The sequence below is a fragment of the Salvia miltiorrhiza genome, chromosome 2 (genome assembly GCF_028751815.1).
Source record: "Salvia miltiorrhiza cultivar Shanhuang (shh) chromosome 2, IMPLAD_Smil_shh, whole genome shotgun sequence".
Taxonomy (NCBI): Eukaryota; Viridiplantae; Streptophyta; class Magnoliopsida; order Lamiales; family Lamiaceae; genus Salvia; species Salvia miltiorrhiza.
This window is the reverse complement of record NC_080388.1, coordinates 43,883,209-43,955,297: the sequence shown is the minus strand read 5'-3', so window position 1 is coordinate 43,955,297 and position 72,089 is coordinate 43,883,209. Positions and strand designations below refer to the sequence as shown.

Below are 72,089 nucleotides of genomic sequence, written 5' to 3'. Positions count from 1 at the left end.
ACCCAAGAAACGCAAGTAATAATTCGTCTACCAATTTATTTCCTACTACCAGTACGATAGCTTCGTCACTAATTAGTCCGATTTCAACAATTACGGATTGTGAGAACTAATTGACACTAATCTGAATTAACCTAAGGTGACAAAGCTCAAGAAAACCAGATTAAAGCACTCTGCTCATGGAACAAATCAAAATACAATTAAATTAAGTAAACACACTATTAGATCTCACAGATTTTAGACCAGTGCTTCATTATTCTCACCGAATCAAGAAATTAACTACTCGTGCGAATGAAATTAAACAAAATGAAATAAATATAAAACATACTCCCTCTGTCCACTCTAATAGGCTCACTTCTTTTGGGCACAGAGATTAAAAAAATTTACAAACGAGCCTATTAAAGTGGGACGAAGAGAGTAATAAATATCTAAGAATTGAAAGAGCCGAAATATTGCTACCAGAAATAATAATCCAACTATCGAAATCTAATAACAATTCTAAACTACGAAAGAAAATAAAACAAAGGAAACAAGTTAATCTCTCAAAGGAATTGTTCTCGTTGCCAGATTTCCACTACCGCCGCCAAGATGGTTTAATTCTCTACTGCCCAATTCCTACGGAGAGCTCCTCAAGCAAAAAAATTAATCTCCCTACAAAAATAAAACTCCTTTTCACCATATACCAACCTAGCCGTCACTTTTAGTTTATGGACCAAGAAAATAAAACAAAATAATAGAACCCTTAGCCCACAAACTAATGACTTTTGATTCCCTCAAAAAAAAAAAAAAACTAATTACTTTTGTGGCTAATTAAATTAAAGAAGTAATTCTATAAATTTAGAATAATGACTATCTTTCTTGCCCAAATAAATTCCTTCATCAGCATGCATCTTCTGAAATCTTTTAAATAATTTCATCAAAATTGCCTCTTCTCTCTTTTCTATTCTTGACTATTTTTCGGTATTGAACTCTTAAATTCCTGCACCAAAAGCACATAATTGTGTATATTAAATTCGATTAAAGCATAAAATAATCCAAAAATACGAACAACCAAAATACACACATCACCCACCATTGATATAATCGTATCATCCTCCGACTGTGAATTGCCGTCGTGCCGCCTCTTCCAGGGACGACAGATCTGCTTAACTTCCTCTCACGGTAGATTCCCTTAGCACACCCAATTTCTGCTGGAGGAGGTGCCGCTGCTCAGTTGGACAAACAACGGCTCTGCTGCAAATAGAGCACATGTTTTGGAGGCTTTGTTGTAGAGGTAGTCGGAGTTGTAGATTCAAATGGTGGTGTTGCACAAAAATGAATTAAAAGGTATTCCAATTATCAATAATTGATACAAAATTTAATATTAATAGATTGATTTCTTGGCTTCAGAGAGACAGAAATTGAAGGTTCGAGAACCTAAACATACAAATGTGCAATTTGTGAATAGGTCTTGTGCTTTAATGTAAATGGCTTAGTCGTGTTGATATCTTATTCATGTTTGTGTCTTGATTTTCTAGTTCCATGTATATTGATTAATGATCTTGAATTCACAACCAGTTGATGAATTTATAATTGAATCAATAGTGTGGTTGTGAATTTAAGTTTTAAAGCTCGAATTCACAACCAACACTATTTCTAGTTGTGAAACAAATTTTAAAACTTGAATTCACAATCGATACTATTTCTAATTGTGAAATCAAATTTTAAAACTTGAATTCACAACTATAAATAATACTAATTGTGAATTTGAGTTTTAAACCTTGAATTCATAACTAGAAATAATGTCGGTCGTTAATTCGAACTTTAAAATTCAAATTCACAACTAATAATATTTCTAATTGTGAATTCAAGTTTTAAAACTTGAATTCACAATTAGAAATATTATTAGTTGTGAATTGTAGCTCAAAAACTCGAATTCATAACTAAAAAATCAGTGGATAATTGTTAAACTTTTTTATGTAAAGGGAAAAATGGCAAGTGCGACTAATTTTTAAGTTTTTTATTTTAGTGGACAATTTTTATTTTTACTATTTTAAAGTGGCCATTTTCAAAGTTCATCTTTTCAAAATTGTCATTGAAATCGATTTGAAATTGATTTGAATAAAATCTTGATTTTCTTTAATATATTATAGTTTATAGATTTTGTTTTATTGCCAAATTAAATTCACTCCGTTTTGATTATTTTTTTCAAAAGTTTGGATAATTCGATTCAATTGAAATCGAAACGAGCAGCAGACTAATCATCACTGGAGTGGATAGAGCCTCCAAATTCTGTAAACGTATGTGGACGTGGCAAAAGTAAATTCAATTATATTTTATTAATTTTTTTTACAAATAATCTCTCATTGCCTTAACTTTACGGTGACCATAATATACTGACATTGTGGTAGATTGAATAAATATTTGTGTATTCCTTTCGTGCTTTTAATATTTTTCTATGAATTTTCTAACTTGAAAATAAATAGTTGGAGTTTATTCCAAAGAGCAGTAGGATTTCAAGGCCCAGACAATACATCTAAGATAAAATAAATTGTCCAATTTGTAAGTGGGCTTCATTTAGGGCCCTAGGCCTGAATACAGAATAGGGCTATACCGGGCCAACTTTCTATACAGCTGTTAGCCTATATTAATGGTTAAGAAAATCTTATAATTCTTGGAAATTAAATTAATATTCGACGTTTTCAATTCTTCTGATTTTCTCCACAAAAATTACGATGCTAAACAAAAAATAAATAAAACATTGAATCACCTGCAACCTTTCCAATATGGTCTTTTAACGCATACACAAAAAGGTTAATATCCATATGAGGCGTTTGATTTGGTGGATGCAATATATAAAATTGATAAAATTGATAGGATTTGAAGATGATTAAACAATCAACTCAACTTTTGAGTGATAATAATCACTCTTTTGAAAGATCAGATGCAAACTGAATAATTAATCACAAACTCATTCATACAAATCAAATATTTAACTATGATAAATTATTTCATCGAGTAAATCTTATTATTAAAACCAAACGTCTTTTATTGTCTCACGATTAAACATGTATTTATTGAAAAAATGGCTTGATATGGTCCTAGACTCCTAGCCAATACATTAATATTTTCATAGCTCGATCGAGATCCTCAAATGCCAAACTTGCGTTTGTCTTGAATTAAGTAATCATGGGCTCATCACTTTTTAAGTATTCGCCAAATTGTTTATTTACGTCCTTTCTATGATGATCTGGTTGGTGAAATGTGTGAGACTGCGACAAACATGTTAAGGGATTTTATTTCATAATCTTCTACGTTAAATATAAAATATGATTATGGCTATTTTTGCAGGTTACTATTATGAGAGGGTGTGTCGAGATTTGATTAATGGTTGATGACATAACAAAGAAATTAAGAAACTAAAAATAACATTAAAAATTACGTAATTCGATTGTAACATTCACGGGAGATCACCAGAAAAGACTTACTATCAATAACAAGAAAATAAAATTAGAAGATTAATCGAGAAAATCTTCTCAAACGCAGAGTTGTGCAATTCTCTATTTCTCTATCTTTAATTTTCTTCTATTTCTCTCAAAGATATGCACTTTGTGTATTTTGTATCGTTGTGTATACCAAAAGCTATGGCTATGGCTACAACTATTTTGTAGAACTTAAAATAACCACCGCATAATCGTCATTCAACAACAAATTTCATCGATCAACAATCTTGTCAGTCAATATATTCATATCATGAATATTCAACGCACCAGCTGACACATCAACCCAATTGAAAACTTCAGCTTCAGTTGGTCCCATTTACTATTTCAACATCGGTAACTCCTTCAGCTCAACTATGCTGATCTACATTCTTTGTCAGTTGAACTGACATTTGTTGAAATTGATTTTTCTTCAATTTGATATCACGCGCTACTATAGAGAGTATTGTGTGAAACCATCTTATAAATAAAATTTATAAGATGTATCAATATTTAAATTCTAACACAATCAAACATCAATCAAATTAGAAATATATACGTTACTGAATATGTATGTGTTTGATCAAAAATCGATCTCTAAAATGATGTTATACAAATTTATATGCGATTGTGATGGTATGACCCATTGTGTTCACTTAACTATCAAAATTATAATCATGAATCCTCTGATGTGGACGTTTCTGGATCAATGTTTGATGTGTCAAATCTCAAGGACAAACGGTTTAGAAATCATAATTTGTCGTTGTCATTTCCGATTTTATTTTTTCCAAAAGAATTTACCCTAAAATTTATCTTGTAAATTATACTTTTCTTTAGAGAAAAATCTTGTAAATTATACTTTTAGAGAGAGAAGATAAAATGTGCTGAATGTAAATTCAATTAACCAAAGGTGCTTTACAAAGTTATAATGCTAAAATTAATGGAGATGATGATAAGACTAGAAAAAGTCAAAAACAGACAAATAACCTTGTATCTAACTTCTCTAAGTTCTTACCATATTAATTATTACATGTAGAAAGTTGAAACAAAAATCCAAATAAAATTTCACTTCGAGATTATGCTACATTTTGCCGAAGATATATGTCAGTCTTGTCGCCTAAATTGGATTATTAAATTTAGTATTATTAATTAAGTGTGAGTAGTCCATTTTATCATAATGAATATATATTGATTATAATAATGTTGTCGCATCAAGTTCAATGAACTCGCTGACAATCCGAAATGGGCTAATTGTCTGTAAATCCCTAACGTTTACACGGAATTGGTTTTTGCACTTATTTTCTACTTTTTAATACCTAACCTTTCGTTTTTGTCTCAAATTTGTCCCGTGACCGATTTTTTCTTACGCCGGCGCCGGAAATGCCACTGTGACAGCTGGAATTGATGTGGTGGCAGCCGAAATTGACACCTAAACATATTTTTTACATGTGACAAAAAATAAAAAAATTTCCAAATCATCATCATCTTCCTCAAACCCTTATCCCCCCTTCCCCAACCCGCCGCCGCCTCCCCCCTGCCAGCACCACCGGCGCCGCCCCCTTCCCTCCCCTAACCTACCGCCGCCACCACCACCGGCGTCTGCATCATCAAAAATTCGAAACCCTAGATTCCCAATTCCTCTCGATTTCCACGAATTCAATGGAAAATTCCTTTCTGAAGACGATGGGGGGGAGATTTTCTTTTTCTTTTTTTTCACGTGTTTTTTTTTATTTTAATTTTTTCAGATATTTTTTCCACATGTCACAAAAGTGCCACCATGTTAATTTTCAGCTGCCACCTCATCAGTTCCGGCTGCCACAGTGGCATTTCTGGCGCCGGCGTAAGAAAAAATCGATCATCGGACAAATTTTAGATAAAAACGAAAGGTTAGGTATTTAAAAGTAGAAAAATAAAAATAGGTGCAAAAATCAATTCCGTGTAAACGTTAGGGATTTACAGGCAATTAGCCCATTCGAAATATTATGTAATTCTTTTTTTAAAAAAAATTACACGTTCTTCCTCTTCTATATTACTCCATCCGTCTCACGAATCTTGACACGTTTGATTTCGACACGAAAATTAAAGAGTTGTAGATTAGTGTTTTAAATGTGTAGGTAATAAAGTATAAAAGTGATAAAGTAGGAGAGAGAATATAATAATTATTACTATATTTGGAAACGTGTCAAGATTCGTGGGACAACTCAAAAAGAAATACATGTCAAAATTCGTGGGACGGAGAGAATATTTCCTTAAACAAGGAGTTAGGCTAAAATAAGGTTTATTATTATTATTATTATTATTATTATTATTATTATTATTATTATTATTATTACTCCCTCCGTTCCAAACGAAATGTCCTATTTTCTTTCGGCACGGAGATTAAGAAATGTGTATAAAGTAGATAAAGTGGGTTGGTGGAAATTATTAAGTATAGAGAGAGAGAGTGTATTGCCAAAAAAGAAAACATGACATTTCGTTTGGGACAGCCCAAAAAAGAAAACATGAAATTTCGTTTGGGACGGAGGGAGTATTATCAACCTTACAGACTTTCCCCTCCATTTAACCAAACATACTTTAGGCATATTTTCATTAATATAAAAAAAAAATTAAACCTGTTTTATATATATATAAAAGTATTAGCAAACAAAACTAGATCTTTGTTATATACATTATCCATGTCTAGCTAGTTGGTGAAATGAAGGTCATGAATTCCAAGGGTGGATGCAGAAAAGAAAACCCTTAATATATCTAGATTGTGTTTTATAAATGAGTCAAATATACAAAATTATTTATTTTTACATAACAAAAATAAAAATAAAAATATCCATCAAAATAAACAACTTAAAAATTAATTAAATTTTATATAAACAGATATTTTTGCCCCTACTATTAATTTTTCAATATGCGATCTCTTTTCTCTGTCTCTCTCTTCTCTCTCTACCATGACTTTGAAGCTCTAATGGCGGTGGTGATCTCCAAATTGTGGAGAAGAACAAGACTACAGAAAACATTAATTAAATTAGGCCTACATGTTTTTAGTTAGTACTCCTGTGATTAAATGAATTTCTTTTATGCATTTCGGTATTCTATTTTCCCACTACTCCATAATAAATGCAGACAGTAGAAGAGAGCGAAAAGAACAAAACTACAGAAGCTGAACCGTGAAGAAGGAGAAGAAGAAGAAGAAGGTAAACAACCAATTTCGATCGGTAACAGATCTGAAAGCGAATGCGATCCATTTTCGGCTCACTAAATCAAAATCCTACTGCTTAATTCAGATCACAATCATACTACGGGATGCTTCGGCTTCCAATTTTGCTAGTGGACGACAAAACAAACGTGATATTGTCGAACATGATCGCGATCAATGGCGGAGCCACAAATTTAGTTGAGGGGGCCTATATTTGTTGCCTCTGGAATTTTTTTTTTGAGCATTTCGTATATTTTAGACATTTTTTTATTAAAAGACAAACTCAATAGTAATAATAAGGGTTATTAGCCTGTAAATACACGAACTTTTTGCATTTTCTGAAATTTAACATGACTTTTTTTTTCAGCCTACAAATACATGAACTTAGTGCCTTTTCTGATTTTTGACACCGATAAAGAATCCGGCGACTTACTACAGTGACGTGTAATCTACTGCTTACATGGCTAATTATTTTGCTGATCTGGAAGTGATCACTAATTTCTTAGCAACAAATACCGCAACTAACACGGTGCAATTGTAGCAAATAATCAGTAATCGAGTATCGTATCCACATGGACTGACACAACGAAATAACTCTAGCTATCTCCTAAACAGACTATAACAGTAGACAGGCAACAAAAAGTAGGAAGGTTTGATTAGCACTAAATTCAGATAACAACAAATAAAATAAGGTAAAAACTCAAATAATAAAAGACTCTGACCCTAGGGATGTACTTTTACTAATTAATTACATGCATTTAATCTATTGATTCAATTACCAATTTAATCCAACTCTGATAAGAGATCACAGAACTATTCACAAGCTTCTCTAACGAACACCTATGAAAGTAGATTAATTTACCCCCTTCACATTCAAGATTCCAAGGAATAAATTAACTCCCAAGCATACACAAAGAATAACTCCCTATAGTTTCACATATCTCATTCAAGTGTCAAGGTTACTACTATAACATGCATTCCTGAATCGACTGAACAATTATCGCATTCAAGACTCAAACTGAACAGCTAGACATGTAAATTATTGGCCAAATAATTCACAAGAAATTAAGCACCAGGAATCATGAATCACAAGTTGGAGGGCAAATTGATATCAATAAATCATACACACATAATTAATCAGCTATGTACAAACCCTAGGTTCAGATTAAAGAACTAGCCAAACATACTAAAATAAATCATAAACATAATTAAAAAAGAACACAATTGAAAGATCTGGATTAAATAAAACTCTTGTAGCAGCTTGAATCTTCAATCTTGTGGAAATCCAATCCAAGCTGTAAAAACTGGAAAGCAATAATAATCTAAAGCTATGAAATTGAAAAATAAAAATTGGGAATTGAAAAAGTAAAGCTGGGAACCCTGAATAGGTCAAAATATGACCTATTTATAGGCACATGGGATAAATACAGTACAGAGCTCGAAAATACTGATAAAATCCGAAAATCCCGCAAAATCCCGAAAATTCGGAAATTCCCGTCGGGCACTATTCACTGCTGCGCGCGACTTTCTTGTTTCGGCCATATCTTCCTCGTCCGAACTCGGATTTACGAACCATTTGCACTCACGAACTCGTATCGAGATGATCTACAACTTTTATTTCAGACAAGTTTTTCAAATTCGAACTCAATATTTCTGAAAAAATCATCAAAGTACGACCAAGTAACATATTTCACAAGATAAAGCAATTTAAGCACAAAATAATCATCCAACACTCAATTTCCTATAAAATTAACATCATATAAACATTAAAAACCATGGAAACATGAGTGTTATCAGGAAGGCAGTTAGAGCCACCTATGCTGAACAATACCAGTTGGCTATTGAGGAGATGTGAGAAGCCTGCAGCGTATGAGGATTTCATTGAGAGAGGGCCACAAAAATTTTGTAAGGTTTTTCAGAACACATTTCCTCGTTGTGACATGGTGGAAAATAATATTAGTGAAACATTCAATGGGTACATAATAAATGCAAGAGGTAAACATATTATACAGATGCTAGAGGAGATTAGGTGCTCATTAATGGAGAGACAATATAAGAAACTCGCAGAAATTGAGGCCCTTCATGATAGATTATGTCCTAAGGTTAGGAAGAAGCTGGAGAAGTTAAAGGATCAAAGTAGATTTTGTATTCCACACCCTGCCTTAGGTGGATTTTTTGAAGTGGACATGTTTGATGACAAATTTGTTGTGAATGTTGGAAGTAATACTTGTACTTGCAGATCATGGGATTTGTCAGGAATCCCATGTGTCCATGCCATTTCTGCATTCTATTTCTTGAAGCAGGATCCAGCTGAGGTAGTCCATGACTACTTCACAGTTGAAAGGTATAAAAAAGCATACGAATTTGGTATAACACCATTGAATGGTGAGAAGCTGTGGCCAAATGCAGAAGGGTGGGCTGTTAAAGCACCAAAGTGCAGGCGAATGCCGGGAAGGCAGAAAGTTAAAAGAAAGAGAGATGCTGATGAGAGGGAATCTAACAATCCAAATAAGCTGCGAAGATTCGGGGTAAGGATGACATGTCAGAGATGTTTTCAACAGGGACATAACAAGGCTCGTTGCCAAAATGCGCCTGTTGAGAAACCACATAAAGAGAAGGTATAATCCGTATGTAGTCTATAATCTTATTTCTCTGATGCATTTATAGTTGATACTCAGATTATGTTGTTTCAATGCAAGGAAAAAGAGGCAGACCACCAAAGAAATCCACTGAAGTGAATACGAATTCACAAGCAAGCTCTGCAGCAACCATAACCAAAGAAGCATCTTCAAACCCAGCACTTGACAGAAGAGCTATTGCAAAGGAAAGGGCATTGGCAAACAAGGGAATAGGTGTGCTGCAAACTGAGTCCGGTAATATCTACGTGAAGTCAAGCTCTAGGAAGAGTGGGAAAGTAATTAATGCTACAACTTGGAGGCCACCAAGAATGAAGTCCACTACCTCAGAAAACACTATAACTGAGGCCCAAGCAACTCAAGAAAGCACCAATTAGACAACATATGTTGAGTTCAGTTTTTGTGAATGTAATAGCTAAGAAATTATTGGTTTTTGTTTACAAAATTTATGCTTACATTGAACCAAAATATAACATTATTTTTGGTTCAGAAACTATTAGCTTTTGTTTACACATTACATTAGAGATGTGGATGCTTGGACAAAGTTGATGTCATTTGCAAGTTCTAGTCTATGAAGTGGTTTTACATCACCGAGGTTCTATTTTCTTGTGTTTTTTGGTATGAGATATTTTGAGCTTGATTGAATTTATTTACTTTTGTTGTATCTCTTTCTGACTTTTGTGGTGAAGAGGGTTTCCTGCTGTTCGACCTTCTAACTTTCATGCTTAGAGTCAGTTATTGTTGTTTGCATTTCCTGTTGTATCTTTTGAAACAATTTCTTAATGAATTAAAATAGGTGCAGCAGCAGCATGCTGTGAAGCTCCTGGTACGTTGACAGAATCCCAATCAAAATTGTGTTGTTTGAGCATGCTGTAAAGCTCCTGTAAAGCTACTAGTTATTTTCTCATACAAAGTATTGACAGACAACAAAACAACATTATATTCATTCCATAACATAACAACATGATACCATAACATTTCAGGAACAACAACAAGAGTTATTGAAAGCCAAAAAGAATTACACTAACTCTAAACAACAACTACAACAAGCCACATAACCAAAACACATAGCACAAGATTCTTCCACCAACATTTAGCTTTCAATCGTTTCATTTCTTCCTTCAAAATTTTCAATTCATCCACCATTTCGTGATTCTCCACAATAATGCGCCCAGCCTTGTCCCACGCTACTTCTTCACATTCTTTCATTTCGCTACATTCCCATTTTGTTATTCTAAGTTCGGCTTCTAATGCATCTCGTTCACGCCTTAATTTAACTATGTAGTTCATTTGCATCAAGGTGGGCTTGGGATCAATAAACTCAAAGTACGAACATGGCTTAGCCTGCGAAAAAAATTAAACAAAATCAGCAAGATAAAAGCAAAATAGAGCGAATTAACAAGATAAAAATAGCAACTCTTACATTTTTCGAACAATGAAAGAAACGCATTGCAGGGTTGTTGTCCGTCCAAGATGTCTTCAACTCCGCTTGCAAACCACACTTGCACATGCGTTGCTCCATAAGAGTAGCAAGGAATGGATGATAGAAATTCAGAGAAGAGAATGGTGTCTGCGAACCCTAATTTTCGTGCCTTTAAATTTAACTTCAATTTGAGGTTCAAATGACGTCGTTTAGCTTAGTCCAAAACGGTGTCGTTTTTTATATCGTCCGATTAGTCCACGTCATGTATTCCGGCCTTCACGTCAGTTGTCAATTATCGTTTTTCCGATTCGGTGTCAAAAATCAGAAAAGGCGTTAAGTTCGTGTATTTGTGGGCTGAAAAAAAAATCATGTTAAATTTCAGAAAATGCAAAAAGTTCGTGTATTTACAGGCTAATAACCCTAATAATAACGATCAATATTTTCATAAATTATATAATTTCAATACGCTACAATTTTTTTGGGGCATTCCGTACATTTTATGCAATTTTTATTAAAAGAAAAGCATAATAGTAATAATGACGAATAATATTTTCATAGATTATATAATTTTAAATAACACAATTAACATTAAATTAAATATATATGAAAGGATATAACAAGTAAATCAACTTTTATAAGACAAAGTTCTTTTATAATAGGTATAAACATATATATGATGGAAATGTTGCCGAGGAGCCAACGAATTTCGTGGTGACGTCGTACGTAAAATTCATGAAGTCGCTGATTATGAAGGTCGAGACTGGGAGGAATTCGTTGTCATCTCATTTAATTGGAAAATTGATTGGGGATTTCATCACGATTTTTTGTTTAGAAAATTAATTGGGAATTGTAGAGAATTGTGTTAGAGAATTCATGGAATGAAGATAATCAAGTTTTATCGGCGATTTAGAGTATTTTTAGACGAAAATTGCATATTTGATTAGAGAAATTATATCAATTTTATAGTTTTTGGGAAAGTGAGAGAAATGATCAGTCTAAATTGGGGGAATTTTCAAAATTGTTACAAGACATGATTCTTTTTAAGAGTGTACGAGTGAGTTTATGTTGTTAATGTTCTTGAATTCACAACTGAATCGTTGTTGTTGGTTGTGACATCGAGTTTTAAAAATTGGATTCATAACTAGTTGTCTTAGTTGTGAATTCGAGTTTTAAAACTAAAATTCACCATTCGAATATAAATTGATTGTGAATTTAAGTTTTAAAGCTATAATTCACAATTATGAATAGTCTTGGTTGTAAATTCGAGCTTAAATTCAAATTCACAACTAAGAAAAAATGAGTGGCTGCTTTTTAAGTTTTTCATGTGAAGGGTAAAATGGTAAATATGGTTAAATTTTAAGGGTTTTTTTTTTTTTTCAGTAGATAATATTTATTTATATTGTTTTAATTTAAACCAATTCACACAAAATTGGTCCGTTAATTCGATGAATTTATAAGAATTAAAATAAAATTAGTTGGCAGGACTCAAAGCCTCAAACCCTTCTTTCTCTTATTAAATCTACATACGAGAAATTCGAATTTCACAATACCTTCTAGATAGAAACATATCTATTTAAAGAGTTGTTTCGAGTATATATATCGAGAACCAAAGAAAAAGAATAAGCTTATTTAATCCACAAAATCTTTCAAATCAAACGTCTTGATTGAAAATTGTTTCAAGAGTATAATGACTATGTTGGGGAAGTTTTATTAGTTAAGAAGGTGAAAAAGTGTCATTTCTCAAGCAGCATGTTGAGTCTATCTTTATAAAGTGAAATGACATGGTATGATCCACCATAAGAAGCATGATTGGGAGCATTATTAAAAACAATATGTCTACATGTAAATCATTTTGTAAAGTCAAATCTAAAGTCTAGTCACCATGAAATTTTTAGGATCTTGTCTCCAATGGTTCGTGTACCTTCACCGATTTAATTTGGAGGATCGATAAAATACATAATTGAATATTTTTATTTTTAATAATTTTTTTTTTTAATTTTATCATTTCAATGAGATATAAATAAAATAAAATTAACTTAAATGATAGAAATAATAATCGAGATCCTTGAAATATCTCAAAATTTTAATTCATCAAAGTAAACAAGAAATCAATGTACTATTTTTATCTATCAAAATCAATCCTTTAAAATAAACATCCCCTTAATATTAAATTGCTTTTTCGGACATGTATTTCACATTTCATTCTATCGGGATATGGTATATAAAGTAAAATGTTAAAGTAGCTATTTTTGATAAGCAAATGTCTTTTTTAGTTACTTTTTTGGAAAATATTTTTCAAGCCATTTCTTATTTTAAACCTAAAAATGCCCCTAGTGTAATTGAGAGAAAACCAACAAAAAGAAATGAACCGATTCTTAGTTTGAGTCTAAGAGAAGAGACAATGGTATATATATATATATATATATATATATATATATTTTTTACTGTATATTTACAGATTTTTATAAGTTCCATGAAGAATCAAATACCTTTCATCTTTTTACACAATTTTAGCCAAACCGCACATTTTTCCTCTAACCTTTTAGTGGACTTCGTTTTCAATTGAAAACACAATGTGTCACATGTTCTTCTAATCACATCAACAAATTGATTTAGAATAATATGATGATCACACAAACAAAATAAAAATAACAAACGAACTATAGAAGTAACAGTGGAAGAGGAGGTTTTCTTATTTATTTATTATAATTATTTGAGAAGCCTATTAGTTTATTTATTTATTTATTAGGGATATTTGCAATAAAATACACAAACTTTCAGCAAATTTTGATTTTTCCCATGGCCTTTAAAATTTGGAAAAAAAAATACACCATCTTTTGATTTTTTTCTGATTTTTCTCATCAGTATGAAATACCCCCAAATAGAAGTTGATTTTAGGGCTTTTGACTTAGATTTGTTGATACCTGAACCGATGCATCGATTTTATTATGCCACATTTATTATCCATCACGCTTGGGTATCAAAAAATCTAAGTCAAAAACCCTAAAATCAACTTCTAATTGGGAGTATTTCATACTCGTGGAAAAAATTAGAAAAAATCGAAAGGTGGTGTATTTTTTTTTTAATTTTAAAATTTATGAGAAAACCAAAATTTGTTGAAAGTTCGTGTATTTTACGACAAATATCTCTATTTATTAACCAGTGATACATTATATGTTGTTATTGAAATAAAGAAATGGATATTCGCATGGATTGCCTTCAAATCTTTAATGACTAAATATTTGATTATATATATATATATATATGGTGTGGTATTAGAGAGAACTACATTATTTATGACAACGTGAGAACCATAAAATCTAATGCATCCACTGCAAAAATTAATGCATTCGCTGTTAAAATTAATGCACTCGAAAAAATAAAAAAATTGCTCCTTCAGGATTCGAACCCAGGATCTGCATGTTCAAGAAAGAACCACTAAATAAAAGAAGAACGGAGAACCATTTTCAGCCATTCGATCATCAAGATCTACGGTGGATGCATCATCTTGTTGGATGAATGCAGATCTTGGGTTCGAATATATATAGGGAGAGGTTCAAGAAAGAACCATTAAATAAAAGAAGAACGGAGAACCATTTTCAGCCATTCGATCATCAAGATCTACGGTGGATGCATCATCTTGTTGGATGAATGCAGATCCTGGGTTCGAATCCTGAAGGGAGAATTTTTTTTTAATTTTTTTAGTGCATTAATTTTAACAGCGAATGCATTAATTTTTACAGTGGATGCATTAGATTTGATAGTTCTCCCGTTCTCACAAATACTGTAGTTCTCTCTAGAACCACACCCTATATATATATATATATATATATATATATATATATATATATATATATATATATAGGTGAGATCCCTTATATTGTGGTAAGAACTTAGATTAATTTGTAAGTGTTGATTTAATGTATCATATGACTGATATTTATTTGGAGGGAATTTTTTTTACCTGGGTTCGAATTCTGGAGGGAGCGAAAATTTTACTAAATTTTTTACTTGGGTTTGAATTCAACACTATATACTGGCTTATTCATTAATTAGTCTCACGATCTCACAAAAAATAACAATCTCACTAGAACCTACCTCATATATATATGAAAGGCTACGAAATGTATGGTTGCCACCTTGGGGGAACAGCATTTGACGGGACTGTAGACTTTCTCCTTTGACGAATAATGCTACTGTAGCATTTTTTCGGAAATTTTTTGGAGAAACCAGATCGCGCCGCTGCCACCGCGCGCGAGGTTGGGGGTACCAGCAATCGAGGTCGACAAACCAGATCGGGCCTCTGGCACCGCGAGGTCTAGCGCCGCTGCCACCGCGCGCGAGGTCGAGAAACCAGTCTGTAACAGCAATCGAGGTCGCCGCCCCCACCGCGCGCCGCCCTCGCCCCAGCCGTGCGATCTGTGCCTCGCCACCCCGTCACCGGACTCATTCCTCCGAGAAGCAGCAGTCCAGCACGTTCCGTCTGGAATTTGCACGATCCCGTTGACCGTCAAAGGGGATCTGCAGCCCGATTTTCCGCCGTGCTCGCTGCTGGAAATCGACCGAAGTCGCAGCTGCAACCACTTCTCTGCATCGGTCCGCGGCACCACCAGCGAGCTGCTGAGGTAGCAGGAGTGGCGGCAGGGGGTTTCAGGGGCGGCAGAGGTCGCGACTGCCGGAGCTCCAGCAGGTGAAGCCGGCGGCGGCCGCCCGCTGGTGCTTGCTACTCAAGCAGCGGCGGATCGCGTGGAGCGCGTCCTTCACCGGTTCCAGCTGCTGATCCGTCCGTCCGATGGCGTCGAACGGCGGCAATGGCTCCTCGAGCGTTGGTTGGTTCCCGCCGCTGTCTTTGGTTTCCGGTGGACTCAGTTCACAGGGCGACAGAGGGGCGCTCAATCTGCCGGTCGTCTCTAACAATTTTCTCCAAAATACTCCTCGTTACTCCGTGGTTGTAGGAGAGCACTCCGAGACCGCTTCTCTGGATCGAAGTTCGGGTGTTGCTGCTCCGCCTGCTGGTGCGTTGCCTGCGGAGCGGATCTTCAACAAACAATCTAAGCAGCCTCAATCTTTTACTACTCTACCAAACCCTGCGATGGCCGCCCCGTCTGCTCCGAAGGTGTCTACTCTTCGGCTTGGGGGGCCGACCTCGGCTATGCTGCCACTGGAACAGTTCGTCGGGAATGGTCAATCTAAAGCACATCAATCCAGTCGATCTTTTGCGGATACTCTCAAACAGACGAAGGCAAGTCGGCAAGCTGATGTTCCTGCCTATGACTTCACGGTTCTTCAGCCTTCTTTGGTGAACGATAAACCCTGTCTTATCATTTCGGAAGGGTTCCATCAACGACAAGTGCGATCATTCTCTCATGCCCTGCATGGCCGGATTATCCTTCGCAAGGGGGATCGTCCTCGTTTTGCTGCTGATTTGCATGTCGAGTTACAGCAGTTATGGAAGCCGGATTTATCTTGGGAAATTATTCCTCTGGGTAAAGGTTACTTCACCCTGAAATTCTCCTCTGCGCAAGATATGGCACTGGCTTTCGCTAAAAATACATGGAAATTATGTCCGGGCATCTTGCATTTGCGGACATGGGTCCCAAATTTTGATCCATATAAGGATTCATCCACTAAAGCACAAGTTTGGATTCGTGTTTTTAATTTACCACACGAGTATTGGCATCCGGAGGTGCTTTCTGGTATTGCTAGACACGTAGGGGCACCAATTGTTATTGATGGTTTATCTGCTCAGGCTTCTGTGGGTCATTTTGCGCGTATTTTGGTTGAGATGGATGTCTCCAAGGCTGTGCCTGATTGTTTTGATGTCAAATGTGGGGATCGGGTTTTTGTTCTCGAATTCAGATATGAAGACCTCCCATATTATTGTCACTCTTGCTGTGTTGTTGGCCATGCTACTACCTCTTGCAGGAAATCTAAAGAGGGGAGGAATGATACTGAGGGTCAGTCAGCTGGCAAAGGTACCGACCCAGCCCCTGTTCAGCAACATCGCTCCAACTGGAAACAAGTGGATCGTAAACAGGCCTGCTCTGAGGCTTCTCTTGAGATGGTTGTTTATGAGAAGGGTGGAATCCTGACCCCCTCGATTCGTGACTCTGCTCTTGGGGATGACGAGATGGACACCTTCCCGGATTCAACAAGGAAGGAAGTCGTTGGTTCCCTAAATCTTGGAGCGGATGCTGCGCAGGTGGAGGTGGACCTTCACAACCCCTTTGCTGCTCTGGAGTCGTTGGATGCTGAGGTTCAGTTGGATAATGAGGTTGTCTCTGAGCACTCGGTTGGTGATAACAGGGCGGACAAGTCTGTTGGTATGGAGATTGTTCCGGTGATGAATGACACTACCCGACATCCGGTGGAAAATACTATAGTGTCAGATACACGGGTTGATATTGTCACTCTGCATTGTAGCAATACAGACATGGCTTTGACTGTGACGCCAGGAAAGGAGACAATCCCTCAGGTCCAACTTGGGTCGTCTTCCTCTGCGGAGACTATGCTTCAGGTCCCGCAATCGGATCTAGCTTTGGTGGTGATGCCAGGAAAGGCGATGATGGAGGATTCTCCCATACCTCGCGGCCGTGGGCGTCCAAAGGGTTCTACCAAGAAGGGGAGGGTTTCCGATTCCTCTATAAAGCACCGGCTCCGGCGTATAATTAAAAATGGTATGGATATGAGTAAGAGTCGTGCGGATGGTGCCGTTTTGCAGGGCGCAGGAGCACATATTGTGCCAGTGGAGTTCTTGAATAAAGTCCAACATGCTCAGGATGGAGGTGCGATTCTACAAAATTTTGTGATTCATTCTTCTTCAGACGCTGCTCGAGCTATGTCGGCGGTGGTTTCTAAAAGATGGGGAGATATGTTGGATGACGACGACTCTTTGGATGAGGATGAATCTCTAAATATTTTCTCATAGTTTGGGTGTTTGTTTTCGTTTACCCGTGGTTTCTCGCGGGTGTTTAAGACTGCTTTTGTTTTGACTCTTGTCTTTCTTTTTTTATTTCTAATAAAATTTCTATTTCAGCATATATATGAAAGGCTACCGTGAGAGCACCTCTTAAAATAAAAAATAAGAACTAGGAAAAATGTATGAATTTTATGTAGAACACGTATGAATTCATTGTATAAAGATATGAATCGCGAAAAATAATTTTTTGCTACGTTTGAGATTCGAACTCAGGACCATGAATTCATCCAACAAGATGATGAATCAACCGTAGATCCTGGTGAGCTAAGGTAAAATATGAATAAGAAGAAGAACAGAGCTAAAACCTTAGTATCACACCACAGAAAATAGAGAATTTAACTTGTATTAATTTTGCGGATGAAGATATATTGTGTTACAAATGACGATGATCCTTCTAATTATACGAGAAAATTACAAAATGGGTAAATAAGTAAAATCGATTCTTCACGTGCTCTGCGTGTACTCCTAATTCCCCGTCATAATCAACTACCTCTATATATCTCTCTTACAACTGATTCTGCAGCCTTTGTCGAGGTGCGAAGGTGATCCTGATTCTTGATCCTGTAGAGAAAATAGTATAAGTCATCCCAAAATATACAGAATTAAAGTTCCCTCCTGACATTATGAAGGTGGCGCGCCCAAGATCTAGTGGGTTTTCTTAACTTTATGGGCTAGACGTTTTATGGATGCCACTGTGGCACTTGGGTCCAGTCCTTCACTTTTCTTAGTCTTAGCTTTTTTCGGAAAGGTGCCACCATGGCACTTAGTGAAACCCATCCTTTTTTAAAAAAAACTTAGTGAAACCCATCCTTTTTTTTTTCTATAATCTTGTAACTTTCAAGAAAATGCCACCATGATACTTATGCTCTAAATTCTTAACATATTTCTCTTAGACACACGGCTATTTTCTTATTTGAGGATCTTTTGCCAGATCTTTCTTAACATTGGATTTAGTGCCACCGTGGCACTAAATCGAGGATGCCACCGTGGCGCCAGCTCATAGAGGCTTTTTGCCTTTTCAAAGTTTAGGTGTTTTGCCACCATAGCAAGTTGTATGACCAAGTTTTGGCTTTCAAGTTAGGGCAATACATTTTAGCTCCTCTTATTCATTTTCTATGACGTGATCATAGGCACCCAAGCCCGATTTCTCCTCTTGGTGTCGTAAAACCTCTTTTAGCTTGAATTATAAATATTATTTATTGGGGGTTTGTTTGGATATTTAAATTATATTAAAAGTTCAAAGTTGATTGGCTGATGTAGGATTCACTCCTCATCAGCTACTCTCCCTAGTTAACAATTAAAATGTAATGAATATATTTTATTGTTGACAGAAATCATGTTTTCATAGCCTTCACTGTGATAGGGGGAGCATTCGACATTTATGGCTTCACCATGTTAAAGAAAGGACTTAACATTTACGGTTCCGCCATGTCGGAGGAAAAGTTTAGCCTTAACGACTCCACCATGGCCAGAAAGAAACTTCGGAACTTATAACTCACTGTGGCAGGGAGGCTCCATTGTGACAAAAAGAGAGAAGCTTCAGTATTTGCTGCTCCACCGTAGCAGGGAGAAACTTCCGACCCAATGATAGATTTTCTCTCTCTATTTTTTTTGTTTTTTTTAACACATGCCACCGTGGCAAGGGGTTATCTTGCACTTATGACTCTACTAGGATGTGCCACCATGGCAAGGAGTTTTTGGTAGGGCTGGCATGGGCTAATCGGGCCCGGCGGTTCGGCCCAGAAGTCAACGATTTCGGTCCGGACCGTTGACTTTCGAGTCGGTTTTGGGCCGAACCGCCAAACTGGAAGAGCCGATTTAGGTTCATGAAAATCTTGACCCTGAACCGCCGGTTTGGGTCGAATTTTCAATTTTTTTAATTCAAATTCATATCCTATATTTTTCAATGTGGAATAATTTCAACTAAATGTAGCTTCACTATTTATATTGTACTACACATGGTAGAGAATCTTACATTTTTAAGTATGAGATAATTTGAACTTAATGCAGGTTCACTATTTATAGTGTACTACACATGGTAGAGAATGTTACATTTTTCAATGTGGGATAATTTCAACTTAATGTAGCTTCACTATTTATAGTGTACTACTCATGGTAGATAATCTTACATTTTTCAATGTGGGATAATTTCAACTTAATGTAGCTTCACTATTTATAGTGTACTACACATTGTAAAGAATCCTACAATATTTTTCAATGTGGAATCACTCATGACTCAACTTAACTTATAAATATTTAACTTATATTCGTGTAATATATAACTTATAACTTATAGATATAAAACTTATAACTTATAAGGTCTAGGGATCAAACCCCACCGCTCCTCCTCCCCCAAATGTCAAAAAAAAAAAACTTATAAATATATAATGTTGTGTTTTTTAAATTTTGCATATATATATACTTAATTTTAATAATTTTGAAATTGCTCAACTTAAAAATCTTAAATAATATAATAACCTACAACTGTTAAAATTTTAATAACTTACAAGTGTTGAAAAACACAACATATATTTATAAGTTATTATATTATTTAAGTTGAGTGATCCCACATTGAAAAATATATGATTCTTTACAATGTGTAGTACACTATAAATAGTGAAGTTACATTAAGTTGAAATTATCCCACATTGAAAAATGTAACATTCTCTACCATGTGTAGTACACTATAAATAGTGAAGCTACATTAAGTTGAAATTATGTCACGACCGATCCTAATTAAGGATAATTAAACCGGGGAAACCGTGACTAATGGAGGGAGATTAGAAGCGGGGTAGAAAGGGGAATAATCAAACAAGAAAGGATCGCAGTATCATTGTTAACAACAGGGATATTTATAATATAACGGAGTTTTAGTCGTATAGATTCAAATAACTAGTAAGTTCGGATAACTCCGACTTATCCAAAATAACATAAAACTTCTGAGTACGCAGCGGAATAAGGTTCTGATTACATGTATGAAGACATGTAACCCTAGAGTTCATTAATACATAATAAGACAAAAGAATCCCGCTCGTCACTTCATCACCATCGGCAGCTTCTCAACCTGCACATTTAGAAATATATGCAGGGCTGAGTACAAAAGTACTCAGTGGGCACATATGCCTACTATGAAATATAACATGCTTCGTAAAGTTGTAAATTGTCATGCCATCATAAACAGTACAGCAAGGGAGTTTTTCGCTAAAAAGGCCCAAGCTTACTAAATTCATTTGTGATTCTTAAAGTTCGTCTGCAGACTAAGTTCTCTTGTAATCTATCATATCTGGAACTGTGTGCCGGAGAGGTGGCCACCTCTCACGGACACTTGACCGGCCAACCCGCTAGATGACTCACGGTCACTGGTGTACACTAGCCCTGGCAGGATAGCTATCAACTGCTCAGGACCCGAATTCGATTTCATAATAACTGGCAAAGCCACATCAGATAGATATCATACCAAACATTGAAACATTTATGGCAAGACAACAGTTGAAATAATTTTCAGTTCAAAGATTTTGCAATGAAATAACTGTTCAAACATAACATTAAACTCATTTGATATATATGAAAGTAACCCACCTGATAGCAAAGCTTTGCTACAGATTAGTGACTCCTTGACGAGCTCTTATTCTTGCGCTCGACCTTTAATCCGAGAAAATAACGTAAGATTTCAAATCGAGGGAAAATTCTCAATTAAATGAGAATGCGTAATTAAACTATGCATGAATCTCGTATGCATGAACTATTATTCTGAGATAATAATCAGGGAATTTCTATTGTTAATCCAGGCTATCGGATTTAAACAAAAGCTAAGTCTCGTCTCATGAAGCCGGATAATTAACAAAAATTAATCCGTTCTCTTCGGGGTGTTCTAATCCGTCAATTAAATAAACCCCGCTCCTCGTAGTCAATAGAAAATAAATAAATACTTCAGCTTATTCGCTTTATAACCTCATAATTAATCGGCTTAATAAATAGGAATAAGTAATGTTATAAGATTAAATAATTAAAAGGCTCAACATAAGGCAACCTAATAATTAAGTAAAAGTGGGCTTGAATAATTAACATGAGAGGCCCAATTGAAATAATTCATCGGCTCAAGTAATTAAATAAATCTTGGCCCAATAAATAATTATTTGATTAGCTGGGCTCAATTAAATAAATCAAAGGAGGCCCAACGTAGATAATATAACAGCCCAATTAAAATAAAATAGATGGGCTTCAATTTAAATAAATTCGGCCCAATGAAATAATGTAATAAAAGCCCATCTGAGTAAAATAAATAAATTCAGAGGCCCAAACAGTAATTAAAATCGGCTCATATAAATAAAATCAGAGGCCCAATCAGAATTAAATAACAAAGGCCCATCTGAATAAATAACAGAAGGCCCAACTGAATAAAAGATATTCTGGGCTCAGATCAATAAAAGTGGCCCAAATGAAATAAAACAGCAACCCATATAAAATAAGGTGCAGTTGGGCTTTAATGAAAGAATCGGCCCAACTAAATAAAATAACAAGGGCCCAAATGAATTACTCTCTCTCTCTCTTTCACTCCCAGATCAGTCGAGCCCCTTTTCTCTCAAATCAGTCGAAAACTCTCTCTCTTTCTCATATCAGTCGAGCTCTCTCTCCCTTCGGTTCTCTCTCTCTCTCGATCCATCTCCAGCCGAGGCGCCCGCCATCGCCGCTCCACAATCCGGCGAGTCAGCTTCTACCTCGCCAAAGTCCGACACCTCCTCCTCTCTTCAATTCCTTCCTCTCAATTTCAGATCTCTCTCTATCTTTTTTTTGGTTCTCGTCGAGAACTCGTCCCCAGCCTACCAAATCCGGCCAGCACGACGTCACCACCTCCATCGTTTCCTCCGGCGGTGACACAACCGCTAGCTGCCTCTCCATCTCCCTCTGCTGGCAACGGCGAGGCGCTGCCGCCATGGTTCTGCCGCCGTCTCACCGTCTGTGGAAGACCGGCGATTCAGCGCCGTTGCCCCATTCACGATGCTGCCGCCGCTGTCACCCGATTTCCGCCGAGCCCCGACGCCGCTGCTGCTACTGGAAGGCCGGCTTCGCCGTGCCGCTGCACTCCAGAATCGGCGAGATTCGCCGCTGAGGTCGGGAGTCTTCTACCCTTCACCGCTCGACGCCGCCGCCTGGAAGCGCCGCCAGCCGCTGTTGTTAACAGCAAGAGTCCGGCAGTCGCCTCTTCCGGAGCCGCCGTCGCCGTGAGTCGCAGAGCTCCGACAGTCCAGTACCACTCATCCTAAAGCTAAGTTCTCTAGTCATTCTTCCTTTTTATCGATTCGAAAACGTGAACTAGACAAGGTGAAATCTTCTTGTTTTGCATAACTCAAATTATGCTCGTTTACTCCTATGTAATCTGTCACTTGTTCATGATCGCATAGTTGGGTGTTTACTAAGTTCAAGATGCTTATAACTTGCTGTTCTAGAGTGCATCAGATTGTGAAACTTATGATCTCTCTACTGTACGACATATCTTCCCTATTTGATGCAGATGAACTGTGATATGTAAGATATGGATGTGAACTGAATTGAATATTAGGATAGCATGATTACCTTGAATGTTTGTGCTTTTGGTTGGCTGCGGTGATGTTGAGTTCAATGAGAAGATAGCTGAAAACAAATCGTGTATTTTGTTTGCTTAACAATGCAGGAGGAACTTAGGAAGAAACTGGAGAGGATCAGGTCAATCTTACCTCTCGAATCTTGCAGTAATTATGACAACTTCCTCAAGCTGTTGATGCGTAAAGAGAGAAGGATTTGGTGGGTGATATAATAAGGAGTGAAGTTGGTGGCTGTAGAGGGAGGAAAGCATGGCTTTTGGTGGTTGAAGAGGTGGGGAATAAAGGATGGTGGCAGCACACTTATTTCTTTCCACTAACCTTAATGATTTTCCTTTATTGCTTTAATGATTTTCCTTTATTGATTCCTTGTCGGCTGATGGTATTAAACAAGGAATGGTGTTGCATTTGATGTGTAGTAATGTGGGATATGGCTGAAGTACAGCTCTTGCCTCTTGGGAATTATAAACTTGTAGTACAGTAACGCGCTTAATGAAATACTAATCTTGAATTCTTACTAATGTAGCGTATATATATATACTCGCACGATATTTGATTTCTTGCTTGCTAGCATCGATGGACTGTAAAATAAATCTAAATTAAATCCGTAGATTTAATTCTCCTCACAAGCCGGAAATAATCCACGACTTAAGTAATTATAAATAATAGAATCGATAGTCTCATCTCGCTTAATTAATTAACGTGACTTTGCTAAGTCAGTTATAACTCTGAAATAATATCATTGACTGCTTTAATAATATGAATTCAGGATCATAAGCTGAATTCATATCAGGATAATAACCGTTTTCATTCACTGATGAACAAAAATAAACACTCATTACTGGATTTAAAATATATAAAAGAGCGGGTCACTACATACTTCCCCTCTTAACAAAAATTTCGTCCCGAAATTTGCATATTTCTTCTAAAACAGTTCGGGGTATTTCTCCTTCATTTTGTCTTCAAGCTCCCACGTGGCTTCCTCTTGTCCGTGGTGTCTCCATAAGACTTTCACTGATGTGATTGCCTTATTCCTGAGTTGTTGTACTTTTCGATCTAGAATGGCCTCTGGTCTCTCTTCATAGCTCAAGTCTGGGCAAATGATCATCTCTTCTTGGTGGATTATGTGCTTTGGATCGAAAACGTATTTTCTGAGTTGTGATACGTGGAAAACATTGTGAACGTTTCCAAAGCTTGGCGGTAACGCCAACCTATAGGCTACTGGGCCTATTCTCTCCAAAATCTCATAAGGTCCTACGAATCGGGGCCTAAGTTTTCCCTTGACACCAAACCTAGTTATCCCCTTGGTAGGAGATACCTTTAGGAAGACCTTGTCTCCTATTTCAAACTGTAATTCGGTTCGGCGTGCATCAGCGTAAGATTTCTGTCTATCTTGCGCCTCCTTTATTCGCCCTCTGATTTGACGGACTATCTCAATCATCTCGCTGACCGTGTCCGGTCCTAGGATTTTTCTCTCACCCACTTCATCCCAGTAAAGTGGTGATCTGCATTTTCTTCCATACAACGCCTCGTAAGGTGCCATGTCAATGGTCGCCTGGTAGCTATTGTTGTAGGCAAACTCAATCAGCGGCAACACTGATTCCCAACTTCCACCTCTGTCTAACACCACTGTTCTCAACATGTCTTCGAGAGTCTGAATTGTCCTCTCCGACTGCCCATCTGTCTGCGGGTGGAAAGCGGTGCTGAAATTTAGCCTCGTGCCTAACTCCTTTTGTAAGCTCATCCAAAATCTAGAAGTAAATTTTGAGTCTCGGTCTGAAGTGATCGACACGGGCACGCCGTGTAAGCGTACAATCTCTCGAACATACAACTGAGCTAGCTTGTCTGACCCGTGTGTGATCGGAATTGGTATAAAATGAGCACACTTTGTGAGTCGATCCACTATTACCCAAATGGCAGTGTTTCCTTTCCTTGTCTTGGGCAAACTGGTCACAAAATCCATTGCTATGTGCTCCTACTTCCATTCTGGGATTTCCAATGGTTGTAGCTTTCCATATGGCCTTTGGTGTAGGGCCTTCACTTGTTGGCAAGCTAAGCATCTCTCTACAAAGGATGCTATGTCTCTTTTCATGCCTTCCCACCAAAAATGCTTCTTTAGATCTTGATACATCTTAGTGCTCCCCGGGTGGGCAGTATAAGGGGTATCGTGAGCTTCGCTCATGATTTTATCCTTAAGTTCATCATCTTGGGGGATGCATATCCTTCCCTCAAAGAGGATAACATTATCTGATGCTTCTTGATAATTCTTGACGCCTTCTTTCCTTACCGCTTCTCGTAGCTTCTCCATTTTCTCATCTTTTCTTTGTCCTTCTACAATCATCTTTCTCAAGCTAGGTATTGTTGCAACAACGCTTGCTATCGTCCCTGGTGGTTTAACCACTTCTATGCTCATTTTTCCAAACTCTTTGATGAGCTCATTCTTTTGGGTGACGAGACATCCCAACCTAGATTGAGTTTTACGGCTCAATGCATCAGCTACTACATTGGCCTTACCCGGGTGGTAGTTAATACCGCAGTCATAATCCTTCACTAGTTCGAGCCATCTCCTTTGTCTCATATTAAGGTCCTTTTGCTCGAAAAAAAATTTCAGGCTTTTATGATCTGTGAATATTTCACACCTAACTCCATATAGGTGGTGCCTCCAAATCTTCAGCGCATGCACCACTGCAGCTAACTCCAGATCATGAGTCGGGTAATTCAGTTCATGTGGCCTAAGCTGTCGTGACGCATATGCTATCACTCTTCCTTCTTGCATCAGCACGCAACCAAGTCCATTTTTGAACGCGTCTGTGTAGATCACGTATTCCTTGTCAGCTGTTGGAACGGCTAACACTGGTGCCATAGTTAACTTTTCCTTGAGTTCTTGGAAGCTCTTCTCGCACTCATCTGTCCAGGAAAATTTTACCCCCTTCCTGAGTAGTTGCGTCATTGGCCTTGCGATTTTGGAAAATCCCTCTATGAACCTCCGGTAGTAACCTGCCAATCCTAAGAAACTTCTTATCTCATTAGGGTTAGTAGGTGGTCTCCATTCGCGCACTGCTTGCACTTTCTCAGGGTCCACTTTAATCCCTTCTGACGACACAATATGGCCTAAAAATGTGACTTCGCTGAGCCAAAACTCGCACTTGCTGAATTTGGCATAAAGGCGCTCCGTCCTCAACGTTTCTAGGACAATTCTCAGATGTTCCTCATGGTCTTTCTCGTTCTTCGAGTAGATCAGGATGTCATCTATGAATACCAAGACAAATTTGTCTAAGTACGGATGGAACACTCGATTCATGAGGTCCATGAACACGGCTGGCGCGTTGGTTAGCCCGAATGGCACAACTACAAATTCGTAGTGGCCATACCTAGTTCGAAACGCCGTCTTAGGTACGTCTTCTAGTCGAATCTTCAGCTGGTGATAACCAGACCGCAAATCAATCTTCGAGAACACGCTTGCTCCCTTGAGCTGGTCGAAGAGGTCATCTATCCTTGGTAAAGGATATTTGTTCTTGAGTGTCACTTTGTTCAGTTCTCTATAGTCTATGCACATTCGCAATGTGCCATCCTTTTTCTTCACGAAAAGTACGGGTGCACCCCAAGGTGATACACTTGGCCTAATGAATCCAAGATCCAAAAGTTCTTGCAGTTGTATCTTGAGTTCTTCCAACTCTTTAGGAGCCATTCGGTATGGTGCCTTCGAAATGGGAGCTGCCCCGAGCTCCAAATCAATGGTAAACTCAATTGGTCTGTCCGGTGGTGGCCCTGGCAGAATCTCTGGAAATACATCTGAAAAGTCCCGTACAATTGCTACATCTTCTATGCTCCTTTCAGTTCCCAGTTCTCCGTGCAAGTATACGAGGTAAGCTGGGTATCCCTTATTCATCATTTTCGTTGCTTGGAGGGCGGAGATGATCATCTTTCTTCTTCCCATACTAATTCCGTGGAAATGTGACGGCTCCCTTCCTGGGGATCGGAATGATATCCGTCTTTCGTTACAAAGGATGGTGGCATAGTTCTCGGCTAGCCAGTCCATTCCTAGGATTATGTCCACATCTCCCATCGGTATAACATACGAGCTGTTCACTACAATCTTGAGTGACCCTATGTTCAGTTCTAGGTTCAAGCACACATGATCTACTGTCGTCATCCCTCCTATAGGTGATGATATACTCAACTCCTGATCAGCTTTTTCCATTTTAAGTTTTAAGGTGTCGACACATGTACTTGAAATGATAGTATGCGATGCGCCCGTATCAAATAGAAGTACAACAGGAGTATTGAGTAGCATGCCCATACCTGCCAGGTTTCCCTAGTTGTTTTCGGGCTGCTTCTGCCTCATAGCATAGGCTCTAGCATGACGAGGCTCTTCATGTTGTTTCTATTGTTGGCGAGCCTGTTGCTGATACGGTTGTTGAGGTTGTGGTTGGTACGGTAGCTGTTGGTGCTGCTGTGGCTGCTGATACTGTGGTTGCTGCCCTGGGTATGGTTGGGACAGAGCTTGGATTGCTCGCAGATGCGGAGCCTGGATAGGTAGGTTCGGCCTTGAACCCGTCCCGTGTTGCTTATTCGGGCACCGGTTTGCATAGTGCCCCTTCTGGTTGCAGATATAGCAACTATCACTGCCGGCCTTACAGATTCCCACATGACTTTTGTTACATTTGGGGCAATGTGGGGCTCTCTGTTGGTTATTTCCCATCTGTTTCGGTGCACTCTGGCCTCCATAGCCCTGTGACTGGAAGACCCGTCCCTGCCATGGCCTCTTCTCGCCTTGGTTCGGTTTACTGTTGTCCCATCTCCTTTTTCCGTTAAAATTCTGATTATGATTTTGATCCTGTGGAGGTGCTGGCGCAGGTACAATTGCAAGTCTTTCTCCAGGCATGGCTGCCTCAATGTCTAACGCTCGGCTGAGCGACTCAGTGTAAGACAATCCTCCGTGGCTTGCCAAAGCCATCCTAATCTCGTGCCTCAGTCCGGCACAAAATTTTTCAGCCATCTTCTCATATGTGTCAACTTGTTCCGGCGCATATCTAGACATATCGCAGAACATCCTGTCGTATTGAGTTACCGACATCTTCCCTTGTTTTAGATTGTAAAATTCAGCCTCCTTTTTCTTGCGGTAGCTCTTGGGTATATACTTGTCATATATACCGGCTTTGAATTGTTCCCAAGTCAGGTTTTCTAACTGCTCTGCTGTCATCGTTTTCATCCTTGCTTCCCACCAGAAATCAGCTGACCCAGTCAACTGAAAGGACATACAAGTCAGACGTTCTTGGTCGGTGCAACGCAGGAAGTTGAAAATGCGTTCAATAGCGCGAACCCAAGTTTCAGCTTCTGCCGGATCTCCTGTCCCGTTGAAGGTAGGTGGGTTCTGTCGTAAGAATAATTCTTCAATCCGTCGTTCTGGCTGAACAGGTGGTTGTACTATTTCAGGTTCTAGTCTTGCTTCTGGGCCTCTCTCATCATTCCGGGGAATCCTTCCCCCTCCTCTCGGACGCCCTCGTTTCGGTGGCATTCTAATGAGTCAAAACACAAGTTGTCAGCGCATTAAAACGCAATAAGGACATACTATCATTTTTATAGTTACTCCTTAACTCATCGAGTTCTGCTCCTGCTAAAACTTAAGCGAACATATAAATAGAACATAACGGAACGACTTGCCACGAAAGACCAATAAGGTCACTATATATTCATGGAAAATTAGTATCAATGAGGACTATGTCATAAGAATAGTTCTTCTATTCTATGTTCTGGTTGTATGGGTGGTGAGGCCATGTTTTGTTCTAGCCCTGGTACTGTAAGTAGAATGGTTCCGAATATCTGAAACTATAAGCTGATAGCTTTAATCATAATATTATAACATTATATACAAAGCATTTTGACCCCTTGTAAGTCTAACTCTGAAGTTCATACATGAATCATGAAGGTTATCCTTAAGCCATAGCTAGTGATAATCGAGGCTAGAAGCGAGTCTCAGCTTATTAGGGATTAGCTAACTGATTACATAAGTCGCACTCATCGCTATAAGCAATATCATACTTAAACTATCATCGAATAAGGCAATAGTCGATTAGGTGCTTCGTCTCGCATGAACAACCTGAATGAAGAACTATGCCTGCATCAGTGATTCGTGCGTGGCACTCCGCTCGCACTGCTTTCATTGGATTCTCTTCCTCTTTCTTAGCTATTCACCATGGCTATAGTGAAATATAACTGAGTTTCTAGCTTCTATTGTTTTTCTCGTAACAGTGATCATGCATTCTTAACGCATCTAAGTTCATTGAGATATCTAATCAATCAATAAAGCATACAACTTGAATGTAAGCATCAGTACATTCATATAAAACGTGAACTTCTCAATGTTTTAAAATCATTACCACCTTCTTTCTTGCTGAGCATGACGATGTGATGAAGTGATGAGCTTTGGTTGACTGACTTATATATATTAGTGATCATACTAGAAAAATGGCTAACTCTAGGGTTCAGAGCAAATGAACTGCTCTGATACCACTCTGTCACGACCGATCCTAATTAAGGATAATTAAACCGGGGAACCGTGACTAATGGAGGGAGATTAGAAGCGGGGTAGAAAGGGGAATAATCAAACAAGAAAGGATCGCAGTATCATTGTTAACAACAGGGATATTTATAATATAACGGAGTTTTAGTCGTATAGACTCAAATAACTAGTAAGTTCGGATAACTCCGACTTATCCAAAATAACATAAAACTTCTGAGTACGCAGCGGAATAAGGTTCTGATTACATGTATGAAGACATGTAACCCTAGAGTTCATTAATACATAATAAGACAAAAGAATCCCGCTCGTCACTTCATCACCATCGGCAGCTTCTCAACCTGCACATTTAGAAATATATGCAGGGCTGAGTACAAAAGTACTCAGTGGGCACATATGCCTACTATGAAATATAACATGCTTCGTAAAGTTGTAAATTGTCATGCCATCATAAACAGTACAGCAAGGGAGTTTTTCGCTAAAAAGGCCCAAGCTTACTAAATTCATTTGTGATTCTTAAAGTTCGTCTGCAGACTAAGTTCTCTTGTAATCTATCATATCTGGAACTGTGTGCCGGAGAGGTGGCCACCTCTCACGGACACTTGATCGGCCAACCCGCTAGATGACTCACGGTCACTGGTGTACACTAGCCCTGGCAGGATAGCTATCAACTGCTCAGGACCCGAATTCGATTTCATAATAACTGGCAAAGCCACATCAGATAGATATCATACCAAACATTGAAACATTTATGGCAAGACAACAGTTGAAATAATTTTCAGTTCAAAGATTTTGCAATGAAATAACTGTTCAAACATAACATTAAACTCATTTGATATATATGAAAGTAACCCACCTGATAGCAAAGCTTTGCTACAGATTAGTGACTCCTTGACGAGCTCTTATTCTTGCGCTCGACCTTTAATCCGAGAAAATAACGTAAGATTTCAAATCGAGGGAAAATTCTCAATTAAATGAGAATGCGTAATTAAACTATGCATGAATCTCGTATGCATGAACTATTATTCTGAGATAATAATCAGGGAATTTCTATTGTTAATCCAGGCTATCGGATTTAAACAAAAGCTAAGTCTCGTCTCATGAAGCCGGATAATTAACAAAAATTAATCCGTTCTCTTCGGGGTGTTCTAATCCGTCAATTAAATAAACCCCGCTCCTCGTAGTCAATAGAAAATAAATAAATACTTCAGCTTATTCGCTTTATAACCTCATAATTAATCGGCTTAATAAATAGGAATAAGTAATGTTATAAGATTAAATAATTAAAAGGCTCAACATAAGGCAACCTAATAATTAAGTAAAAGTGGGCTTGAATAATTAACATGAGAGGCCCAATTGAAATAATTCATCGGCTCAAGTAATTAAATAAATCTTGGCCCAATAAATAATTATTTGATTAGCTGGGCTCAATTAAATAAATCAAAGGAGGCCCAACGTAGATAATATAACAGCCCAATTAAAATAAAATAGATGGGCTTCAATTTAAATAAATTCGGCCCAATGAAATAATGTAATAAAAGCCCATCTGAGTAAAATAAATAAATTCAGAGGCCCAAACAGTAATTAAAATCGGCCCATATAAATAAAATCAGAGGCCCAATCAGAATTAAATAACAAAGGCCCATCTGAATAAATAACAGAAGGCCCAACTGAATAAAAGATATTCTGGGCTCAGATCAATAAAAATGGCCCAAATGAAATAAAACAGCAGCCCATATAAAATAAGGTGCAGTTGGGCTTTAATGAAAGAATCGGCCCAACTAAATAAAATAACAAGGGCCCAAATGAATTACTCTCTCTCTCTCTTTCACTCCCAGATCAGTCGAGCCCCTTTTCTCTCAAATCAGTCGAAAACTCTCTCTCTTTCTCATATCAGTCGAGCTCTCTCTCCCTTCGGTTCTCTCTCTCTCTCGATCCATCTCCAGCCAAGGCGCCCGCCATCGCCGCTCCACAATCCGGCGAGTCAGCTTCTACCTCGCCAAAGTCCGACACCTCCTCCTCTCTTCAATTCCTTCCTCTCAATTTCAGATCTCTCTCTATCTTTTTCTTGGTTCTCGTCGAGAACTCGTCCCCAGCCTACCAAATCCGGCCAGCACGACGTCACCACCTCCATCGTTTCCTCCGGCGGTGACACAACCGCTAGCTGCCTCTCCATCTCCCTCTGCTGGCAACGGCGAGGCGCTGCCGCCATGGTTCTGCCGCTGTCTCACCGTCTGTGGAAGACCGGCGATTCAGCGCCGTTGCCCCATTCACGATGCTGCCGCCGCTGTCACCCGATTTCCGCCGAGCCCCGACGCCGCTGCTGCTACTGGAAGGCCGGCTTCGCCGTGCCGCTGCACTCCAGAATCGGCGAGATTCGCCGCTGAGGTCGGGAGTCTTCTACCCTTCACCGCTCGACGCCGCCGCCAGCCGCTGTTGTTAACAGCAAGAGTCCGGTAGTCGCCTCTTCCGGAGCCGCCGTCGCCGTGAGTCGCAGAGCTCCGACAGTCCAGTACCACTCATCCTAAAGCTAAGTTCTCTAGTCATTCTTCCTTTTTATCGATTCGAAAACGTGAACTAGACAAGGTGAAATCTTCTTGTTTTGCATAACTCAAATTATGCTCGTTTACTCCTATGTAATCTGTCACTTGTTCATGATCGCATAGTTGGGTGTTTACTAAGTTCAAGATGCTTATAACTTGCTGTTCTAGAGTGCATCAGATTGTGAAACTTATGATCTCTCTATTGTACGACATATCTTCCCTATTTGATGCAGATGAACTGTGATATGTAAGATATGGATGTGAACTGAATTGAATATTAGGATAGCATGATTACCTTGAATGTTTGTGCTTTTGGTTGGCTGCGGTGATGTTGAGTTCAATGAGAAGATAGCTGAAAACAAATCGTGTATTTTGTTTGCTTAACAATGCAGGAGGAACTTAGGAAGAAACTGGAGAGGATCAGGTCAATCTTACCTCTCGAATCTTGCAGTAATTATGACAACTTCCTCAAGCTGTTGATGCGTAAAGAGAGAAGGATTTGGTGGGTGATATAATAAGGAGTGAAGTTGGTGGCTGTAGAGGGAGGAAAGCATGGCTTTTGGTGGTTGAAGAGGTGGGGAATAAAGGATGGTGGCAGCACACTTATTTCTTTCCACTAACCTTAATGATTTTCCTTTATTGCTTTAATGATTTTCCTTTATTGATTCCTTGTCGGCTGATGGTATTAAACAAGGAATGGTGTTGCATTTGATGTGTAGTAATGTGGGATATGGCTGAAGTACAGCTCTTGCCTCTTGGGAATTATAAACTTGTAGTACAGTAACGCGCTTAATGAAATACTAATCTTGAATTCTTACTAATGTAGCGTATATATATATACTCGCACGATATTTGATTTCTTGCTTGCTAGCATCGATGGACTGTAAAATAAATCTAAATTAAATCCGTAGATTTAATTCTCCTCACAAGCCGGAAATAATCCACGACTTAAGTAATTATAAATAATAGAATCGATAGTCTCATCTCGCTTAATTAATTAACGTGACTTTGCTAAGTCAGTTATAACTCTGAAATAATATCATTGACTGCTTTAATAATATGAATTCAGGATCATAAGCTGAATTCATATCAGGATAATAACCGTTTTCATTCACTGATGAACAAAAATAAACACTCATTACTGGATTTAAAATATATAAAAGAGCGGGTCACTACAAATTACCCCACATTAAAAAATATAGGATTCTTTACAATGTGTAGTACACACTATAAATAGTGAAGCTACATTAAGTTGAAATTATTCCACATTGAAAAATGTAGGATTCTCTACAATGTGTAGTATACTATAAATAGAGAAGCTACATTTGATTAAAATTAAAATATTATTTAAGTTGAGTAATTTCAAAAAATTTCAGCACTTGTAAAGTAAAAAAATTTGAAATTTCATCATAAATAATTTAACTTCATAAAAAAGAATACAAAAAAAAGTTAAAAAAGAGAAAAAGCTTGGAAATCGCCAGTTTTCGGGCCGACCCGGAACTGGCTGTTCAGGGTACGAAAACCAACCCTTCAAATTTTAGGCGGGCCGGTTTATGTTCATGAAATTTTTGAACCTGAACCGCCGGTTTGGGCCCGGAACCGGCGGTTCCTAAACCGGTGGCAGCCCTAGTTTTTGTCTTTTACAACTTTACTGCAACATGCCACCATGGCAAGGAGTTTTTGCCTTTACAACTTTATTGCAACATGCCACCATGGCAAGGACTTTTTTGCCTTCTACAACTTTACTGCAATATGCCACCATGGCAAGGAGTTCTTGTCTTTACAACTTTATTGCAACATGCCACCATGGCAAGTAGGCAAGAGATCTTGGTACTTTTAATTCCATCGTGGTTATGTTTGTGGAGAGAGGCTTTTACATTTTGCCGCTCCACCGTGGCGAAGGGGCGGCCTGATCTTCATAATTTCGTGGTGGTGGGGAGATGACTCAATATTTGAATTGTATGAGGGCTCTCTTTCTTTTTGAGTATATGATATTTTTCATCACTATGGAGCAAAGGGCAACACCAAGAATCTTACTAATTCTTTGTCTCTTAGCCTGTTCTAGTTTACTTTTGTTCTCTTTATTTAAATTTTAATCAATCTAGTAACAATCTTGAATTCTTACTATGGGTCGTTTGGACCGGTAGGGGAACGATTCATATCAGCCTTCTCTCTCAAGGGAGTCTCTCGGCCGCCGCCTAGGCGGTTCTTCTGCGGGCAGTTCTGGCCGGCCGGCTGCTCTTCTCCGGCCGGCGTTATGACGACCTTCACGTCCTCCGATTTTCCACCTTTACACACCAACGTTCATATTCTACCTAGGGTTTCCCTCCAGCCACCGCTTCCGTCTCTTGCGGATCCTTCTTCCGGCGGCGCTTTGTCTTTTGGCTTCAACTTGTCCCATGATTGCTCCCTGTTCCCGGAAGTTCCCGAGTCAGATATCATGGCGGCAACTAGGGTTTCTTCTGTGGGCCTGGCAGCGCAACTTTGGTGCGCTGATAGTTCGGCCTTGGTCCCTGTGGCTTTTGCGGCCTCAGTGGGGACTAGGGTTCCGGTGCTCCATCCTCATTCCGTGTCTGTCGCTGCAATTCCCAAAGTTGTGGTAACTGGTGCAGACCAGCGTTTTGACAGCAGCAGGGCGATACTTCCTTCATCAGCGGGCAGTTCTCTGTCGCCGTTCGCGGATTCCGTCATTACCTCATTTTCGCGGGATCAATCCTCTTCCTGCAGTGACGTTGATCAGTCCGGTGTTCTTCGATCGGGACAGCCGGAGCAACAACGATTGCTTTTGGAGTTAAGCCGGGGTGGAGATGTTTCGTCCGGTACTCCTCCCGTGAAGTCGTTTGCCGAGTCTCTTAGGCAATCTTCAGGACGTCCCGCAGACGTCCCGGCTCATGAGTTTACGGTGCTGAAACCCGCAATGATGGACGACAGGCCGTGCCTTTCTATTTTCTCGGCTTTCCGTCAACGACAAATCAAATCCTTTCAACATGCTATTCATGGGAGGGTTTTCCTTCGCAAAGGCGATTCACCGAGATTTGCGGCGGATCTTTTTACTGAGCTCTCTATCCTCTGGAAAGCGTCGTCTCCTTGGCAGGTTATCCCTCTGGGCAAGGGATATTTCACTTTGAAGTTCTCGTCACCTGAGGATTATGCTTTGGCTTTCGCGAAATCTGCTTGGCGTCTTCGTGTGGGAATTCTTTTCCTTCAGGCATGGACTCCCAACTTCAATCCGAACAAGATTATTTCTTCTACTGCTCAGGTTTGGGTCCGTATCTTTAATCTCCCGCATGAGTTTTGGCATCCTGAAGTTCTCTCTGGTATAGCTAGGCATGTTGGAACTCCTATTCTTGTTGATGGCATGTCTGCTAGGGCTTCGGTTGGTTATTTTGCTAGGGTGTTAGTTGAGATGAATGTGGCCTTGGATATCCCTCAGTTTCTTGATGTTAAATGAGATGATGATATTTATGAAATTGAGTTTGGTTATGAGAATTTGCCATACTTCTGTTGTCTTTGTTCAGCGATTGGCCATGCCACTGATGACTGCAAACTTTCTTCGGGCAAAGAGCCTGCTTCTCCGACTAAGCAGACAGAACAGGATAATAGTTTGTGGGGCAGGAAGCATCACAATAGATCTCGAAAATGGAAGAAGACTAAGAACCGTTCTGTTGCGAACCGACAGCGCGCGAATGAGGTGCCTAGTTCTACTGGGCTGGATAATGATTCGTAGTCTTCGCCCAGACGTGAATATGTTACTGCTGGAAAGAATTCTATGGAAAAAAGCAATCGGTTTGAGGTGCTGGAGGGTAGGGAGTTAGAGAATGGAGACAATATGGCAGCACGTAGAGATGACTCGATTTCGGGACCAGATTCTGTACTTGATCGGCCCATTGATGCTCAAGATAGCAAGGAGGACACGGCTGTTATGGAGGTTTCCAACAGCCCCGTGGTTGAGGAGATCATTGCAGACGATCGAGAGGCCGTTAGTCCGGCAGCACGATCGCAGAGGGAGGACGGAGCCGGGTCGGAGGTCATTATGCGGTCTGTTGTGGTTCCGTCCACGGACATGGCAGATGATTTGGCATCTCGGTTGGTCATTGAGCCCACACATTCTGCTCAGGAGGAGTTGGCTAGTCGTATTAGCAGGTTAGAGGAGCAGGTTAGTTAGGGGATGCAAATGCTCGTTGACAATCCTAAGCGTCGACCGGGTCGACCTAAAAAGGGTATGGAACGTCCGCAAACTCCACTGAATCCGATTGACAGTATAAAAAGTCGGCTCAGGAATGCAGATGATCCAAGCATGCGGGTCATGAATAAGGGCGATGTTCTTGACACTCCGTCGCCGGTGGAGTTCTTGAATAAAGTGCACAATGCTCAGTCTGGAGGAGCGCTTATGCAAAATTTTATGGTTCATTCTCCTTCTTCAGACGCAGCTCGAGCTATGTCGGCTGTGGTTTTTAAAAGATGGGGAGATATGCTGGATGACGAAGAATCTTTTAACGAGGATGATTTAATGTTCTCTTAGTCTTGGTTGTTTTTTAGTTTTCCGTGACTTCTCGCGGGTGCTTTAGCTTGTTTTTTCGCTTGAACCTCTTTGTTCTTTTTTTAATAAACTTTCTACTTCAGCAGCTCTTTATTTAAATTTTATTTTGCAAATAGGAATGGTTTCATGTTTATTATAGCTTTCGGCCCTTGTTTGGGCAAGTATCGTTTTTGCTAATTTCTTAATTGAGGGTCCCAAGCTCTAACCTTCTCCCAGAAAGGTAATGGACGGTGCCACCGCGGCATTGATTGACTTTTTTTTTTTTAATTTGTAAAATTGGATAAGATTTTTGCACCCGCACTCTTAAATCGGTTGTTTGTATGTGTTCGTGGGTACCGTTCTTGGCCTTGATGTTTTTCGGCCCTTGTTTGGGGCGAGGATCGTGTTTGTTCTCTTCTTGATTGGAAATCACGAGCTAAATCCTTCAACAAGGAAAGTGATGGATAGTGCCTACCCTGGCACTATCCAACAAGAGAAGTGTCTGCCAACAAGAAAAGTGCCATCATGGTACCACGGGCTCAAATGTTCTGTTCTTACCCTCAGCATTTTTTCAACATTTTTGTTGGACTTCTCTTTGTTCCTCTTTAGGGGAGGTAAATGCGAATTTCTTGCCATTGGACATTTTTACCAAGGTTTTCTTTCAACTTTCTCTGTTCTTCTTTAGGGGAGTTAAAGATGAATTCTTGTCATTGAGCATTTTCTTCCAGATTTCTTTTCAATTTTTCTCTTTAGGGGAGGTAGAGATGAATTCTTGTCATTGGGCATTTTCTTCCAGATTTCTTTTCAACTTTTCCTCTTTAGGGGAGGTAGAGATAAATTCTTGCCATTGAGCATTTTCTTTCAGATTTCTTTTCAACTTTTCCTCTTTAGGGGAGGTAGAGATGAATTCTTGCCATTGGACATTTTCTTCAAGATTTTTTTTTCAACTTTTCCTCTTTAGAAGAGGTAGAGATGAATTCTTGCCATCGGACATTCTTTCCAAGATTTATTTTCAAAATTTTCTCTTTAGGGAAGGTAGAGATGAATTCTTGCCATTGGATTTTCTTCCAAATTTCTTTTCAACTTTTCCTCTTTAGGGGAGGTAGAGATGAATTCTTGCCATTGGATATTTTCTTCAAGATTTTTTTTTCAACTTTCTTTGTTCCTCTTTAGGGGAGGTAAAGACGAGCTCTTGTTGTTGGGCATTTCTCATAAGTTTTACTCGCTTTGGGTGAGTATATATTTTTGGGTGTACACCCTATTTCCCCGCTAGTAACATGTGAAGAAATTGAACGAACATGTGAAGAAGTTAAATGAACATAGTAAATAAATTGAATGAACATGTTATGAACACAATTGAATTCCTAAAAAACCAGGCATCCCTTTTATTAAGCTATCATGGTTCCCAAACCTCATTAAAATTCGGTGGGAAAGAGAGTGTTTGGTCATTTTTTTGTGCCTTGTTGTCGGGCTTCTTGGGCTTCTTCCTGTCACTTTCAGCTTTTCGGGCTGCTCTTGCTTCCTCTAGTTGAATGTATCCTAGCAACCGTGTCATGATGTCATCGAAATTCCATGGAGGAAGGATTTGTAAAGCATCATAAAATGGTCCTGGTTTGAGGCCTCTGACGAAGGCAAATCCCTTGATTTGTGACTCGGCCTCAAGGCACTTCCAAGGTAGCTATGTTGAATCGTGAAGCATATTCGTCGAGAGATTCAGTGGGCTCTTGGTGGATGTCCATGAGTGACATGGTCGTCTTTCCAGTCTTCTTGGAACTAGCAAATTGTCGGATGAAAAGAGTGTACAAGTCCTCAAAAGAGTGGAATCAGATTCTAATGTTCTAAACCATTGTTGCGCCACTCCTGATAAAGTAGTTGAGAAGATTCGACACTTGACGCCTTCGGAATATTGGTGCAACATAATCAGTTCTTCGAAACGTGCCATATGCACTTCTGGATCCGTAGTACCGTCATAATCTAAAGTAATGGGCTTATAATCACGAGGAAGTTTGTCCGTCCAGAATTTCTTCTGAGAAGGGACTTTGACATAAGTGTGGCGTGATAGCAGCCATTGTGAGGGTCCGCACCTTCTTGGCAATGTTACCACGTATGTTGAATTGACTTGGCCTCCTTTTTCCGGTTACCTGGATTCCTCTTTCTTGTATCCTGAGACAATTCTTCATCACTTTCATGATCATTAAGTATTTGAGTTTTCTCCTCCAGAGCATATTCGAGTTCTTTCAGTTGACTTTTCAAGAAAGATACTTTTTCTTGGAGTTTAGTGGTTTCCTGCTGTTCATTTTCTTCCAACGAGGGAGTAGTCCTGCTGGTGGATTCCGCGACAGCTTCCATAAAAACATCCTCAGTAATAAATTTCCCCTTCAGCTTTCCTACTTTCTTAGTAATCATTGTTGGGCCTTTGACCTTCGGGAGAGGGCATTTCGGGCAAGACGCCCTCAGGTTGATTGTTTGGTCTTGGAACTCCTGTGTTCGGCAGTAGGCCCTTCCATTCTTGGAGCCAATGGTGTGAATGGTACCCCCATCATATTTCTCATGATAGCATAATTGAACATTGTTAACATAGGTTCCGTCATAGTGACGTTAATTAGTCTACCACCAGATAATGTATTGGCTGGGTTGAGTCTCTTAGTTTCTGTCACATCAGAGTTGTTGTTTCTTGGAGGAGACGTCAATAAGTCTGCAGTGAGAAGTGAAGTAAATGTATCAGCAGGGAATCCAGGTGGTAGGGGGATATTCGTGGTCACAAGCATTTGGGATTGTTGAAGTTCCAACAACAATTTTGTCGACCAAGTCAGTCATAGCGGACTGTGGCTCCTTCAAAATTCTTGTTGAGAATCTTTAGCAACAGTAGTGGGGTCCATGAATATTCCCTGAGAAACAAGTTAGTTAGTAAAAGATATTATGTACCGACCACGTGGGTATCGATATACCTATTACAACTTTTTGTTGGTTTGATATAAGCCGGTGTAGATCAAATGTACGGATCTTAGCATTTTTCAAAAAATCAAGATTAAGAATTTTTTAGAAGATAACATGAATAATAAAGTGTTTTTTGGGAAATAAACCCATAAAACATCCCGAAAAACATCAATAATATGAACATCAAAGTGTTTTCTGGAAAATAAACCAAGAAAACCTCCCAGAAACAGCGCAAGACTCATCCATAATCTTCATGAAACTTGTGTCGAAATCCAAACCCTGTAAGATATTCATAGGAATGAACAACATCATATAAAATACCATATAGAAAATATTCGTCAACGCAAATCAATGGTTAGACAATACAATCTCCTCGAAATCTTATGAACTCATCAACGTAACCCACAAATATTATCCTATGTTCTATCAAGTAAATGGAAATTCTAGAACCTAAATAGCAAAATCTTCATATGAAAATTGATTCCACCACTTAAAACTAGGCGTCCTGAACATTTCATTTCTTACAAAAGATAAAGAAGAAGACATAAACAAGCATTTCTGGTGCACGCATATTCATGATGAACATTTCATTTCTTACGGGGGATACAGAAGAAGACATAAACAAGCATTTATGGTGCACGTATATTCATGATGAACATTTCTACTTTCCAAACGTCAAAATGCATCAAAAAAATTCGATTAAACATGCTCAAGGAAAATATCACCAAATATATATGAATCTTTCAGAAAGCAAATATCAAAACATATTAGAATCTTCAATACAACCTCGTCATTAGAATAAATATATGAAGATCCTTTGCAACACTAATATCAAGACATATCAGGAACCTTTTCAATAAGGAAATAAAAAATTTGCAGAAATCCTTAGAGCAAAAACGCCAAACAGATATCATCACTTGTATTTCCTATCTAAACTCACGCCTCAACTCATTCTTCCCACAGACGGCGCCAGTTGATGAGTAAACTCACAACACATCAAGGTAAAATATGAATAAGAAGAAGAACAGAGCTTAAAACCTGAGTATCACACCACATAATATAGAGAATTTGACTTGTATTAATTTTGCGGATGAAGACATATTGTGTTACAAATGACGATGATCCTTCTATTTATACGAGAAAATTAAAAAGGGTGAATAAGTAAAATAGATTCTTCACGTGCTCTATGTGTACTCCTAATTCCCCGTCATAATCAGCTCCATCTATCTCTCTTATAACTGATTCTGCAGCCTTTGTCAAGGTGCGAAGGTGATCCTGATTCTTGATCCTATAGAGAAAATAGTATAAGCCATCCTAAAATATACAGAATTAAAGTTCCCTCCTGACATTATGAAGGTGGCGCTGCCCAAGATCTAGTGGGTTTTCTTAACTTTATGGGCTAGACGTTTTATGGATGCCACCGTGGCACTTGGGTCCAATCCTTCACTTTTCTTAGTCTTAGTTTTTTTGGAAATGTGCCACCATGACACTTAGAGAAAACCCATTCTCTCTCTCTCTCTCTCTCTCTCTCTCTTTTTTTTTTTTTTTAAATCTTGTATCTTTCAAGAAACTGCCACCATGGCACTTATGTTCTAAATTCGTAACATATTTCTCTTAGACACACGGCTATTTTCTTATTTGAGGATCTTTTGCCAGATCTTTCTTAACTTTGGATTTAGTGCCACTGTGGCACTAAATCGAGGATGCCACCGTGATGCCAGCTCCTAGAGGCTTTTTGGCTTTTCAAAGTTTATGTGTTTTGCCACCATGCCAAGTTGTATGACCAAGTTTTGGCTCTCAAGTTAGGGCAATACTTTTTATCTCCAATCATTCATTTTCTATGACGTGATCATAGGCACCCAAGCCCGATTTCTTCTCTTGGTGTCGTAAAACCTTTTTTAGCTTGAATTATAAATATTATTTATTGGGGGTTTGTTTGAATATTTAAATTATATTAAAAGTTCAAAGTTGATTGGCTGATGTAGGATTCACTCCTCATCAATACGATGAGAGAATCAATTTCTTTCTTGGAATTTAAATTAAATAATTTTTTCATGTATTATTATAAGACATGATTGGTAAGTATTTATTAAAACCAATTCTACTATTTTGGACAAACATCTACAATATTCATTTGTCGGGTAAATATTTTTTTAAAAAAGGTATTATGATTGCAGAATTTTTTCGAAAAGAATTTGGGGATGTAGAGTTTCGAAAGGTCTTTGATTTTGGAATATTGTACTTTATTGTGATTAAGATATATAAATTAAATTTAAAAAAAATACATGTTCTTGAGTACACAAAATTAGACACGAGACAAAATTTGTTTTTAAGCCACAAACATATTTTTTGCTTGATTTGTTTTCACTAAATATGTAATTTAATAGTTTGGGTAATATATTGGATGGATAATATATTTATTTTTAGTTATAGTAGGGCATAAACTTCTTCAGTACAGATTATGCACAAAGTATACACGGTAGAGTTTTCGTCCCAAACGTAATTTTATGTTCATTTTATGCTTAGGACTAGGGATGGCAATGGATTCTAGACCCGGTCCAAATCCGTGGATCCAGATCTATTTTTCAGGGTCTGGATCTCTTTTGTTGGACCCGACGGATTTGGGCTGGATCTGGATCTCAATTTATAAAATGGATCTAGATCTTGAAATTATAGATCTGGATCTGACTCAGATCCGACCCATGGATCCGTGTTTTTAATATATATTATTTATATTTTATATTTATTTTACTAAAAATATTAAATATAAAAATTAAAGATAATACACAAGTAACACAATTTATATTATTTGAAAACTTATTTAGAAATCAAATTTCAGAATGTAATTTGGAAGACTTGTTCTCATAGACTTGAGCATTGAGATTTGTTTATTTTTAATTTTTGATGATTTTTTTTTTTTTTTTTTTTTTTTTTTTTTTATGTTGAGACTTTGTATTGCATGAATGTGTTGTGCGAATGGTTTTTGTGTAGCTTTTGATATTTTTTGCTAATTTACTTTTTTCAGTTGTTTGACGAGCTCATTTTTTAGTCTCGGGCCCATAGTCTGCGTTCTTGTGCTTTCAAGGGCTTTTTCTTTTTTCTTTCTTTTTTATAAAACTTCAATTTATTAAGTGTTTTGTGCAATATTTTTTATGATGGAAGCTATATGTTGTTGATTTTGAGACTTTTTTTGAACTTATTTTAAAAGCAGTAGATCCATGGATCTAAACCCGTGGACCCGCGGATCTGGACCTGGATCCCATATTTTCAGATCCGTTGGATTTGGGGCGGATCTGGATCAGATAAATTAAAACGGATCTGGATCTGGTATTGATGAGATCCGGTCCAGATCCGGCCCGTTGTCATCCCTACTTAGGACAACTTATTGCATGTGTAATAGATTAGTTAGCAATTAAACTCATAAATAAAACTTATTATGGTTTATATTTACACGGATTTGTACACGACAACTGTTTTTTAATCATTATTATTTTTCATAAATTTATGTGCACGGTTCCGTTCATAGTTAGGGTTTCGGTGGCACTGTTTTTCTACACAAATTTGTGCACAATTATGTACACGATTAGGTTTATGTTGACACTATTATTTTGTACATGGTTATTTGCAGGTCCTATACACGGTTCATAGTTTTTGTACACAGTTGTGATTTCACTATAACTTATTATGTTACGTATATTTTGTTGCCTTATTTGGAACATCAACCTATAATTATACGTCAAGACGGTTATTATTGGAATGGATTCGAGTACATCAGTTGAGCCGAGGTTGTTGTATTCATGGCCATGTGCAATAATTTTATCGTACTAGTCTATTGCAAGAGATTCATTAGCAGTTAGACGATAATGATCGATATGATTATATATTTTTTTACAAGTCGATGACTGATGAAGGGAGAAAATGAAAGGTATCGCTGAAGGCTGGCACAAATTTATACTAATTGTTCAGAACGCTCTACACTCTTACCCGATATGGATGAGACTTTTTCGCATGATGATGAGCATATATCTCATATGAGGAGGAAGGCGAGAAACAACGTAGAAAAATGTTAGATTCGATGACTACTGAATTTTGTGCTTGGATTCAACAACCAGGGTGCATTGATAGGTAATAGGTTCATTGGGTTGCGTAACTTCTCATCTACCCATCAGTCTAGTGGCGAGGCTAATGATAGAGTTGACGAGACAACTCTTAAAATACGCAATTAGACATAACCACTCCTTGATTTTGACATCTCGTCTACAATAGACTGAGTCATACCATCAGGGGGAAGAACTAGGCAACTATCAGTGGATTCGACATTCCGGATGAAAGTTGAGGTAATTATTGCAGTGAGATTGTACCATATGGAGAATCATGTATAATTAATATGTTGTGGATGGGTCGAGTATGACACGTTTGAGATTTATTTTGCAAGCATGATGATTGTTCTCCGTTTAAGCTACGCATCGTCCATAAAGTGTCTATATGAAGGGCACTTAAGTTCTACCATAGTCATACTTGATACCTGAATTTGAATCTTACTACTCTTAGAATGGTACCTGCTGATAAACACTCATTTTGCATGTTCTTTTTATTGATATTCTTTGCATGTTTATTGAGATTATGCACTTGTGTGATGTATTTTGATTTGTTTTCGTTATTATAAGAAGATGTCACGTTATTATCATTTTATATGAATATGATACTTTGCTTGCTATATAAGCTACAATTGTACCATTTAGTTACGATATTTTATTGCTAGTATTTTAGTGATCACCTCCTAGGGTTATTGACAAATATTTTGCATAAAAATCGATAGGGTCATATTGAAGCTAAATTAAAGGAAATGGTTGGCAAGATGCAATGACTTTTTGGTATTGAGATCAATTTACATCTTTGTTCTCCATGCTCAAGAAGCATCGCGATAGAGATAACATATGGCGATCATGACCAATCTTATCAGATGAGCCCTTCATATTTTCATATGTTGAGAGAGTCTAATCTCGATACTATATTTGATAATGAGACAACCTCTTTTTTTTAAAAAAATATACTAAGACAACCTCTAGTAAGTTTCGATATATGTTTCTTGCTCTTTGGGTAGAGGTTGAATGCCTTTGGTATTCATTTGTGACCAATTATCGTGATAGACGAGACCTATTTGAAGGGAAATGAAAGAATAATGACATTTTGTTTGTCGTTGTGACACCTATTAGAGGTTATAATTATTTTTTATATTTAATTTCAAATTTTAATTAATACTCCCTCCGTCCATTAATTCATGACATAGGAGAGGAAACACGAATTTCAAGAAAAAATGTAGTATTGTTTATTACTAGTTGAGTGGAGATTGGGACCCACAAAATGTATTGTTTATAATTTGAGTGGAGAAAAAGTGTATTGTTTATTGGGATCCACCAATTAAAAAATGTATAAATAGTTATTAAAAATGGGTAGGACATGAATTGATAGACGGACCAAAAAGAAAAGTAGGACATAAATTGGTGGACTGATGGAGTAATTGATTATTAGAGTTCATTAATACATAATTAGACTATATAATTATTTTAAAGTTTTAATTTTTAGTAAAGAGTTTATTAGGCTTCATCGTATAAAAGTAAATGTTATTATTATAACAAATCTTTCTAAAATAGTGAAATTAATGGGCCATGGGGGAATACAAAAACTTGGAAATAAAGAATCGAAATAGAATATAATTACATTAGCATAGTTCAAGTAGAAAAAATGAGGCATCGAAAGACTCTCTTTTGTAAGAGATTTTGGGTTCGATTCCGTCTTCATGCAATGTAGTTTTTCCACTTTTGTATGGGTAGTGATCCTTTTTACGTATTTTTTCACCTTTATGTGGTGTAGAAGTTACAGATGACTTATTTGATTATACAATAAATACCTCTTATAATTTTTTTAAAAAGTTATGTATTCAGTTTTATTTTAATTTTTTTTCGTCTTATTCCTAACACGAGAACAACCACGTCGCAATGTGAAGGTGTTATGGACCTGGTCCTTTATGGATGATCACCAACGATTACGATTAGTTAATTTATGGATGTGAAATAGTAATATTTGATGATCATCCAAAATTAATAATTTGCTTAACATTTTACTATATTTTTTATATTAGTTTATTAAATTTGTATTATTTTTGTCTATTTCTCTTTCTTAGTTAATTTTCAATGTGAATTTGAATCAATTCTCAATTTAAAGTAAACTCATGAACTATTAATAATGAATTTTAATTTTTTAAGAAGATGAAATATTTAAGAAAAAAAATGGATATATAGAGCTAGGTCTTTATATGCTTTCAGTATACTTTGTTTAATTAATGAAATACGAACAACTATTTATTAAAGTAAGTGACTGAATTATAATCCTAAGTTCATTAAAATTATACTTAAACATAAAAATGTACCGCACGAAATGCCTAATTTTTTTTAGCTCGGCAGCATCCGCCTTCGAATCCCATTTAAATATTTTGAGACGCCATATTTTCAACAAAATTCAGTTTTCTCCAAAAAAAAAAAAAAAAAAAAAAGAAAAAAAAAAAAAAAAAAAAAAAAAAAAAAAAAAAAAAAAGAAAAAAAAAAAAAAAGAAAAAAAAACAAAAAAATAGCAGTCTGGGTCGCACCCCTATGGCCCTATCCCCAATAGGGATGTCCAATCCAGCCAAACCCGTGGGCATGCCCTATTAACCCGTCATCTGAGAGGGTTAGGGTTGAAAATTGTTCAACCTATTAAAAATTACAACCCGACTAGCTCGGCTCCCGTAGGGTCGGCCCAACTCCCGATGGGCTAACATAAAATATTAGATATAAAAATTTAAAATTATACTGTACTTTAATATATTATATATAATATCTATATATATATATATATATATATATATATATATATATATATTATAAAACCAAAAAATAAAACATAAAACACCCAAGGTGAGGGGTAAGGTAGCTCCAACTAGTAAATAAATCAAATCAATTAGTACTCTCATACATGACGCTGCCTAAAATGTTGCATCTTTATATCTTTATTATGTAAGTGGATGTTTAAATTTTACTTATTTATGCGTGTATTTATTTATTACAAATATAATATTGTCAAGAGAAATATATTAGTTAATTTTTTAAAAAATAAAATTTTGAGCTCGACTAACCCGATGGGCTAGCCCGAAATCCAAACATTTAGGGTTATGGTTGAAAGTTTCTTACCCGAATTCTTTTTTCAACCCGAATAACCCGTAACCCGATAGGACTAGCCCGAAACCCGATGGATTGACCCGATTAACATCCCTATCCACAAACAATGTTAGATTTGATTGGCTAATATTATAAAGGCGCGAGAACAACTATGGTGTCAAAACTAACCATCCAAACAATAGCGTGTTTAGAATCTTTGCCAGACATTAAAACCATTGTGCTGGGAATTTCTTTTTCTTTGAAAGCGAAGATTCGAAGCACAATAAATCAAAAAAAAAAAAAAAGCAAAACGAAGAATATCAAACGAAAATAGCATGCTTGATATGGACTCTCACGATTTCAACTTAGGCATCGACACCTATTTTGTGGTCCTTCATTGTATTAAAAAAGTACTCCATTCGTAATAGTTGTGTTTTAATAAAAAATATAATAGTTGTATTTAAATGGAGATTTGGTTCCACACTTTTTTATAAATAGTGAGAGGAAAAGTTTGTGTGATTTTTTTCAAATATGGAAAAACTATAATTTTCACGGACGTTCAAATATAATAATAAAGCCACAATTTTTAGAAACGGAGGGAGCTAGTCTAAAGTCACCTTTTTCAGGTAACAAAATATATTATTCTTGGGATTTCAAATAAAAAAGAAATATTATTCTGGTGTGAGAAATTTGAATTCACTGTTTAACAATGTAATTTGATTGAATTTTATATATGAGTGGTAAACTCTGAACACTTGAACCGTTAACCTTTTAACAAAACTATCCTGAAATATACATTATTATTACTTAGATACCAACAATTGCATATAGTTACAATTAAGTACTCAAATTGCCTCAAACTTAACAAAAATATCCCAAAGTTCGTCTTCGGTCACGGAAAAGTTACGTGGCTGCAGATTGGAAATTATTATTTAATTTAGTAGGTAGCATAAAGTATAAAGACATTAATGCTAATCCATCTATCTATCTATTCTATATATTATATAAAAATGCGGTTCCTGCAACTTATTTTATGACAAATTTTGTAATTAGCACTCTCTATGTTTCATAAAAACATAAACAATTTGTCATTGTCTCATAAAAATATAAATATTTTTATTTTTGTGCACTATCTCTTTATCTTTTACTAGCATTTGCACTCGTGCAATGCACGAAAAACATTTCTATATTTTATTATATATAAACTTGATTATTATTTTATTATTATATAAATTTTTTAATTATTATATAAAAATTCTAAATATAATTAAAAATACTATAATTTAAGAAAAATATATTTTAGTTTAATATAAAAATAATAAAGAATATTCATATTAATAAAAAATGATATTGTTAAAAAAGAAAACAATATAAGTTAATAGATTATTGAAAAAAAAAGATTTATTCAAAAAAAAAGAGGAGAAAGGAGAGAGAATTTTATTAAGTTTTAATCTTTAAATAAATATAATTTTTATATTCTAAATCCAATGTTTACTTAATAGATATCAAATTAAAGCTCTTGTCATGAACTTTAATTTGATATGCATATCAAATATTTTATAATTAGTCGAATTTCACAATTTTAAAAAAGAAATAAAATAGAAAAATAAGAAGTTAAAGAAAAAATGTATAGCTTATAAATAAACCTTCAATTTTATTCTAACTACAAAATTGCCACTCAATTTTGAAATTGATTTGAAATTGAAAACTCCCTTTTTAATATAGTACTAGCATTTTCACCCCGTGCAATGCACGGAAAATGTTTTTATATTTTTATATATATAAATTGATACCAACTCAATTATTCTATTTATAAATATAAGAAAAAAAATTATTTTTCACTTAATATATTTGAGTTGAATATTAAAAAAAATAAATAAAGAAAAATTCACAATAATAAAAATTGATATTGTAAAAAGGCATAAATAATAAGTAAAAAGAATAAAATAGAAAAAATAGATTTATTCAAAAAAAAGAGGAGAGATGAGAGAGAATTTTTAAAAATCATCAATCTTTAAATAAATATAACTCTTCATTTTAAATCAAATATTTACATAAAATATATCAAATTAATGCTCTTATCATGATATTTAATTTGATATATTTTATAAATAATTTTAATTTCACAATTTTAGAATGAAATAATATTAAAAAATAAGAACACAAAGAAAAAATTATATTGTACAAATAAAACTTCAATTTTTTATAACTACAAAAGTGCCATTTATTAATTTTGAAATCAATTTGAAATTGAAAATGATCTTCTTAATATATTATAAATTATTATATAAATATAAATTTATAAATTATTTATAACCAATGCCTTATAAATTGTGTATATATACACATATAAACATATAATTCATTATGGAATTATAAACCTGGGTTATGCAATTTTTTTTTTAAACGTGGGGTGTGCATTTTTTTAAAAATTATGGGTTATGCAATTTCAATTGAGTTAGTTACTTAATTTTTGAATATATACAATAAGTCATTATATTTGGAAGAAATCACAAAATTGCCATTGAAATTGATTTGAAATCAATTTCTAATTGAAAACTGTTGTTTTAATATAGTATAGATAGATATCTCATTTTCATATTTATTTACAGCAAAATCATCATGGTCCACCCACTACTTTTTTTCAATCAACTCAAAACTCTCATAACAATTTATAAAGTCGGAGTCATTATTTTTCACTCACACTAACTCTCAACTAATATTTCTTAAAATACATGTCACTCTTAATTGTTCATATTTTTATGAGACGTCGGATGAAGCATCGTTTAAGAGAAATAAAAGTGACATTTAGCGGAAAAAACGAAAGGAGGGAGAAAAAATTGAAAAAGGAGAGGGCAGAGTAAATCCACGTAGCCGAAATACATGAAAGGAGAAAGAGGAAAATATGTATCTTTGAAAATTTTAAATAATTATATATATTTTCTTTATTTTATATATATTTTTAATTATTTTATATCAAAATAAAAAAATCATAATTTTAAATTTAAGATATACATTGAATATTTTCATATGAATAAAAAAATATTCAATATAAATATCTTATATGCAATTGAAATATTTTTTATGATACAAATGTTGGACATAAGAAATATTTCTAAATATATTATGTTTTTATTTTTTTAATTATTAATAATTTAACTTTTTACTTGTAAAATATTTTTAATATTTATGTTTATTCACTGATCACTTAAATTTTTATAATTATCATGCAACGCACATGATGGTAGTTTTCACTATATTTGAGTTAAAATCCACGTGAGCCTCCGACGAGTCGCATGATATTTTTCCTGACAAAAAAATTAATTTTAGAATACATAGTTTTATTAATCTTGTGATAATTAATTTATTATGCATAATTTTGATATGTGATTGTAATTAATAGTGTACCATCAATTACGAAAAACTTTCAAAATAATTAGTTTCTCGATCGGTAGAAATCAATTATATTCTCTCGCGAGTTTCTGTTGTGATCAATCTGCGCAACTTCTCTAACATTGGTCGTCGTCGTATTATTAATTTGGAATTTGAAACAGGATGTGAGCTCCTTATGTGAGCACTGCTCACGTTTAACATTCGTTAGTGTTATCTTTTTTTTGTTTTAGACACTTATTTTTATTTTAATACTTCATAAATTGTTATTAAGATCATTAATTTATAAATTACATAAAAAACAAAGATCGGTTTGTTCACATTCCCTTTAACTTCAAATAATTAATAAAAACAATCAGTTGAACTTTAATTTTAATGTAATTTATAAAATTAATAATCTTAATTATAATTTATGAAGTATTAGAATAAAAATAAATATGTAAAACAAAAAAGATAACACTAACGAATGTTAAACGTGAGCGGTACACACATAAAGAGCTCATATAAGATATGTAGCATAACATTTATATATATATATATATATATATATATATATATATATATATATATATATATATATGGATGGATGGAGAGGGCTACGGTATAAACACTTCTTAACATATAAAATACGAACTATCTAAAATGTATGAATTTTGTGTAGAACATGTATGAATTGCGAAAAATATTTTTTTTGCTACCTATGAGATTCGAACTCAATACCATGAATTCATCCAACAAAGTGATGAATCAACCATAGATCTTAATGATCTAAAGGCTGAAAATAGTTCCTATTTTATATTTTAAAAGATATTTTTATTTTATCCCACCCCTATATATGACACGAACATGGGACATGAAGATCATTTATTAATGACACGAACATGGAACATGGAGATGACCCTCCACAAAAGGCGGGGATTCATTCCAAACATATGGTGCAACAAAGTCTCTCGCAGCTTTCGCTAAGCAATGAGCAACAACATTTTGATTCCTACTCACTTTCCTGATTTTAAAACCTGGAAGGGTTGTCAGTTCATACCGGCAATAAGAAGCGAGGACACCCATTTCTGTTATGTTTCTCTCGCGAGAATTGATCACGTCACACGCCCTCTTACTGTCCGGATTCAGCTAGCCATACATGAAACCTATATCTTTGATCCAAGAGAGAGCTTCCTTAATACCCATCATTTCACCTTCCTCTACCCTTATACCAGTTGTTAGGGTCCCGGAGGGCTGACTGGACATGTGTATGGGGTGGGGGGGAATACATCTGTTGTCTATTTTTCGCAAATCAAAACAAACTTAACCAAACTTCAGTTGGAAATAGGTTGTAGACTGATACTGAAAAGGCTTCAGTAATTTGACATTAGTTGAACACTGGGCTTAACTGATATCCACGTAAGGCTTCAGCCTATAGTTTGTAAAACAGAGTAGAGTTATTGATCTCATTGACTATCAATTGAGTCGTCAGTTGGGTTAATAACTCAGCAACGAAATTTAAATTTAGTGCGAACAGCCTTTAGAAAAGGTTTGTCACTTATAAAATCCTTAGTTACACTTTTCAATTAAACCAGTTAAGTTGGAAAACAGTTTTAACACAGATAAAGAAAAACTGAAAGCAGATAAAGAACACAAGAATTTTTACGTGGTTCGGAAACAACTTTCCTACTCCACGACCAGATGATTAATCTGACAAACACTTTGGGCTAATGCTTCAAGGTGCACAGCAAACCCACCAACCCACCTTGATTTGGATTTTTCTCTGACACTTAGCACACATTGACACACTCGTGTCTTGCTAAGGTCTTTGGAGACAGAACCCTTGGTCTGAACTCCCTCTTGGCTTACCTGGTGCCAAGAAAACCGATCTGTTTAGTTTGCCTGGTACTAAACAACCACTCTTGGCTTACCGGGTGCCAATGAACTGATCTGTTTAGTTTCTTGGTACTAAATAACCACTCAAACACACTTTTCAGTCGGTTAAAAATGGGTTTGGACTCTTCCAACTAACACTACTGAGAACAGGCTCTCAAGTAATCCATTCTAGGCTTAAGATAAAACAAGAAATGCCTAGTTCACTAAGAAAGTTTAGGTAATCAGCTAGACTGATTTTACAACAATAATTAATTACTCTCTTCTTCGATTCGAAATGTTATCTATGGAATTGCTCGCTCGTAAATTTGACAGAGCTTCAACGTATGTCTTTGAATCGGTCCCCAAGATTGAAGGTGTTTCTCGAGCTCTATTTATAGGCGAAGTCTCGAATATATCCGTTGGAGAGATGGTCTTCAGAATTTCTGCCATTGTGAGACATTCCGTGCTTTGGGGTGAGGCTTCAATCTGCTTGGCTCCTAATTGGTTAAGAGTTTGAGTCCTCTTTGTCCTAGGAGCATGGTGTGTCTGTACTTTAGCACCAAAATGGAAACTTGGCGTACTGAAAAAGACGATCTTCAAATCTGATGCATTTAATGCTGTTGTAGGAGCATTTAATGTGGATCTCTGAGCTTCAATCTGGTGAAGAAAGTTGACTGATATAACTTCAAAAATCAGTTGTGCTTTTATTCTTTACTTGACCAGTCGTTGACTTCAGTAAGGTTATCATTTGTATCACCAGTGTCTTTCGTCAGTTGTTCAGTCTTCAGTCGAGTTTTGATCTTCAAAGACTTCAGTCTTCAGTTTCTTCAGTCTTCATCATCGAGAAACTTCAACTATGAGTTACCTTCATTCTAGCTAAAAGATTGAACTCTAACAGTTGAGTTCAAGCAAGAAGTCTAGTCTAGAGAAAATAAATCTAAGGGTTTTGGGATCATCAAAACTGGAATAGGATATTTCTTCTATTTTTCAACAATTTTCCCCTTTTTGATGATGCCAAAACCTTACAAAGGTTATGAAGGTAATGAGACTGAAACAGGTTTCTAAGGGAGTTATATCAGTTCCCCCTGAACATTATAATCCTATAACCTGTAGTCAAAGCAACCCGAGTAACTGAACAAATTACAACTCAAACAAACACACAACTTATCAACTGGTGTTATGTAAATGCCTTGAGAAATTAAAAACAGAGCCTGGACAAAGAGTTGTTGTCATCAGGTTGATGGAACAATTCTTTTCTTATATAATCTTTGAAAAATTGATTAGATATCAATTTCAAAAGACATACATTGCACAAGACAGATACAGAAAAGCTAAACACATAAGGACAAACACAAACTTGGGTTTGTGCTCTTGCTCTCCATCAGTTTGCTTGTTTGGCGTTGATCTTCATCTTCATCTTCTGGTTCCTCTGCTCGCTTCTTCCGCAATTGCTCTCCATTTACTCGAGGTCTTTCTGGTTTGTCTTCCTCATGGTCTTCTGGTGATCCTACCGCTTCACTAGCTTCAGTCTCTAAAGGCTTTTTCTTTGCCTTTTTCAGTTTTCCCCTTTTTGGCACCACCAAAAGGGTGGATGATTGATGCTGGAAGGCGTGATCAGTCGATACTCAACTCCATTTCTCTGGCTATCAGAAGCCCATGAGAAGATTCAAGAGGAGGTAGAGAAGATTGGCGTTGACAGAGGGAGGAGGAAGAGATTGAGGGAGATGATGGAGAAGTAGAAAAGGAAGAGGGAGAACGAGAGATGAAGGGGGCATATGGGAGTGAGTATGCAGGGCCTAAGGTGAAAGAAGTAGGGCAAATTGTGGCTCTGCATACGGGCGTGAAGAAGTCTCAGGACCAGTTGCCTTCGACTTTTTCACTCGTGGGAAGGGTGTGAGAAGGAAAGATCGAATCAGTGGTAGTCGTGAGGACTAGCACGGTCGATTAGCCTGCATTAGGTTTATGTTGAGAAGGCCATGTGCAGTGAGGGGTCCTAGCGGACGACGAGGATGCACTCGTCGTTGCCAATGTTGGAGGTGGTGTGCAAAAAGTACGAGGTGAATTTGTAAACCATTTGAAGCAACTTTTAGTTTTTGTCACTTCAAGTTCTCTTCTACAGAAGCATGTTAGCTTCTTAATGCTATGCATTACGTTGAAAGACACCCGATTCCCTAGATGCAAGTGAGAGAAGTAATGAGCTTAGCTTTGCTTCTCGGTCGTAGTTTGGAGATAGTCTTCATTCCAGTTGAATGGCCCTATGTGTATCAGATCAGCCAGCACCATTTTCCAACTGCATGAAGTCTTTGTCATTGGTTTTCCCATAGCTGGAACAAGAAATTTCTGTAAAGAGAAAATTTTCTCACAGAGAAGTCTATGGAAGATGATAAGTTGTGGTGAAGAAAAATTACAAGGCTAAGGCATTTAAATACAAGAAAATAAGGAAAAGAAAAGTTGTTCGGTTCTTGTGCCTTAGGACATTTTTAATGAAAGATTCACGTCCGTCGTCACTGCAGGAGTGGCGTGTGCCTCAAAAGTAGGAATAATATAATCATTATTCCTTGTCAAATCAGTGGGATTTGCAAGATTTACTACAGAGGCAAGTGATCTAATCACGAGTAAGAACTATTTTGGCTAAGGAATTTCTTCTAAATTTTCAACAATGCCAAAGTAGGTGACTCGTGTGTATAGTAGCATTTAAATCAGTCGCCAGTCATAAATAACGAAAAGAAACTGATAAAAAGGACTTACACATCAGTTGATCTGATAACTTAGCAAAATGTTTAAAGTAGTTGAGCACATGAATACTTACTGATCAACTGAACATCGCAGTCAGTCGATACCTCGTAGTAGTAAACTGAAGATTTTGATTCCCCCTTAACTGCAACTCTTTTCTTTGGTGGATTCATCTTTTGAATTTGAAATGATGACAGAAAGTATATAATAGGAGAACCGATGAGTTATTAGTCGGAGAGATCTTGAGAATAGAATATTCATTTCAAGGTCACTGATGAGATATCAGTTTTTGGTACAGAGAGGACATTGGTCAAAACAAAAGAAGAAAAGTTTGTACTTCTAAGTGACCATCTAAAGCTTCAGTAGGTAGATGCCTTCGTAATTCTTAGGATGTTTCTTTTTCATGAGTTCCCTTATTCTTCGTAGTGCTGCAACCTCCTTTCTGACCTTTTCTCTTTCGACGTTCCCCTTGTACTTCGGAGGAGTCACAAATGCTTTTATAGGAAATGGGATACTGACATCCTTACTTTTTCTTTTGCTTCTAGTACTCCATTCACCATCTTCTGCTCTGTCCAGTTGTTTAGAAAGTATACCCAGGCTTGTCTTTGAGTTTCTGAATCTTGTTTAAGATTGGCAAAGACTATCCATTTGGTATAGATGTTTTCAGTCTTTCCCACCAGTAATTCATGTCTTCAGGCATCCAATTATATTTTCGATCACACTTCTCCAAATAGGATACAAGAAGACCTTCTTTGATATAAAACTCTAGCTGTTGTCGCTCTCGGAGTATGAAGGTGGGTGGAGGTGGTGCAGGTTCAGCAAGCTTTAGTGCTTTCTTTGCTCGTGGCACATGTTCTCTTGTTTCTTGCTCTTCAGTTATGGACCTCTTCCTATGTTCTCTGGAGATGGTCGGAGCAGGAGGTAACTCTAGGGCAACATCGATAGATCCAATTGACTTCTCAAGACCCCAAAACTCTGCCTCCTTTCTGTCGACATCATCCTTGCGAAGTTTAAGATCTTGAATGTCATTGAACATCTGCTGGATGAGTGGGGAGTTGTGAGAGTCACGGACTGCACGAATTTCAACTTCCAATTATGCCATTCGTGCATTGACGGGTCCGAGTTCCTGTGTGATCAACATCTTTGCATCAACTTCAGTCAGGAATTATTGCATGAGCTCAGTGTGAAGTTTGTCGAGATTGAATTGAGCATCCATCTATAGTTGCTTGACTTGGAGTTCCGCGAGTGTCAATTGATCTTTAATGACTTTAATTGTCTTTTGAATGCTAGGAACAATGGCTGACATAGGTAGAGTTCTAGCACCATTATCCATCACAGTACCCATGAGAATGGTGACTTGGGCTTGTAGACTAGCTAACTGAAGAGAGTGGTTGATCATGTCACTAGGGATGTCAATCCCGCCCGACATCCGTGGACCGACTCGAGTAACCCGACAAATTTAGAGGGTTAGAGTTGAAAAATCGCAACCCGTTTATAAATCGGGCTAATTGGGCTAGCCCGTTCGGGCTGGCGGGTTGAGGCGGGCCAACCCGTTGGGCTACTATTTTTTTTAATTGAATTTTAAAATACTTTAGAGTTTAGACCTTTAAAGTTTGGCCTGAAACTGAATTTTTTTCAGCCTTACTATTCACTAGCGCGCCTCCAACCTCACTTCAGACATGCTTCCTCTCCCGTCGACCGATCTACCACTTCCAGCCACGCCGCCGCGCCTCCCTCCCCTCCGGTGCATCCACTCCCACCGGGCAACCGCGCAGCCGCGCCTCTTTATATATTAAAGATATATAATTTATATCTTTAATATCTATGTATTTTTTATACATTATACATTAGATCATTAAGAATAATAAAATACAAATAATAATTTTATTTTTACGCCTTAAATTTGGTTAGTTCGATGGGCTAGCCTGAAACCCGAACGTTTAGGGTTAGGGTTGAAGATTTACAACCCAAAAAAATCTCCAGCTCGGTTAGCCCGCACCCGATTAACCTGGAACCCGATAGGGCTAGCCTGAAAACCTGGTGGGTTGGCCCGATTGACATCCCTACATGTCACCCATGAAGGTGTTCTCAACTCTCTTGAGTTTTTTAATATACTTGGCTGCAAGGATATCTCTGGGCTCTAGTGCATGCTTGAGTTTCTCTATTTCATTTTGTTGGTCAGATACCAACGTCAGCAGCACCTTGTTCTGATCTTCAACATCTTCTGGAAGTTCAAAGGAGACTCCTTTAGGTGTCTTGTACTTCCACGCAATGAGGCGTGCGTCCGTCTCTTCATCGGAATCATAGATAAAATATGGACACCTTGGTATTTCAATTTCTTCCACTGACTGCACAGGAGGAATGTGCACTCTCTTGCCCTTTGAAGAAGATGATGCGCCTGGATCGAAAGATGAGAGAGCAAATTCAGTTCCCGTTGACTGAACATGAGGTTCAGTAGGAGCTTCAGTTGTCTCTTCTGGTTGAACTATGGTTTCAGAGGAGATGCTCTCAGAAACCTTTTTGGTAGAAGAACCAGAAGGCATCACAGCGGTGGCATCCTAGCAAGTTCAGTTGATGCCTGATCAGTTGGTTCATCAGTTGATTTAGATTGATCAACTAGAAGATCAACAGTTTGCTCAGTAGCTGCAACGCACACTGGCGGGGGAGAAATTTCTTCAATTGAAGCAGTAATCACCGGTGCTTCAGAAAATCCTTGAGTAATGGCTTCTTCGGCTGGAATGACCTGTACCTCATCAGTGGGATAGACTTGGAAATTTGGAATGAATCCCTCAGCAACTATTTCCCCAGTGATAACAGCCACCTTTATTGCATTGTCCACTTCTGAGTCTTCAGGTTGTGGCGATGGGGCTTGTTTATCAGTTAAGTCAATGACTTGACCTTCTGGAGAGTTTGGTTCAGCAGATGTCATCTTTTCTGGTGCTGGAGTATCTTCTCTTAATTCAGTATGTGGAACTTGTTCAAGTGGTTCTCAAGTTCCAACTGCAGCTTCTGGTCGATCAACATCCATCAATTGTGGTTTTTCTTGATTATCTTGACTGATGGCTTCAGTTGAGCTTATTTCCTGTAGAGCAGGGGCTGCAGAAACACCAGTTTCTAATGGTGCAACCTGATGGAATTGCAGAGAGATAAGCTCTTCGGCAATCTTGGATGATGAGGTCCCTGCATCATGATCAGTGTTGATGGGACCATGAGTGTACCACTGAAACTTCAGATAGTCTGTAGTGAATTTGTTGAAATCATGAATAATATCCCACATTCTTGGGATGTTGAAGATGCTGTATAGTCTTGCTTCGTCGATAGCAAAAGAATTATCTGACTCGACAAAATTGAGGTCGTCGATCTGGGAACAAGGAGCATTCTTTATGAAGGTATAGGCAAGAAGGCGATGAAGATTTTGGTATACCTTTAGAGAAGAGTCAAGACTAGGGAAGTGGTGAGAGAGATAAATAGATGCTTCCCTAGATGATTCAAATCTCGCCTGATCAAAAAAAAAAAGATGATTCAAATCTCAGGGCTTGAACAGCCTGTTGTTGCTCTTTTGTTCCAGAAAGAGCTTGTGCTGAAGGGGAGAAGAGTTGAATCTCTTTGCCTTTGGCGGGTGCCAGAACTGATATCCTGCCGGATTTAATTTTTGTTTTTGATTTAGGCTTGGATGTGGTTTCTTTGGAAGTGGACCGAGTGCGACGAGAAATATTATAAGGAATTACTGATTGGGTGGCTGAAGGTTTGGAGGAGGGCTTGAGAGAAAACTTAGAACCTTCAGTCTCTTCCATAGAAGGTTTAATGACCTCCTTCGCCTTGGAGGATTTGGAACCTCCCTTCGCCTGTTTGGAGGCGATAGTGATCAGTCACTTCCAACTGTTCCGGCCAGTAGACTTGGATATGATTGGTGCCTTCAATGATAATCATGATCACCCTATTTTCTTGTCGAAACATATTTGCTGGCTTGGTGTTGGATGTTTCACTGCGAAGCAGATTAAGATATGTTGCTTCCCAGTTGAAGGAGTCCGATTTCAGTAATGCAGCCAGGACGTTCTTCTGTGGCTGCGAAGCCTTGTCTGGGGATCCTCTGGCTCCAAACCAGCATTTTTGAATAATTTTACCCAACAAATTGTGGCCTGGTTTGTAGTCGGAGAGCTTAATAGTCCCTTCAGTGGGAGTACTCTTTTGTTGCATTGTTGTCTTCAAAATTTTGTTTGTCTCCTCATCAGTGATGGTGGAGGGTTTTGGTCCAATGTTCGGTAGACTGAACAGCTTCCGAACATTCTCTGTAACGTTGATGTGGATTTCTTCTTGCTCGCTGAAGTCCGACATGGTGAAGATATTTACCTTGGTGACGAGATCACCAGAGTCGTTGATTGTCAGTTCTTCATAGAACTTTTTGATCGGATCCTTGAGACAGAAGGGGCTCTCTGCGGTGAGGAAGGTGTGCCACTGGTTCCAGTGTCTTTCCTCAGTTGTTCAGTCTTCAGTCGAGTTTTGATCTTCAAAGACTTCAGTCTTCAGTTTCTTCGGTCTTCGTCATCGAGAAACTTCAGCTATCAGTTACCTTCATTCTAGCTAAAAGATTGAACTCTAACAGTTGAGTTCAAGCAAGAAGTCTAGTCTAGAGAAAATAAATCTAAGGGTTTTGGGATCATCAAAACTGGAATATGATATTTCTTCTATTTTCCAACACCAGTAACTTTCATTGATTTTCCCGCAACAAAGATCCTTTTATAATCGCGAATAGCAATACCGATCCCAGTGGAATTATCATTATTGAAGAATGTTGCATCGACGTTACATCTGATCCAACCAGCCGGGAGAGCATGCCACCCCATATATGCTCATTAACCGCTTGATAATTTGCTTGTGTGAATCTTTTGCTACCAAAATTATATAATTCCTTATTCATTAGCCTCACGTTCTCACGAAAAATAACAATCTCACTAGAACCTACCTCTATATATATGGTGTGGTTCTATTGAGAATTTTTTTGCGAGAAAATAAAAATAATGAACAAAACAATACATTCTACTAATAAGCTAATATAATTGATGAACATAAGTATCTATTTAATAAAGTCAAAATCTCGTCCCCTCTAGGATTCAAACCCACACCAAAATGCTTGTTCATAAAAAATGTTGACTTATTCTTCAAAATTATCGACATGTTCGCGATTTTTAGTCGAATTCTTAATTCTCAACACATTTAGCATTATCAACGGAAACTTTCTCACACACACTCTCTCTCTCTCTCTCTATATATATATATATATATATATGTATGTATATATATATATGTATGTATTATTAAATTGAGGTTTTTTATAAAAGAAAAAGTAAAAAGAATCCCTTGAGAGCACAAAACGCAGACTAAGGGCACGAAACTCGAAAAGAGATCGTTAAACAAAGAAACCTGAAGACACTAGCGATCCCATAAATCAGGATAGTCGTCCATCTCATCTGACCAACGTCTATGAACTATATTATTCATTGCATTCATGCTATCACTATTGCTATAATCAACCACAAAGTTCCTCGGCTTGTAGCCCATTTCCCCCGCATTCCTGAGGCGACCTTTTATGCTACCTTCCGGAACTGCTTGCATCGGCTCACTTCCCATGCTCTTTCCCGTGTCCTTTGGGCGGCCACGTCCCCGCTTGGTCGTCTTGTCCGAGAGTAATTGCATCCCCTGACTAACCTGCTCCTCTAACTGACTAATGCGACTAGTAATATTGTCCGGGCCAAGAGCGGACAAATCCTTGTTACCTTCATGCGAAACACCCCCGCTTTTGTCCACAGTACGTTCGAGAGCAACAGCTGTGTCGTCAATAATCGGTGTGTTCAAACCCGTGCCATCCGGAGCCTCCATCTCCAAAGTTTCCTCCACATCCGAGTCCTCCTCGTTAATGACCAAGTCACTATCTTTAATCACATCTTTATCCCCCTGAATCGGAACCAGTATTTTGTCCAACAAATCCGGCTCAGATAAATGAACCCCGAAAGACGGTCCAGAAATAGGATCCACGCTCGTATCCAAACAATTCTCCGCATTATTCTCCAAGTCCAGAGCCTGAAATGCATTTCGCGTTTCGACAGCCTCTTTCTGAAAAACCGGAACAACAATCTGTTTTTTTACCGCCTGTTCGGCGACCTTTGACCAAGCCGCAGCCGGTTTAGCATGAGTCTTCCCAAAAGTAGAATTCGTTGGAGCAACCTGCTGCTGCTTCTTCAAAGGGACAGCCTCCTGCTGCCCAAACTCTGGCTGCGCCGGGTTTGCAGCCTGTTCATTCGAGGTAATCGCCGCCTGCCAATGCGGCCCATTGTGAACTTGCGTAAGCTTAGCCTTGTCATTCACAGTGTCATTCTGCTCACCCATCCCCCCAAAGTTCGACTTGCGGCATCTATCGGGGGAGTGTCCCGTAATCTTGCAACGACCACAATAAAGAGGGAGATTTTCGAAAACAAACTCAATATGAAAAGAAAAATCCTCCATATCAATAAGAAGAGTATTAGGTAGAGGGTGAGACATATCTATTTCAACAAGAATACGGGCGAAATGTCCAAAATCTCTACCTGCCGAAGCACCATCGATCTTTAGAGGATGGCCCAAGTAACGTCCAATTCCAGAGAGAACTTGTGGATTCCAATACTCGATAGGAAGATAATGAATTCGAACCCAAACATTCGCCAATGGAGAGTTTTCTTTGAACGGATCAAAGTTTTGAGTCCACTCTAGGAGCCGAAGAAGACCCTTTGACAGCTCCCAGATCACCTTCGCCTTTGCCGTAGCTTTATCAGTCGCTGTAGTAAAACGGAGCGTGTAAAATCCCTTTCCCAGCGGAATCAGTTGCCAGTCAGAATTTATACCCCAAATCTGTTGAAGCTCTGACTTCAACTCCATAGTTGAACGTGGCTTATCGCCTTTCTTCAACAGAAGTCGTCCTGTTAGTGCATGCTCAAAAGCTTGGACCTCCTTTAAATATAAAGCCTTAGGAATTTTGAGAGAGAATTGATCTCCTTCCTTCGTTGGACGCAAATCATGAAAAACATGAGCAGCTAAATCTTGCCGTTTAACAGGTCGCTTAACAGTAGCACTAGCATAAGAAATCCTAGCGTTATCTGCCACGCTAGGATTTACAGAATTCCTATCAACTGCCGTGCAATCGGCACCACAAGGAATTGTGGCCGATGTATTCCCAGCGGCATCCTGGGCCTCAGTAGTCTTCACCTCGCTGTTACCATCCGTGACAGATATAGACCGAGCGGAAGAAGATCGAGCTTGAGGGTGTTCAAAATTCGCAGAAACAGAGGGGAGATTTAGGAACCCCTTATCTTGATTTCCGGCCGACGAGGTGGCCCGAGCAGACGAATGAGTCATCGAGTTAAAGCTTGAGGGAGGAGTTCTTGAAGCTCCCTTATCATGAGCTCCGGCCGGCGAGGTAGTCATTGGACTGCCGGAGCAGCAGCACGAGGTTCCAGTCCGGTGGCGGCTAGGGAGGTCCGAGACAGGTGGACGGCCGAACCAAGTGCGTCAACGCCGGGTTCCGCGCTGCTGCTTCTGGACGCCGCGCTGCTGCTGTCTGCACCTGTCGCCGCGCTGTTGCTGCTGCTGGACTCGACCGGTCGCCGCGCTGCTGCTGGAGTTGCCGGACGACGCTGCGGCAAGCTGGAAACGAACGCGCCGCTGTCACCGCTCAAAAAGACGTTGCCGGTGAAGGGGCGATGCCTCTGCTGTGCTACTGCTGGGAGGCGGAGAAAGGTACCTGAGCAGCGGTGCCTTTGTTGTGCTGCACCGGTTGAGGGGCAGCGTCGCCGGCGCCGGTGGGAGACGGTCAAATATATCGGCCCCTCCAAGAAAAGTCGCCAGCTTTTTCACCTAGAGAGCATCGCTGCTAAAGTCACGCGTGCTCTCACTTTCTGGCTTAATATATATATGTATGTATAATGTAGGTAAAGCTAGATATGGGTGTTCAAATAAGAACTCTTATTTAAAATGAGAACGGAGAACCATTCGCAATCCTTCAATCGTGATGATCTACGGTGGATACAACATTTTTATTGATGAATGTAACACCTGAGTTCAAATCCTGGAGGGAGCGATTTTTTTTTCGAGTGTAGTAAATTTCACTACGAATGCAGTAACTTTGTATGTCCAATGCAGTGTTCTCACGATAAATGTAGTTTTTATAATAACCAATCCTTATATATAGACAGAGGTTCAAATGAGAATCATTATATAAAATGAGAACGGAGAATTATTTTCAATTCTTCGATTATCAAGATCTACGGTAGATGCATCATCTTGCTGGATAAAAGCATCACATTGGTTAGAATCCTGGAGCGAGCAAACAATTTTTTTTTATTGCATTAATTTGAATAGCGAGTGCATTAAAATTAACAGCGGATGCATTATTCTCATATTATCATGAAAACTATAGTTCTAATTATAGGGTATGGTTATAATGAGAATTGGAGTTTTTATAAGAACATGAGAATAATGCATTCACTGAGAACCATAAATTATTGTGAGAATGAAGAACTATTCTTAACTATTCGATTATAAAAACAATAAATGCATCATCATGATGAATGAATGCAACACTTGAGTTCGAATTTCGAAGATAGCATAAATTTTGTTGTTAATTTATACAATACCTTTCACTGCGAATGCAATTACTTATACATTCAACAATATTTTCACCAAACTTACGATAAATGCATTTTGTTTATAATAATCAAGCAATTTAAAATAGAGCATTCGACACAAGCAGTTTTGTGTGTGAATTTGCATTGGTTGAACGTGACAACGTATTGTACAATTTGCATAAACAAGTCCAAGATTTTGCAAAACGAGGACAAAGACATGTCCTATTGTATACGATATTTCTCTCTCCGTCCACAAAAGAATAGTTCTAGAAGGGGACGATCCGAGTTTTAATAAAAATAGTTGAGTGTATTGTTAGTGGAGAATGGATCTCACTTAAAAAGTAGTGTCAATAATGATAATTAATTATATTGTGAGTGGAAAAAGGAGTCCACCATGTGATGCGATGGAAAATTTTCAAAAATACAAAAATGACTAATTTTTGTGGACGTCCCAAAATAACAAAAATGAACTATTTTTTGTGGACAAAGGGAGGGTCTTTGCCCTCGCCTTGTAGAGGGACTATAATATTGATCTAGATGGGCTTCGTCTTGTTTCCGAATGGAATATTGGGCTTGACTTAAACTTTTGGCTACTTTCACGAAGAACGCCTTGAACCTTGATGCATGAGACACCTTGAGTATTGGAGAGAAATTTGTATTCGAGAATTAGCCTCGAGTTATGAGCTATTCAATTATAATTTAGTATGTTTAGAACTGGTTTGAAGACTCCTATTTTTATTTGTAGGAATAATTGAGTTTGGGGCTGATCCCACTGATGAACGCACATATTTCTATGTTTCTAAGGTCAATATGACGTCAATTTTGTAGGGAATTGTGTGTTTGATGGTTATTTTGAGTGTATATTAGTTTATTAATGTAAGTCTGTTACTTTCTTATTATTTAAGTGAATTTTAAGGAATATTGAAGCTTAATCAGGAAAAATGAACTAAATGGAAGTTGATCTCGATATGAGTTTGTGGGCACAAATGAATCGAAAATCGAACCATGGATGATGGGGAATGACCCGAGATAAAATCATTGCGCAAAGCTGAAAATCACACGCGACCGCGTGCCTGCGCTGTGTGGTTCGCCAATTTAAGCTGTTTTGACTGCGCGGCCGCATCTCTTTGATGCTTGGAGTCGCGTGTGTGCTGGATATTTGACGGTTTTTGACGAATTTGAGCTGAAAGTCAACTTTTTACTTGAATTCTTTAGTATCTGATACCCTGACCTATAAATACCTCTTGAAAAGCTTCGAAAAAGAGGAACCTAACCTTTATTTTTTTATTATTATTATTTTTTACATTGTGGAGCTCGAGAGACGAGAAGAATAAATATATGGAGACAAAACAAGAGATAACGAGATTTTGCGAATTCTCCTACATGTTTTATTGTTTATGATTTTGTTTTCCATAGTTTATAGTTTGCTAGTCTACATGCCTATGTGTGGCTAGTAATATTTTATCCTAGGGTTAGGGAGTAAACAGATGATGATAGATTTTCATATTATTTGGATTGATTAATCTAGACCTATTCTTTCATTTTCATGTTCTTGAGCTTTAATGTTTGCTTGATTGACTGATCCCAAGTTTGCATTATTTGTTGCATTAATTTGAGGTCATGGAAGATGATAAAAGGTGATGATTTGGGCTCATCGGATTTTGAGGTCCAGATATCTCACGACCTTCAGCTATGCTAAGCAAAATATTGCTAATTCGACCGTTTGGCTCGGCGTGAAACAGGAGATTAATCCCTTGGTGGTTGATTCTTACTCTTGCATAAACAATGGTGCTAATTCATATTTTTGGAAGGATGATTGGTTGGGTTATATTTTGGTGGATAAACTCAAAATTCCTCACTACATGCATGATTATCTCCATTTCTCTGTGAAAGATTACTACTATGATGGTCTGTGGCATTTCTCGGCTTCGTTTGTGAATTATTTTCCTGAGGTGGTGGCTGATATTTTATTGATTCCTATGAGCGAGGAAAAAGATTCCAGATTTTGGAAGCATTCGCTCAAGGGGGACGTCTCGGCGGCTTCAGCCTTCTCCAAGAATTGTCATCGTTACACTATGGTGAAATGGGGGACATGGATTTGGGAACCGTACATACCGATTCGTCGTTCGATTTTATGCTGGAGGATTCTTCATGGGCGTCTTCCAACCTTGGATACTCTTGTTAGACAAGGTATGATCACTCCTAATGGTTGCCCCTTTTGCTATATGGATGCTGAAACCATTGAACATATCATGTGGAGCTGTCCTCGGATTAGTTACGTTTGGGAAACATTTCTGGTCTGGTTTCATAAAACGGAACTGTTAAGTTGCTTGGATATTCACACTTTTTTAGTGCTAGCTTGGAATGCTTGCTTCAGCCCCAAAATTTTGGCTTTTTGGAAAGCAGGCATTATTTCGATCCTGTGGAAGATATGAGACTGTAGGAATGCGTTTGTTTTCGATGATCTCCGTTTTGAGGCTCGGTCGATTCTTGCTTTTGTTAAAGCTTATTTTAAAGAGATGGATTCTAATTTCTCAAGGCTTGGTACCATCAAGAATACTTGGACTGACTACGTGATTGTTAGAAGTCTTGGAATTAGCAGTCGAGCTGCTCCTCCCCCTCGCATGGTGGAGGTTTATTGGTGGCCTCCGGTGACTCATTGGATTAAGGTCAACACCGATGGCTCTGCTAAAGGGGCTCCTGGTCGTATTGCCGCGGGAGGAGTTTTTAGGGATAATTTTGCTTCTGTCCGTGGCTATTTTCACATCAAGGGTGGTAGTGGGTTTGCTTTTGAAGCTGAACTTCTCGCGGTTATTACTGCTATTAATATTGCTCATGATCGTGGCTGGCTTCATCTTTGGGTTGAGTCCGATTCAATGTATGTGGTGCGGTTGTTGGAGAATCGCTCCACAGATGTTCCCTGGCGTTTCTTAGCTTCCTGGAAGCAGGTTCTGCGTCGTCTTCATGGTTTTTCTTTGATTGTTACTCACATCTTTCGGGAAGCAAATCACCCCGCGGACATAATGGCCAATGATGATAGACAAGAGGGTTGGTGGCCTTATGCGATTGACAATATTAAACATGCGGTGGCTCGTGATTTTTCTACCCATAGCTTTGTTAGAATGGTGCTTTAAGGTGTTAGTGTTTGTTTCGAATAGGTTGGATGCTTTTTGCGACAGGTGCGGTTGCTTAGTTGGGGTTTCGATTGTCTGCTGGTGTTGGGATGGTTTTGCAGGAGAGTGGGGGAGTTCTGGTGTTGGGTCGGGGTGTCAGCGGTGTCTTTTTTCAGTGCTCGGGTGAGCTCGACACTGGGAGCCGACTGGTCGGACCTCTTGGATCTCCGTGATCGGCGTGTTTCAACCGTTTCACGTCGAGCTTGCTTGAGGGGCGGCAGTTTTCGTCGTCGATGTGCCACCTCTTGGAGTGTTATCTACTTCTTCCGTTTGCATGGTTTTTCTTGGTTTGCTGATTTTCCTTTTACCTCCGCTAGTTGTGGATGCTGTCGTGCTGTTTCTGGTTTTCAGTTTGGTTCCTTTTTGGTTGGTTGTGTTTTTGCTTCTTTTTTGCTTGTTCTCTTTTGTTGGTTTGCTTTGATGTGTTCGGGAACCGAGCTGCTTAGGGGTGATGGTTCGGCCGGAATCTCTGAAGTTGTCTCACTTCCGTTCCCACACAGCTCCTTTTTAGACGAGTACTCTTTTTCCCTTTTAAGGATTTTCCGAACAGGTTTGCCTTAAAAGGGTTTTAATGAGGCTCGGCCCTTAGTTTGTTGTTTGTGCACTCAAGGGTTCTTGGTTCTTTTTTCTCTTTCTCTTTTTAATAAAATTTAATTTAATAAAAAAAAATTTGATATTGGGAGATGATTATTAATGCTTGAACTAAGAATAAATATGGAACACATGCTTGTCAATATTAGTCGAGGGGTCTTGATACTTGTGTGAGAGCTTTAATATTAAGAACTATTGGGAGTTACATATTAAGTGCGATTTGGGGATGATAGTCTTACATGTAATTTACGGTTTGTATTTCCACATGAGTGGGTATAGACTTCTTTTGTGATTGTATTAGAAAAAATTGAGTCCCCGAATGATTAACCGATCTGAATGTGTTCGATTTCCTAAATCTGCTAAAATCGAAGCTCTAGGTATCTTTATCTGTTGTTAATTTCTTATTTACCTTTTAGTGTTACTTTCATTATTTTTGTCTAGTTTAGTTATAAAAGCAATTCATTTACCATTCATCTAGATAAATAATAGTAGTTTAGGATAATATTTATTTTAGTTTTCAATCTCTGTGGAATGGCCTTACTTTTTGTTATACACAATTGCACAAATACACTTGCGACCTATCAATAAATAAGCGAACACCCACATGATTATGGGCCTCGGGCTCTCTTGATTTGATTTGTTGCTAAGGATTCTTTATATACTCTCTCTCTTTCTTTCTTTCTATCTCTCTCTCTCTCTCTCTCTCTCTCTATATATATATATATATATATATATATATATATATATATATGGTGTGGTTTTAGAGAGAACTACATTATTTGTGAGAACGTGAGAACCATAAATCTAATACATTCGCTGTTAAAATTAATGTACTCAAAAAAATAAAAAAAATTGCTCCCTTCAGGATTCGAACCCAGGATCTGCATTCATCCAACCAACAAGATGATGCATCCACCGTAGATTTTAATGATCGAATGGCTGAAAATGGTTCACCGTTCTTCTTTTATTTAGTGGTTCTTTCTTGAACCTCTCCCTATATATATATATATATATATATATAGGGTGTGGTTCTAGAGAGAACTACATTATTTGTGAGAACGTGAGAACCATCAAATCTAATGCATTCACAGTAAAAATTAATGCATTTGCTGTTAAAATTAATGCACTCAAAAAAATAAAAATAAAATTGCTCCCTTCAGGATTCAAACCCATCTGCATTCATCCAACAAGATGATGCATCCATCGTAAATCTTGATGATCGAATGGCTGAAAATGGTTCTCCATTCTTCTTTTAGTTAGTGGTTCTTTTCTTGAGCTCTCCCTATCTCTCTCTCTCTCTCTCTATATATATATATATATATATATAGAGAGAGAGAGAGAGAGAGAGGTTATGTTAGAATGCTAAATGTATTGAAAATTGAGAATGCGTGCAAAAATGTGCGAATAAATCAATAATTTTTACGAATAAATAATATAACATATGAATAGACATTCTCGTCTGAGTTCAAATCTTGGAGTGAGTGAGATTTTCACCATATTAACTGGATACGGCTATTCGTGATCGTGAGTTATACTCCCTCCGTCCCCAAAATAAGTTCCTCTTTGGGGACGGCACGGGTTTTAAGGAAAATGGTAAAGTGTATTGATAGTGGAGAAAAATATATTATAATTAGTATTGGGAGTGGTGAAAAGGTGAAAAAGTGTTATAATTAGTATTAGGAGTGGTGAAAAAGTGAAAAGTAAGAATAAATAAAGTATTATTAGTGGTGGGGTAGTTGTCCAAAAATAGAAAGAAAGAAAGAGGAACTTATTTGGGGGACGTCCCAAAATGGAAAAAGAGGAACTTATTTCAGGGACGGAGGGAGTATTGATTTATTCTTAGATTTTTAATAGTTTATTCGTTATTATCATTTCTCATGAAAATTAAAAACCTCACTAGAACCACATTCTATCATATATATATAAAATATATAAACAATATTATCGACCAGCTAGCAGTAGCACACCTATTCCTTATTTAAGTACATGCAACACCAAACTGTAGTACAGAGAATTCAATTTGAAACTAAAATTAAGGAAGGCTAGTCATTGCCATCTATGGAAAGTCTTACTCTTTGCCAATAATGCTTATATATATATAGTTTCCTAGTTTAAGATAAATTAAGAAAACATGACTTGATTTTTCTCAAAAAGCTTCAACCTATTATCACCCAACTTTGAGTTGTAAGCTGATTTCTTGTATTGAGACCAAGTGAATTCGTGGTACAAACTTTCTTCACTTTCCTCCATTATTAATGAGCGTATCTTTTGACTCAATGGTGGCCCTCCAAAATATACCATTGACAGCCTTGATTTCAGGCAGTTACTCACCACTCGGTGCTTCACACTCTTAAATCTTCCATTGCTCATCACCTGCATCACCCTCAACACATCATCAAATCTCCTCGTCTTTCACTTCATTTACACAATTATATTGGAATAATTACAGACTTGAATTAATTAATAATTGACTTTGTTTTACAAATTCAAGATCGTGTTGGCAATCATATGGAAATTGTAGTCGAATAAAAGTGAATTATGTCTCTGCATGTACTTCAAAAGCGTCCAGCACAACTTTTGTATGCAATTATGGTGTAGATTAAAAACAAAAGTTAATTTATTAAGTAGCAATATAGCATTATGGAGACATGCACCTGCAGACAATCTCCAACGCTGAAGTAGAAGGAGGTCTGATCAGATGGGACAGAAGCCCAGGAACCATTTTTCAGACAGATTTCGAGGCCCGGCGCGTCGGAAGATCTCAAAACAGACATTATTTGAGGGTCTGTGTGCTCACCAAATCCGATCAAATTCCGGCCGCTCAATGCCTCAAGATCCGGGCACGGCGGGTAGTGGTTCAGCCGGAAACACGAATCGCTCTTCTCGTCTCCGATCAGCCCGCCCAAGAAATCCGTCGGCCCGATTCTCAGTTCCTCGGAAATCATGTCCAGAACTCCGGTCAACATGTTTCTGACAGCAGAGACATACTCGCCCAGCACGGTTTGTGAAATGGCGGGGAAATGGGGTTGCGGGTCGGTGGAGAGGAGGAGGTACTCGAGCCAGCCCGTGTCGCCGTTGGGCCCGATTCTGGTGTTGCCGTAGCCGAACGGCCTGGGAGGGCCCGGCTTCTCCTTTTCTTGTTGCGGCAGTGCGAAGAAGTTGACAGCCTCGGATTCTAACATGGCCACCACCTCCATTGAGATTCCGTGGTTGATGACCTTAAAGAATCCGAATTCTTTGCAGGCTTCCACGATCAGCTTCTTTGCGTTAATGGCATCTGAGAAATCCACCACTGGGATTCCGGTGAAAATGTCGGAGCTGGATTTGCATGTTTGGAAGTCACTATCAACTGCCTTTGATAAAACCACCATGTCTTTGGGATTTGGAGAGAGGGAGAGAGAGTGATCAATGAAGAGTGTTTGTGGAGGAGGAGATATATATACTCAAGAGAGAGAGAGAGAGAGGCGTCTGGTTTTGTAAAAATGGCTGAGAGAATTTAACTAGGAAAGAGCAATATACGGTAGCAATATTCTCAAATGTCACTTTTAAAACTAGCTAGATTATTTGCATTTATAGGATCTTTTTTTAAAAAAGCAGAAGAAAAGAGAATAAGAGTAAGTGTTGCAATACTACGTGAGAGGAGATTCTATAAATATATTCCAAGAATATTTTATTCAATTCTATTTTATTAATGTCACGTGATGTGTATTCAAGGAGCAACAAGACTCATTGAAGTCACTTGAGATATTTTAATTTTAGATGTATTTTTAACTGTCCCAAATTTATATATGTCATGACTTAGTACTATATTAATTGTGTCATTGATACACTCAGCCCAAGCTTTAGTGTAGTCCACTTATGCTCAGCCCAAAGCCCATTAGGTTTTTAATATTGGGTATAAATAATGTAATCTCTAAGTTTATTGAGTATGGAATGAATATTTTGGTTGATAGTTATCAAATCTCTCTCTTCTCTCTCGATTTCTGGAGTTTGAGCTACTCGAATTGCTCCACCATTGTTACGGATCGTAACAATTGGTGCTTTCATTGAGAGAAATTCTCTTTGAATATCCAAAAAAAAAAAAAAAATGTCAAAATCTGAAATTCTCGCCGCCATTGAAGAACTTCGAACCTCCATCTACACCCTGCAAGCCTCTGTCGACGCTCCGACCACAAACACGTTCCCTCCAGCTACTGCTCCAGATCTCTGTTGGTTCCCATCCTCTTCACCACCACCCATTACCCCAGCCCAACACCTACCACCATCGTTTTCCCCAATTCCACATACAACTCACTCCACATCTCTTCTTCCCATTCGCCGTCTTAGCCCATCCGAAATCGAAGAGAAAAACGACCGCGGGCTTTGTTACAATTGTGACCAAACTTGGTCCGATACCCATCGATGCCGCAGCAAATTCTTGATTCTGTTCGGCACTGACGACGAGGATGACTTCGGCGATCCTAAATCTCCAGCTTTCATGGCTGGAGTTGAAGCTACGGTGGAGAATGTCTCAAGTCCTTCACCATTCCCAACCACTCACAGCACCTCTCCGATTTTCTCGCCGTCGGCACCCTCCGCCGCCACCGTTACTCCAACAGATCTGCCCTTTATTGATGCTCCACCCCATTTGCCATCCAAAGCTATCCCACCTCACTCTGTTCTGCATTCGCCCACTCCACTACCATCGACAGTTCTCCAACCGCCGCCGCCGCCGCCGCCA

The 72,089-nt window shown here is 37.9% G+C and overlaps 1 protein-coding gene and 3 long non-coding RNA genes across 4 annotated transcripts in view; all 4 read right to left on the bottom strand.

The window, feature by feature from the left end:
- LOC131013618 (uncharacterized) overlaps positions 1-1,493 on the bottom strand; it is a 2,156-nt gene extending 663 nt beyond the window's left edge. Inside the window, exons 1-2 of the long non-coding RNA XR_009097752.1 lie at positions 1,070-1,493; positions 1-976 (exon numbers count right to left, since the gene is read on the bottom strand). The exon at positions 1-976 is cut by the window's left edge and continues 663 nt beyond it. This is a non-coding gene — a long non-coding RNA (uncharacterized LOC131013618). The remainder of the gene's footprint in view (positions 977-1,069) is intronic.
- Positions 1,494-20,584: 19,091 nt separating this feature from the next.
- On the bottom strand, positions 20,585-24,085 carry LOC131013617 (uncharacterized). The gene is made up of 3 exons (XR_009097751.1): positions 23,258-24,085; positions 21,263-21,325; positions 20,585-20,747 (listed from the first exon to the last, which is right to left on the bottom strand). It is a non-coding gene; the product is annotated as an uncharacterized LOC131013617 (long non-coding RNA).
- A 5,807-nt stretch (positions 24,086-29,892) lies between these two features.
- On the bottom strand, positions 29,893-33,448 carry LOC131013616 (uncharacterized). Its single transcript, XR_009097750.1, has 3 exons — positions 32,621-33,448; positions 30,639-30,701; positions 29,893-30,123 (listed from the first exon to the last, which is right to left on the bottom strand). It is a non-coding gene; the product is annotated as an uncharacterized LOC131013616 (long non-coding RNA).
- A 35,818-nt stretch (positions 33,449-69,266) lies between these two features.
- LOC131013615 (gibberellin 2-beta-dioxygenase-like) lies at positions 69,267-70,881 on the bottom strand. Its single transcript, XM_057941748.1, has 2 exons — positions 70,024-70,881; positions 69,267-69,742 (listed from the first exon to the last, which is right to left on the bottom strand). Exons 1-2 carry the CDS (start codon positions 70,738-70,740, stop codon positions 69,491-69,493), a joined length of 969 nt encoding a protein of 322 aa, XP_057797731.1. The 5' UTR covers positions 70,741-70,881; the 3' UTR covers positions 69,267-69,490.
- Positions 70,882-72,089: the final 1,208 nt, after the last annotated feature.

Coding starts and splice junctions, on each gene's coding strand:
- LOC131013615 (XM_057941748.1), bottom strand. CDS start 70,740: ATGGTGGTTTTATCAAAGGCAGTTGATAGTGACTTCCAAACATGCAAA. Junction 69,743..70,023: donor GCGTTGGAGATTGTCTGCAG/GTGCATGTCTCC, acceptor AGGGTGATGCAG/GTGATGAGCAATGGAAGATT.